Source organism: Lycium barbarum, chromosome 4 (assembly GCF_019175385.1).
Source record: "Lycium barbarum isolate Lr01 chromosome 4, ASM1917538v2, whole genome shotgun sequence".
NCBI classification, from domain to species: domain Eukaryota; kingdom Viridiplantae; phylum Streptophyta; class Magnoliopsida; order Solanales; family Solanaceae; genus Lycium; species Lycium barbarum.
The window spans coordinates 121,779,359-121,851,447 of record NC_083340.1 but is presented as its reverse complement, the minus strand read 5'-3'; the positions used below and the strand labels follow the sequence as shown (position 1 = coordinate 121,851,447).

The 72,089-nt window shown below is 38.7% G+C and overlaps 1 protein-coding gene across 2 annotated transcripts; it reads left to right on the top strand.

Annotated features, from left to right (window-relative positions):
- The first annotated feature begins 34,899 nt into the window (after positions 1-34,899).
- On the top strand, positions 34,900-41,257 carry LOC132636325 (uncharacterized). Of its 2 annotated transcripts, XR_009581182.1 has the most exons (6): positions 34,900-35,479; positions 35,736-35,835; positions 37,015-37,302; positions 38,131-38,375; positions 38,467-39,057; positions 40,976-41,257. XR_009581182.1 is itself a non-coding variant. In XM_060353141.1 (4 exons), the coding sequence occupies exons 1-3, from the start codon at positions 38,220-38,222 to the stop codon at positions 38,870-38,872; spliced, it is 471 nt and encodes a 156-aa protein (XP_060209124.1). In that variant the 5' UTR covers positions 37,309-38,219; the 3' UTR covers positions 38,873-39,057; positions 40,976-41,257. The 2 variants fall into 2 exon arrangements, 1 of the variants encoding a protein (XP_060209124.1); XM_060353141.1 differs by lacking the exons at positions 34,900-35,479; positions 35,736-35,835; positions 37,015-37,302 and having other exon boundaries at positions 37,309-38,375; positions 38,467-38,637; positions 38,729-39,057.
- Positions 41,258-72,089: the final 30,832 nt, after the last annotated feature.

The window sequence follows — 72,089 nt, the reverse complement described above, 5'->3', positions numbered from 1 at the left end:
GAATATGAGGCATTGCCATAGTATGTGTGTACGAGAGTTGATCGTGAGAGGTGACTACTGCATTGCATAGCTTTTGCATAACACGACATTGCATTGCATTGAACTCCATTTGAATTGCTATTCATGTCATTGCATGACACATTTTCTGATTGATTCTTGATTGGTGAATTATTGAGTTGTTGTTTGTAAGGTATTTATTTAGAGGCTTGGTGGAATCGAGGTTTAGAGATTTCCATCTAGGCTTATAACCTGAGATATTGAAATCCCTTGTGACTATCATTACTGCAAGACTTCTATATTTGCTATTTTTGTGACTGTGTTTGATTACTTATCTGCTTACTTGTTAGCTTCTTCTTGTTTATATACATGAACTAACCATTGTCGGCCTATGATACCTACGATCCTTTTGTTGTGCTTATACTACTCTTGCTACACTCCTTGTGGAGTATATAGTTGTTTCTAGGTGATGTTAGAAGTCTCGCAACCGTTTCGAGGCATTCGTCAGAGGTGTTTGGGTGAGCTATTCGAGATCTTACAACCCAGAGTCTCTTCTTAGATTCTATTGTTCCTTATCCTTATCCATTTTGAGTTTTTTATTTACTTCAAATTGGAAACTTCTTAGAAGCTCTTGTACGAGTCTAGACTATGTTTTGGAAAATTCTCATAATAAAAGTATTTCTTTCACATTGGTTTTAATATTTAAATTGTTAGAGTATGTTTACATATTATCGTTCCACATGTTGTATCAAATTGAGGTAGTTAGGGGAAGGGTTCGCCCACTAGGGTCTTGTGTGGGTGCCCGCATGATTCATGATTTGGGTCGTGACACTAGGCCTTCAGTAGAGGAATTTTTTCTCATTTTTATCTTGCTATGTGTTCAGATCAAGCACACATGTTCCTACTTCCTCTCAACTAGGCTTATTTGATCAGATCAATGATGATATCTAGGGACCCTAGGGATGCTTGTGTTCCTTTTGTCTTGAAGAAGTGTAGGTTGAATTTCCTTTAGTCATTCTTTGTTGATTTGCATTTGTTGGAATATGTCCATGTTCCACTGATGTCCTTTTCTCTAGGTGTTGTATGTTCTTTTCAATTTCTTGGAACCATCCTAAACATATGTCCTTGTAGTGTTCATTGTCCCCAATATGAGAGAAAAATCAATTGTATGGAATGGATACATATGTGCTCCTGGGATTATATAGTGTTTTGGATCTTTTATATCCCAGTCCATATATATATATGTTGAAATCCTATTTTTGAGCATTGATATATCTTTACTATGTTATCTCTTTACATGCTCATTATATGTGATATGTTATTGTTGTGGAGCTGAAATATATGTATTCAGGATCTTGTGAGTCCGATGTTGGGATGTTGTTGTGACCGTATGAGTTTGATGTTGGAAATACCATCTGAGTCTGAAATGATATAGAGATATGGGCCTATTGAGCCGGATTGAGAAAGTAATACGTAAGGACCATAATCTGTGGGATCGCATAAATAATCATGTGCCCGTGTGGATATGGATCTGCGTCAAGAGTCACTGGCTCGGTACCTCCTATGCGATGTGACACTAGTTGTGCAAGGAACTAGATCATTAAAAAGTGGAATTATGTAAAAATATCCCACATTTACTAATTTTATTGATCATTCCTTGCTTTACCTCATTATCTTACAAGAAGTTGTCTAATTGATTTACTTGAACTATGATACTTGCTAAATTATTGATTACTTGTTAAATACTTGCTTCCATTACTGCTATCTTAACAGAATCCTATTGGGAGTGATCAATGAGACTTACTGGATATAAATTGACTTTCGTACTCATACTACGCTTGTTGCGTTTCTATGCAAGTTTGTAACTCAGTTGCAGCATAATTTATGAGTGAGTTCTAGCGTAAAGGTTCCATCTTTGTGATGAGCCGCCTAATTTTCTTTACAATGATCACAACGTCTGTCAGTGTATGATTTGTCCTTTCTAGTCAAACTCTGTATTAGTTGACACTTGTATTTTCTTTCTAATTTTGCTCATGACAATCCAATACCTGATTTGGGGTTGTTTAGTACTCCCCCTGTCTCAATTTACATGAAGCTGTTTGACCGGATACTAAGTTTAAGAATGAGAGAAAAACTTTTTAATCTTGTGGTCTGAAAAAAGTCGAAGAAAATTTTGTGGCTAGAAATCAGTCCATTACGGGAAAAATGGGAATTTTAGAGTTAAATTATTGCTAAATAAGAAAGGTGTCATTCTTTTAGGGACTGACTAAAAAGGAAAGAGTGTCTTATAAATTTGGATGGAGGGAGTATTATGTTTGTTTTGGTTTTATAGATTCCACACTTGCATTAGATTATCTTATGTTTGAGTTATTTTATTTTGTTATGACTCTTAATGCTTCCGCGTATTTGATTTTAATTATTTACTGCTTATTTCACCAGGGGTCGCCATCACGACCAGGGGGTAATTTGGGTCGTGACAATATGCATAATTTTGCGCATACATGTTAATGTAATTTTGTCATTACCCAATCGAAGGGCCATGATGGGCACTCGGACCTAGCCTACCGAGCACCATATGACATGCGTGCATCACATAATCATACCTGAGTGGGCCATAATGCTAACTAAAAGACATCATAAACTGTAGGGGACACAAGCCCAAGAGATATATGCATATGTATATACGCCATCAAACTGAATCCAAGATATACAAGCCGACAAGGCTATCGACATAAAATGATACAACAAAATATGGACCAAGATGGTCATAGAACATCTAATTGTGCATATCTGTCTACAAGCCTCTACATGGAGTGCATAACATAATATGAACGGGATAGGACCCCGCCATGCCCAACGTACACAAAAGAATCATACCAAGCTGAACTGCAACTCCGGAACAAATGGAGTGCTCTTGTATAATCGCTGAGAAAGCAGCCTAAGGGTCTGATCCGTCTCCTTGTCTACATGTGGGCATGAACACAGCGTCCACAAATAAAAGGACGTCAGTATATATCACGACCCAACCCCGTGGGCCGCGACTGGTGCCCGAGCTGGACACCCATACACACTCACTTACCAATTCGATATATCAAGGACTTATCCGTATTCAGCATACATTAAGTTATACAGATACTGAGATCAGATGTCGTCTTAAGCGGTCACATATAGCAAAATATCATACAGAAGCCGGCAAGGCTGGCGGAAAACACATCGCCCAAATATATACATACATATACATACATACGGGCCGTTTCGGCCGTCACAGCAAACAGAACCGCTTAAGACGCAAATTACAGACATAACCAAACAATAACGACCCATGACCCACATATATGTCTACATGCCGCTACAAACAACAACAAAAACATATGACGGGACAGGGCCCCGCCGTAACCCAAATAGTCATATACATATACAGAAACATGTGCAACAAAAGATCTGTATCAAAAGTATGGGCTCCGGATCAAAGGAGCACTCCAAAGTAGCAGAATAGGTATCCTAGGCTGGCGGATTACCACACTGAGCGTCTGTACCTGCAGGCATGAAACGCAGCCCCCGAAGAAAGGGGGTCAGTACGAAATAGGTACTGAGTATGTAAAGCATGAAATACAATAACCAAGATCATAACGGAAAAATACGAAGTATGGAAAATGAGTATAAAAATAAATATATCAAGAAGCTCGTTTTAAAACACAAAGGATGCATATATACAAAAGTCATGCATAGGGCTCAGGAACGTGGTCGCCACTCCGACGCTGGCGCCACAATACATCATACTCTAGAAGGTTTCAAATCTCCGTACAACCCCGACACATCGTAACATCATAGCACATCATAACATCATAACACATCATATGCCATATCACATCATAACGCCGTATATAAGTGGTACCCGGCCCTATGGCGAGGGACTCGGGAACCGTAACACATCATACTGCCGAATATAACATAGTGCGCACGACGACAAAACCGGCCCGGGACCCGGCGAACGATATAATAGTAGTATGCACGAGCAGAGTAGTGAGAAACCATATGCACATAAATCAAGACTCGATGGATAAGTATACTTACCGACCCCTGAAGGCTCAGAAACGAGTTTCGGGTCAATCCGACTTAGTATGAGAAAGTTACGAGCGTTTGAAGTACAAAACGTACTATAAGCGTTTCAGAAGCCATTTTTTGGAAAATCAAAGCCATAATCATGTCAAGTACCTTTCGGATATCATTGTGGATCAAATCAAATAGAGCTTTTGGGACTATATGTACGTATCAAAATATATCAAAGGCTCGATGGAATAATCGAACGTGTTAACACTTGGAAAATCAAAACGTTAGTCATATCCATTATCTTTCGAATGCCATACGGAAACATATTAACCGAACCTCGGACATCATAGATACACATCAAAACCATACGAAACAGCTTATGGGAATCAAGAACGCTAGCCATCCTAGTGGCTATAAGAATAGGAATCTCTTTGAAGTCATACATATACATCATATACTTGTTTCATAAGGATCATGCCAAAGAAAGAAAGGTTAGGCTTTACAAACCTCGCTCGCTTCCTAAGCTAATCCCGACTCTAGTCTCGGGCTCCCCAAGATCTACAATAACGTCATTAAATACCAAACGTTAGCTACAAGTACTTAGAAATTCAATTCTAACTAGCACTTGTCTACAGAAATTTCGGCAGCATCTCCCCTGTAAATACAACAACCCCGAGAATTCAACTCGGCCAAATTTATCCACAACCATGCCAACAATTATTTCAACAATACCAACAATCAATTTGAAACATATTCTAACATTAGTAACCCGCACAACATTCAAACAATCCAACCAAACTCCATTCCACCCGAAACTCTACAAATGCAACAAAAGCCACAACAACACATTTCCTTCTTTCAAATTCATAAACTACAACAACAATTCACACTTTAGCAACTTCATTCTCATAACTACATAGAACCATATTAGAATCACATTAATTCTTACAACAACCCATAACCAATTACAATGTCAACTTGAACCATTAAACTTTCATTTACATCATAGAGTCCACAACAACACAACTAACATACTAGGTAAACTTAATTCATCTCTTCTCCACCATACAACACCCACACGGTCACAATACTACACCCACACCCACACGGCCACACACAACACACATTATTTCCATGATTTTCATTCATTTATACATACTCCAACATACATAAACCTTCCATAACATATAAAAGAAGATTAATTCTTACCTTTTTCCTTAATTTCCCTCTTGACTAGAATTTTGGACTTGCAACAAGGAGTAGTTTTCTTGCTCCAACAATTATACCACGTTAAAGAGCACCTTTGAATTAGTAGGAATACTAGAAGAATATATTTTTTGGGTCAAGATTGAAGGCTTCAAAATTTTTCTTCTTTCTTTTTTTTCTTGTCCGAAAGGCCCTTCTCACTTTGGTCTCAAGTTCTTTTTCTTGAATGTTCTTGAATTGGAGATGACAAAATAATAATGGGTCATCCCTATTTATTACTTATTTTAGCTTTCATATGGGCCTTGGCCCATGCACCCTTGGCCGGCCACACTTGGCCATTTTTCAAGCCCAAATCTTTTTTTTTCTTTATTCCAAGCCCATTTTATTTCATGACAAATTTTTGTAATTCATGAAATCTATTTTCCTAATTTCCAATTTTGCCCTTAGCCTCCCTCAATATTTCCACATCAATATTTTCATGAACAACTTATGTATTAAACAAGATCAAAATATAGCCTTATCTTTAACTTGTCGCAATTATCTCAAATTATCTGGATGTGAAAAATACGGAATATAACAGTATGAATAATGTACCGAGTATGTAAGACATGATATTGACATAATAAAGATATGGAAATAACATGGGATAAAAGGGAAATAACCTGTACATCTGGATGCCTCTTAAGGCGGATACCATGCATGGTTTCTTTTAAAAAAACATTTTCATGCACACACACACACACACACACACAGATATATATATATATATATATATATATATATATAATACCATACCCGGCCATAATAGGCTTGGTGTTATTCGTACCCGTCCATGATAGGCTCGGTGTTATTCGTACCCGGTCATGATAGGCTCGGTGTTATCCGTACCCGACCATGATAGGCTAGGTGTTATCCGTACCCAACTGCAGTGGTGTGCATAATAGGTACCGTACTCGGCCGACTATAGCGTGGCTCGGTGTCAGAAAATAGCTACACACATATATAAGCATGCATGAGATCCCAAAGAAACATTACAATTCTATCGGAGTGACGTAAGGTCGGTAAGCCTCTGGTTTTCATTATGGAACTATCATCTGGAACATATCTCACCTTGAAGGAACAATAACCAAAAGATGAGATCAACATAAATAAACAAGATTAATAATCATAAGACACGATCAATAATCATGAGACAAAGATCAATAATATCATAAGAACGTCAAGACCCATAATATCATAATAACATCAAGAACCATAGCCAAAAGATTATATGCAAACTAGGCTCAAATTAATCTGAAAACTTGCTTCATAATCAATTCTTAACCAGTACTTCAACACAACACTTTATGCCCTTTTCTATCATTATTCTCTTCACTTAAGGACTTACTAAACCTCCAAATCTACTCAACACAAGTAATAAGATGAAGATAATACCTTATACTTGAAAGGCTTCAATTCACACAACTTGCTTCAAGACCAAATTCACCACAACTCCAAGTAGAAGCAAGAGTAACTACTTTCTATGAACTAGTTGAGGATTCTTGAACATGATCTTCTCTTTATATGAATTGGGATGTTTATGGATGTTTGAGAGAGCTTAGAGGGTCTGGTTTTGGTGAAATAATGAACCCAAGTCACGGCCCCTTTAACTTATAACAAAAGGGATAAATTCCACCGCCTCAATTTCACAGTCACTTGCACGGATCGTGAATAATTTCACTGGCCGTGAAAGTGGCAGTGAAATCAGTCCAGTGGCTCCTCTCTATTACCTCCAATTCATGTGGCCAACCACCATTTTCACAGCCCATGAAATTATTCACGGTCTATGAAAATGATCTCCGTCCAATTTTCTGACGAAACGTATTCTCCAATTCGTTTAACGTCTAACCTTTGTAATCTTATTCAAACATGTTTAAGAACTTATACATCTCTGAGATAAACCTATAGACCTTATACATAACTCTTCAATGACTTCTAATAAGAGCCTACGACAACCTACTTAAGACGAAATCTTAACGTAGACGAAAATGGGAAGTATAACATTCTTCCCCCCTTAAGAACATTCATCCTCGAATGTTAAGTTCCTAGGGGTTTTATAACTTTTTTGGTAGAGTTTCCCCTGTAACTGTACTACTACCAACCTGTCACATCAACCTAAAATATACAACGCCACACAGGGCCACAACAAGCAATAGTAATAATAGCCTCACACGACCAGTACTCATAAGGAATGAAACAATACACAGCTGAAGGCAATGGTGTCTCTGCTTGGATCTCCTCTAGAAGTGGAAATAAGTACGGATACCTGGACCTCATATATTCTTTAGCTTACCAGGTCATCTCCTCGACATTCTATTTCTCCAGGTAACTTTAACTGAAGCTACATCTTTATTCCTTAATCTCTGAACTTGTCTATCTAAAATAGCAATAGGAACCTCTTCATATGATAGTTGCTTGGTGACCTGAACATCATCAACATGTACGACTCTGGAAGGGTCTCCAATACATTTACGAAGCATCGATACATGAAAGACCGGATGGACTAATTCTAAGTCTGGGGGTAAATCTAACTCATAGGCCACTTGGCCCACTCTACACACGATCCTGTAAGGTCCAATGTATTGAGGACTAAGCTTACCCTTCTTACCAAATCTCATAACACCTTTCATAGGTGATTCAAGAATAACTAGTCATCAACCGAGAATTCTAAGTCTCGTCGGCGATTATCTGCGTAAAACTTCTCACGACTCTGGGCTGCAAATAATCGATCCTGAATAAGCTTGACCTTCTCTACTGCTTGCTAAATTAAATCTAGCCCCACTAACTTAGACTCCTCCGCTTTGAACCATCCAATGGATGACCTACACTTCCGCCCATACAAAGCCTCTTACAGGGCCATCTAGATACCGGAATGCTAGCTATTATTATACGCGAACTCAATAAGCGGAAAATGATCATCCCAAATACCTCTGAAGTCTAACACACATGCCCGCAGCATATCCTCGAGGATATGAATAGTAAGCTCAGCCTGTCCGTCTGTTTGGGGATGAAATGCGGTGCTAACACTCACCTGAGTCCCCAAACCCTTCTGGAAAGACCTCTAGAAATTAACTGTAAACTGCTCACCCCTATTGGAGATAATGGATACCGGTGTTGGCACCTAATATTTTACTTCCTATAATTTATTTTAATTTTCCAGATTCATTGAATATCAAACAGAGTAAAATGTGTATTTCTTACTGGTGAAAATGATTTTTATGAAACTATTCCGGTAATATTTTGCCATTTCATTTGGAAAAATAATCAGTAATATTACAAATCATTTAGGAATTAATCTACACATTTTTGTAGTTAATATAAAACATTTGCTAAATTTTATTATCAAAAAATCAATTAGCAAGAATTTTACTCCTTTTAATTCAAGGAAATCTGATTAATTAAATAAGTTAGTCTTTTTACCTCTAAAAAAATTAGTTTAACTTTCATGCATTTTGTAGGAATTAATCATAGTTGATCATGTGTTTAATTGTGATTAATTTCACAAAAAACTACTTATTTTGTGGCTAATCATGGCTATAATTGAAATAATCAATTGTCAGCCAATTCATGGATTAATTCAATTAAGGTCACTTTTGCAGAATTAGCTTTTAATTAGCCAATTTAGTTATAGTGGTCCTAATTTAAATGTTCAATTAATGGACATTATTTAAATTTGGCTACTTGTTTAACTTTTGCATATGTGCCTCTCCATATATATATATACGAGATATACGCATGTGTATATCAAGTATACACATGTGTCAAGTGGACTGGCTCTTATTTCATTTTCAGATTGGCCGAGTCCAGCCCAATACAGGGCCAGACCTGGCCCATTGAATATAAATATATATATACGCACATCCTCAACCAAACAGACCCTTTAAGAGGTCATTTGCTTTCAACCTAGGGTTTCGAAACCCTAGGAGGCGCCACCCCACACCCTTTCTGTCTCCTTGCGTCACTATGCCGGAAACGGCAAAGGAAAGGCCCCACATCGAGTTTTAGACTATTGAATGGCTAAAAATGGCAAGACCATTTATTGCTCTGCCATTTTTCACCTGTTTCCATCGTTGTGCCCCCCAAACAAGATATTGTTCCTCTCATTTTTTGCTTTTTCTGCATCATAAAGTTCAAATTAGTACGAATCCTTAATGGATTTTGTCTTACCCTCATTTGAATTCTCGAATCCCATTGGTTCGTGAAGAATCAAAAGGATTGACTCGACTTAGGTCAAATCTGACCCTTCATTGTTTGTTTGTTTCTATTCTGAGCCATTGAATGTGAGAATTAAGGGTCTCATGCCTAGAATTTGTAAAGTCCCACATCGAATTTGGTGAGGGATTGGGGATTTTTGGGTTTTTATATAAAGAACCCCTAATTCATACAATTGAGGGATCGAATATCATCTATATTCACAAAAAAAAAAACTCGAGATACCTAAGTTTTGGCATTTTTTCTTTGAAACTTTAATTTTCTCGAGTAAAGTTTAGTTTTTAAATATTTTCTCTTTGTTCTTGTTTGTGTGTGGCTTTGAGCAATTTGTGTTTGAGGAGTAAAAGCATCTTCCAACTCCATTCTCAATGACGGGTTGAACTTCAAAAAGGTAACCCCCTTTCTTTTTAGTTAATTTTTAGTATTTATGTCTGAAATTGCTATTATGTGAGTTTATTTTCCTAGTAGATTAATTTTTAGTTTAATTTTGTCTTTAGTTTAGGACTGTTTAGGTGTTAATCATGTTATTTGGTTATTTTTAGTCTAGATTAGTTTGTTTATTAGTCATGCTTATGTGTTTAAACTAGATTGGTTATTCATAACTTACATTAACCCTGTTTGTTCAATGTAAGATTTAAAATCTGGTACCTCTATTTGATCCTGTCAAAGTACTTACTTGTTTAAATTAGTTGATGCATAGTTTGTGAATCATGCCTAAATACTTGGCATTGATTTCTGTTAATATGTAAAAGTTGTTTACTTGCTTGTTTGAGATTAAGACTTGTAGTTGTTGGCCATACATGAGAATGCTTACATGTGTTCTGAGGTCCATTAATCTATACTATTGATCATGCCTGCTTTCCTTAAAATTGTTTGAGTTTGTTTGGTTCATGATCTTTGTTGATCATGGTTATACACGTAATTGATTTTTAAAAGGTTCTTTGGTATATGTTTGTCTCTTAAAAGTCTGTTGAATCATATTTGTGGTTTGTTATGGTTTGGTCTGTGTAACTATTTCTAGTTGAAGGTTGCAACACTGTTTAAGAGATGCTACATATGTTTCACCTGAGTAAATCATAAGTCCATAACTCATTTAACAAAGTCTTTATTGTGTACTGCTTAACTCTATCTGTTACTCTAGATAATAATAAACACTTTAGATTAACCTGCAGTAGATCATTGAAACTGGGATTGTCTGAAAACAAAATGTTGTCCTATGGTATTGTCACACCCCAATTCCGGAGTGACGTGACCGGTACCCGAAGCCAAACTAAGCCCGAGCGAACCACTCTAAATCTGAAACCCTGGGGAGTGAACCCCAACTTAAACTGATAAGGTCTAATCTGGAGATACATAAAAACACTGACCATCTCTTCTGAATTGGGAGCACACCCAAAATGTATACATATATAACTGAGCAAGCTGAGGAGGCTGCTTTAATGGTACAAAACCAACAGCATCCAACAGACATGTACAAGCTGACAAGGCTTTCACACTAACATATTATTTACAGTACTCGTCTACAAGCCTCTAGGGAGATGTGTGACTGTACTATACAATCTGGAATCAAAAGGAAAGACTCCAAAGGACCTGGCAACTCCGAACAGAAAGGGAGCTCATCGATCAGCAGATATATGATTATGCCTACTCGGAAGGTCTATCTGCCTGTCGATCAACACCTGCAGGCATGAATACAGCGCCCCTAGACAAAGGGACGTTAGTACAAATTGTCACGACCCAAACCGATGAGTCGTGACGAGTGTCTGACCTCTAGCGACCAAACACCCCTAAACACGTATCTAAACCATACTGAACATCAAGGGCCCATAAATGGCATAAACTAATCTCATGAAAGGGAAACATCAAAACTCAGTACAATCTGTATATACACATACATATTGAAAAATAGTTCAAACCAGCTAGGTCACTACATATACTGTACACAAAAGAATGGGAGCCGACAAGGCTACATCATCTGACTAGTACATACAACTGTCTACAGACCTATACTGGAATGAAAGCTGTAGAAAGGACGGGACAGGGCCCCGTCATACCCATATGCATGTACATCTAAAAGGCTACCATACCAAAATAAACTGCAACTCCGGATCAATGGAGCGCACTGACCACTGCTGGATAAAAGTCCTACTAAGCTGGACCACGTGGCGATCTACCTGAACCTACGGGCATGAACGCAGCCCCCGAGCAACCGGGAGTCAGTACAGATAATGTACTGAGTATGAAAGGCATAAGAATAATCATGTACATGTAAGAAGCATGAATAGAATCTGAACTCATAAGCTGAAGTAACTATCTGCATAAATTTATATAACTGACTGTGCCTCTGTGGGCGCACAATATGCATGCTCTCAATGATGATCATGCTCATATACATAAATATAGGTCATAATGCTGAGGAACGTTCAGCCCGATCCATATATCATATAATAGTAATGCCGAGGAACATACGATCCGATCCATATATCATATAATAATATTGCCGAGGAACGTACGACCCGATCCATATATCATATAATAGTAATGCCGAGGAACGTACGGCCCGATCCATATATCATATAATAATATTGCCGAGGAACGTACGACCCGATCCATATATCATATAATAATATTGTCGAGGAACGTAAGGCCCGATCCATATATCATATAATAATATTGCGTATATAACGCCTTCTGGTCACGAGTCAATGTGCATATGAATATGGATGCAATGCATAAATGAAGTGAATACATAGAACTCTCGGAGTGACATGAGGTCGTACTATCTCCGATGAACATTCTTTGAGCTAACATCATCAATATAAGAAATATCAAGACCCATGAACAGAAGGAACAATCATAGACGTGGCATAAAAACATCAAACACTGAAATACTCCTAGTGCTTCTAAGAGTGGAGTAATATGGAAGCTTGCTTACTCGTTTGTTGGTTCATATCATAAGATCATGCCAAAAGAAGGAAAGGATAGCTTTGCATACCTTGAAGTATACCTAATCGTCCTACCTCTACTTCTCGAACTTGCAAGTTTACAATTAAGATAACATAGGCCTTAATTAGACTATTTACCTCGCTTACTAAGCATTCTCAAATACATATATATCTTAACGAATTATAGACACTAATTTCCCTTGTAGGCTTACAACTCTTCAACTTCTCATTCGATCCAATACCAACTACAATACCCACAGCAACAATGACAACACATATATATCATAATATACTCAAATCCATTTCCAATCATCTCTTAAAATATCCCCGAGTCACTATAATACCCTTCATCAACTTACCACTTCCATAAGTATCCTCTCTCTACTTAAAATCACTAAAACTCTTGATAATAAACTCAAGTACAAGAGTAGAAATCATTTACATACCTTGAGAGGTCTAAGATTCCAAAGATCAACTTCAACTCCAACCCCCTAAGCTTCACAACTTGAAGAAACCCTAGGAACAACCTTCTTCTTGACAAGCATGGGTTCACGGGCTAGGATCTTATCAAATCTCCACTAATAATGATGGAAAATATTGGGAGAGAAAATATTAGGGTTTTCTCTGACTTGGACTGGAGGAAAATGAAAAATAATTCATGAACAACATATTTATACTCGGAATTAAAAAGGCTATAGCGGTGCGGTTCGACGAGTGGGTCGAAGACCCATCGTCGTGTAAACTTGCTCCGTCGACTTGTGCCTGTAGATGAAAGGCTGCGAAACTCTGTCGACGCCGCACATCGACGGTCTCTATTCCAAAGGCATACCTGGCTAGGAAACCATAGGTTCTCCTACGACGAAAACGAGAGGTGTAACACAAATAATGTACCAAATATGTCAGACAAGATAACAGTTGAAATAAAGTAACAAGTTATACTCTGGATATTTCAAGAAAACATCTGGAAGTACTCCACCTAGGTTAACGTTCTTCTAAGGAAAGATAACACAACTTTATAGATATAACTCCGTGACCAGAGGGTCAGGCGTAGATAACTCCATGACTCATAGGCCAATCAACTCCATGACCCGTAGGTCAGGTAATAACTCCGTAGCTCATAGGCTAGGTAATAACTCTGTGGCTTATAGGCCAGGTAATATAAAATGTAAATATATGTATAACGTGCATGTGCTAAAAAGTACCGACTTTGTAACTTGTCTCCTCTATCTCTTTATGAACTCTAGGGCATAGGAAGGGGATGTGGCCCCTCAGAAAGAATAACATAACACTCGGAAACTAGAAAACAATATGACAAGCTCTACTTTGACAAATCTCGAGTCATACGGTTTATCACGCTCTTACCATATATCGAAACATGCCAAGAAAAGAAGGAACAACCTTAACATACCTGATTGATCTCCTACGAATTAATGCTTGTTCTCCCGAACTTGTAAATCTACATTCAAGAGATTATACTACCGTTAGACTTATCGTCATATGCCTATCTCAAGTCCTTAAACCGAACTCCTTTAGAATCTGTCAAAATTCGGGCAGCATCTCCCCTGTTTATATCCCTAGCTCGAAATTATAATTTCAACAACCAACACAACAAAAACAACAACAACACCAATAACATCATCCTCAATACCAAAATATTCTGTAAAACATTCCACACGATGTTTATCCAATTTTTCAACAAACAAATTCGCTACACAACTATATAATAACTTTATCTCCGTAATTAAACCTAAATAAATACCAACAAAGAAAGATTCATACCTTACTCCCGCTAAAACCGTTATGTCTTCAATATTCACCTTGAATTCCAGCTGAAATTCACCGTAATACGATATTATAATTGCAACTATACGCCGTTGGAACCTGAATCCGGAGTTTAAACTTGATTTGGGCTAAAATTTGGGGTTTGGAACTTGTGCGGAATTTTCAGAATATTTGGGGATTTTTCTGTGGTGTTTTAATGAAGAAAAGGGGTAAGGCCCCCCTTATATAGAGTTCCAGAAACTTCCCAAACCGACTTAAAATTTGCTCAGCGCGTTCGCGTGGGTTTTGGGCAAGTTCGCTCAGGCTTATTTTACTGCCTGCGCGTTTGTTCAGTAAAAAGGTCATAACTCTTGATTTCGATATTGTATGAGGGCCCAAGACCTATGGTTGGAAAGATATTTCAATTAGCTACAACATTCATTTTTGGTGTGTTTCCAAATTCCAAACTTATAATGGCGTTGTGGCCTCTTTAAGTCAGATCATCCGAAAACGTATCCTTAAATCATCCTTTTGGAGGGCTTATGCCAAATGCTCATATTTGGCTTAAGGGTCCTTCTTAAGACTTTCTAAACCCCCCAAGTACTACTCATATAATTTTTCATATGTCCTTTTTAAAACCCCAGCATGTGGGCCCCACCTTAACCTACAGTTACGAGGGCTATTCATCAAGTAACGTATTAACTGATTTACACCATACGGTCTCCAAATGTCATAAATATGTTATTCTTATACTCATATAATATAATCTTCATCCCTAATCCTTGCATAACTTTACGCTCCCTTGAGCTCATACTAAGCCGTCTACAGTCTTGGTAACGCGAAATTTTCTGGGGTGTAACATCCTTCCCCCCTTAGGAACATTCGTCCTCGAATGTTAAACTCGTAGGAATTCTACGAAAATTTCGCCAGAGTTTCTCCGGTAACTATACCACTACGATCTTGTCACAACAATCCAAAATATACAGTGCCTCACAGGGCTATAACAACAACGACAACAATGGTCCCACACGACCAAGGAACTATAAGAAGGAAAGTGTTAAGCAGCTGAAGACAATGTCGTCTCTGTCTGAACTTCTTCTGGGGGTGGAAACAAATGAGGGTACCTTGATTTCATATCTTCCTCAGACTCCCAAGTCAGCTCTTCTTTATTATCGTTCTTCCAAAGAACTTTCACCGAGGCTATATCTTTAGTCCTTAGCGTCCGAACTTGCCTATCCAGGATTGCAATGGGAACCTCTTCATATGATAGTCGTTCGGTAACCTGGACATCATCGATGGGCACAACTCTCGACGGATCTCCGACACACTTACGGAGCATGGATACGTGCAAGACTGGGTGTACGGACTCTAGGTTGGAAGGTAGATCCAACTCATAAGCTACATTGCCTACTTTACGAATAATCCTATAAGGCCCAATATATCGAGGGGTAAGCTTACCCTTTTTACCAAATCTCATGACGCCTTTTGTCGGAGACACCTTTAGGAATACCCAATCATTAGCTTGGAACTCCAAGTCTCGTCATCGATTATCCACATAAGAATTCTGTCGGCTTTGGGCTGTTAATAATCGATCTCGAATAAGCTTAACTTTGTCCACTGCTTGCTGGATTAAGTCTGGCCTTACTAATTTCGACTCTCCCACTTCAAACCATCCAATTGGTGATCTGCACTTCCGCCAATACAAAGCTTCATACGGGGCCATCTGAATACTAGAGTGGTAACTATTGTTGTACGCAAACTCAATAAGAGGCAAGTGATCATCCCAATTTCCCCCAAAATCTAACACACATGCCCTTAACATGTCTTCAACGGTCTTAATGGTACGCTCATCCTGTCCGTCTGTCAGGTAATAACTCCGTGGCTCATACGATAGGTAATATAAAATGTAAATATATGTATATCGTGCATGTGCTGAAAAGTACCAACTCTGTAACATGTCTCCTCTATCTCTCTATGAACTCCAGGACATAGGCAAGGGATGTGGCCCCTCAGAAAGAATAACACAGCACTCGGAAACTAGACAAAAATATGACAAGCTCTACTTTGGCAAATCTCAAGCCATACGGTTTATCATGCTCTTACCATATATGGAAACATGCTAAGAAAAGAAGGAACAACATTAACATACCTGATTGATCTCCTACGAATTAACGCTTATTCTCCCGAACTTGTAAATATACATTCAAGAGAAATTATACTACTGTTAGACTTATCTTCATATGCCTATCTCAAGTCCTTAAACCAAACTCCTTTAGAATCTTTCAAAATTCCGGCAGCATCTCCCCTGTTTATATCCCTAGCCCGAAATCATAATTTCAACAACCAACACAACAACAACAACAACAACACCAATAACATCATCCTCAATACCAAAATATTCCGTAAAACATCTCACACGATGTTTATCCAATTGTTCAACAAACAAATTCGCTATACAACTATATAATAACTTTATCTCCGTAATTAAACCTAAATGAATACCAACAAAGAAAGATTCATACCTTACTCCCGCTAAAACAGAGATATCTTCAATATTCACCTTGAATTCCAGCCGAAATTCACCGCAATACGATATTATAATGGCAACTATACGCCGTCGGAACCTGAATCCGGACTTTAAACTTGATTTGGACTAAAATTTAGGGTTTGGAACTTGTGGGGAATTTTCAAAATATTTGGGGTTTTTCTGTGGTGGTTTGATGAAGAAAGGGGGTAAGGTCCCCCTTATATAGAGTTCCAGAAACTATCCAAACCGACTTAAAATTTTCTCAGTGCGTTCGCGTGGGCTTTGGGTGCGTTCGCGCAGGCTTATTTTAATGCCTGCGCGTTCGTTCAGTAAAAAAGTCATAACTCTTGATCCTGATATTGTATGAGGGCCCATGACCCATTGTTAGAAAGCTATTTCAATTATCTACAACTTTCAATTTTGGCGTGTTTCCAAATTCCAAACTTATAATGGCGTTTTGGCCTCTTTAATTCAGATCATCCGAAAACGTATCCTTAAATCATTCTTTTAGAGGGCTTATGCCCATATTTGGCTTAAGGGTCCTTTTGAAGACTTGCTCAACTTCTCATGTACTACTCATATAACTTTTCATATATCCTTTATAAAACCTCAACATGTGGGCCCCACCTTAACTTACGGTTACGAGGGCTATTCATCAAGTAACGTATTAACTGATTTAGAGCATATGGTCTCCAAATGTCATATATATGTTATTCTTATACTCATATAATATAATCTTCATCCCTAATCCTTGTATAACTTCACTCTCCGTTGAGCTCATACTAAGCCGTCTATAGTCTTGGTAATGCGAAATTTTTCGGGGTGTAACAGGTATTGAGGTATTTGTTTACTTTTCATGTGTGATCTGCTTAAAAATCCTATGCCCCGCTTACTTAAGTTTCCGGGTCAATTGAGACCTGTTGTTTTAAACTGCTTACACTTAGCTTATACATGGTCAAAATCTGTTATACTTGAATATATGGAAGAGGATTAGGAATTCATTAATAAGGAGTGTTCACTTAAATATGTGAGATTATAGGTGTGACTTACCTAGGACCAAGAAAAAAGGGACAAGACATAGAGTTTCTAGTCAAACTCAGTCAAGTCCTTCTCTATTTTGGTTGCTGGGGTTCCCCTAGATGAAATCATATATTATGAGACCCTCTAGAATAAATAAGAGGATTATATACCCAAGCTATGCAAGTTTGTTGAAACAATCCTTTAAAATTTAAGTTTTCATTTCCAAAAAGGGTGTAGAAATCTGTGGTTTAGTAAAGCTATGTGTTTTATGACTTTGCTGGGTTGATTTCCATGAAAATCCCATCCCTTCTTCCCTTGTATGTTGATGATATATGTGCTATATACTAGGTTTATACAAAATATTCATGACTTGTATACACTTTGGTGTATACAAGGAAGTATATTTTGTATACCATTTGAAATAAATTCTGAAACCTGTTTGTTTATGCTAAGTTTTGGCCAAATCTGCCCCCTTTTAAGTATTCCCTTTGTGGGCTTACTTTGATTTTAATATCACTTAGTTTTAGTGCTTGACCTGTTTGGGCCTAGTCATATCTGTTCCTTTTTGGCTTTGAGAAAATTGTGCTAGTTGTTTGTCTAAAACTTGTTAAGGATATATATGGACTATGTATGCGTATCTGTGTATCCATGCTTGCTTTAATGTTTTACTTAGTCTGTAAATTTCTTCTTAGTCTCATCAGATAGTCTAGACACTTTCTAACCCTCAATTTCGTCTTCACCTTTGTGCGTTTGCATGTGAAATGTCGTGGGCTGCTTGGGCCGCTCCTTCGCATTGAAACCTGTTGGGCCTGAAGCTCAACAACACTGTTTTTGATCGAGTCCGCGTAACAATATAAAGGGAAGCAAATATTGGTGAAGAAGGCCCAACCATGGGTGAAAATAGTTACTAGTGGGCTTGGGTAGGCCCATCAGTCCAAAATCTTATCCCTTCTTTATTTATTTATATCATGTATGTGTATGTATTGTATATGTAAACAAATTGTATGTCATATTGGAACCCTATAGGAGTTAGAACTTAGGAGAAGACACTTTGTATATTTAGGAAGTCGCATAAAATGTTTTCAAATTGTACTGAACTTGAAACTTGCATGAAACTGGCACTCGATTGGATTTTCTCAAAGTCTAAAACTGGTTCAATATTTTTCATATAAGACCAAACGATTTTCATAAGACGATTGGGTAATAAAAGAATTTGGGCTTTCTGTCTCATGAAATCTGGTGACAAAAATGGTAACGTTTTGGGCTTTGAGCCCGTTACTGAAATTTCAAATTTATTAATTGGACTTTGAATATGGTTTGGGCTAAAAACAAAAAAATAGAATTTTGAGGACTATTTTTTGGATTATGTTTGATAAAAGGTATTTGTTCAAATTCAGTTAAGTTGTAAGAAAAAGGGCCTTAAAAATCTGAGTTTTTCTAGAAAACAACAAAAGATTTTCAGTATAAACTTGGGCTAACTTTCAGAACAAGGGAATCAGACTTTGGGGCCAAAAGCCCAAAACTTAAGGGATAAAAACAAAGAGAATTATACGTGGGCCAAATTCAAGGATAAGGTGGCTTTGGATGAATATGAGTTGACTTGTATGAGCTTCAATTAATAACATGGGCTAAATAAAAACTTTTCAAATTTCTCTCTCTCTCTCTCTCTCTCTCTCTCTCTCTATATATATATATATATATATATATATATATATAGACACACACACGCACACATATCAAAAGGGATATATATTTTCATTTATATAATAAAAACCTATTGCCTATTTTGGAGGGGGGGGGGGGGGTTGTTAACATTGTTCTTATTTTGTAGGTGTCGATAGATTTACAATTTGACATGGTCATCAACACATTGGATTTATTGCACATGTGGTGGAATTGGTTGAGTTAAGAGGAGAAAAGGGAAATTTCTTGCCATTTAGGGAACCCAACCTCGATAATGACTATGAAGAGTTGTAGATAGTTAATAGAAGTGATCACCGGATTTTAGGATCGGGATAGAATGGTTTTTCGCTTTGGGATGATGTGAAAATGTCCCCGACTTTGGAAGAGCTAAGAGACGTCTTGACCAGTGTAGGATTGGGTCTAAAAAGAAGAAAGAAACCCGATAACCATGTCCTAATCCCAGAAAAATCAACCTACTACGAAATACTCAAAATACTTTCCTTATCCCACGCTAATTGGGCGCATGGACCAACTATACCCTTTAGAGAATTATACACACAATTCGGTTACCCAAATGGATTTATGGAACACCCAGCCAAATTTAAAACTTATGCCAAATGGGACGCTACCTGACCCTTAGCCTTTGCCATATGATTTTTGGGACTCATGGTCCTTACCAAAGACGCTATATTATCCGTAGACACCCGAATCATTTCAGTGACCCATGCCATCATTTATGGCATAACATGCCAAGAAGACACCTGTCACACCCCGACTTTACTAGGGTGTGATGGGCACCCGACCCCATATTCGGAGCCGAGCGAACCCGCTGGCTCTTACGACGTGCATAATATCTTTGGACTCTTAAATCAAATAAGAATGAAATACATAGTAAGCTTTCAGAATCTTTCTTTTCCCTCGTACTCAAATCAAATGGAATCTGTAACCACATGGACTTTATAACATAACATAAGGTGACACATCGGCTAGTGGAGCCGTTTACAATACCGACACTCTATACCCGCGACTCTGTCTGCAAAGTCTCTAACTTCGAACAAGACATCATAGCATAGTACTCCGACCCAGCAACACTCCAGAGCAAGTGGAGCTTGCCAACTCCGCTAGAATGTCTTCTATAATGGCGTCTACTCATCTGGGTGTACCTGCGCGGCATGAAACGCAGCCCCCGAGGAAAGGGGGTCAGTACGAGTAATGTACTGAGTATGCAAGGCATGAATAGTAACATAGTAAGGGATATAAATATGAATAATAACGGAATAGAAATATAGAGCATATCATGAGATGAAAGAGTAACCTGTACATCTGAGTGCCTCTTAGGGCGGATGCCATGCATGCTTAGTGCTGCGGAACGTGCAGCCCGATCCATATATATACATATATACATATATCCATAGTAATACTTTCTTTGAAAACATTTATTTTTCATATATATAGAAAATAGAACATATCATATTGCCGAGGCGTCGGCAGCCGATCCATTTAACCACATATGTCCCGCGTCCGGGATGATATCATGTCATATAATACCAGCTGATCAGGTGGATACGCGTATATAACGCTCTGGCCCTCTTTCCCATCTTCCCCATATACATATGCATGTATCATGTACATATACCAGCGTCTATAGCGCTCTGGCCCTTTTTCCCATATTCCCCATATACATATACATATATCATATACGTATATCATGTAAGCAGCATGCAGGAGAGCCCAAGAAAGTCATGTATCTATCGGAATGACGTAAGGTCGGTAACCTCCGATTACATTATCGAATAATCATCCCGACTTTGTCTCACCTTGAAGCAACAATTATTATAAGATGACACTAGCAACGAGTAACAGCGTACATAAACCGACACCTGAAGGCTCAGAAACAAGTTTCGGGTCAATCCGCTTTAGTATAAGAAAGTTATAAGCGTTTGAAGTACATAACCTTTTACGAACATTTCGGAAGCCATTTTTGGAAAATCATTCTTATCATAGTCATCATAGAAATATTCTCATCCTCAACATCATCAGTGTCATTGTAAAACATATTCATCTTTATTGTCATAAGATCTTACAAAATCATAAACCTCTATTTTGTAGAATACAGACACTTTTCGAAAAAGACATTTACGAGTTATCGGGAAGAGAATCATGCCTTGAAATCATAAACATCTAACTTTTGAAAACGAGAAAGATACGGAAACAATTATAAGATCATAACATCGGGATCATGCCTTGAAAGAAAAGGGACGAGCCTTAACATACCTGCTCCACGTCCTATTAGCTACGCATAATTGTCCAAGCTCGTTATCGCTAGTCTACATTCAAGAAGATTGACGCACTCATTAGATTCATCACCATATACTTGTCTTAATTCTTTAAATGAATTCATACATAATCTGCCGAAATTTCGGCAGCACCTCCCCTGTAAATACACCTTCCCCGAGAATCTGACTCGGCCAATCTATCAACAACAATACCATCAATCATACCAACAACATCAACAATCAATTCAAGACGCATTCTAACATTAACAACCTTTGTCATACAATTCAACGACATTTCATTTTTATTCAATTCAATTCACATAACATTCAAAACGACTCAATCAACACACTACTTCACCCGACACCTTCCAAATTCAACAAGAACAATAACAACTTATTTCCTTCTTTCAAATTCAATCACCACAACCCAACTTACAATCTTTCAAACAAATGTCTCACTTCCAAGTTCATGAATTATATTTCCAACCTACACATTAGGAATATCATTCCTACAAATATATGAAACCATACTAATGTCACACTAACTTCTTCCATAAACCACAAACAATCACAACTTCATTTCCAACCATTAAGTCCTCATTTTACATCATAGAATCCACAACTACAACAATCAAATACTTAATAAAATCAATTCATCATTTCTTAACAACATACCACCTATTCGGCCATACCCTATATATTCATAATTCATGAATTTCACCCATTTCCACATACTACAACACTTCACAAATCATCTATAACACATGAAAGGGAAGATTAAACCTTACCTTTACCCTTGATTCCTCCATTCGGCTAGGGCTCCCTATCTTGCACCATGAATGCTTTGCTTGTTCCAACAACCACTCCATATTAATTAGGACCTTCAAATTAGTTGGAATACTAGAAGGAAATAATTTTTCTTGATCAATTTCATGGGCACCAATTTTTAGTGCCATGGCCGAATGCTCCCATGATTTCTTTCTTGAAATTTCTTGAACTTGTATAGGAAGGTTATGTCTTGTTATACAAGCCTTTGTCCATATATATATAATTAACCTCATCAAATAGAATGAGGACACATGTCCTCTTTCTTGAAGTTTCTCTAATTTTCTTAAATTAAAAAGATGACTTAATCTTAGTTAGTCATCACTCTTTTCTTTCTTCCTTTTTTTTTTTTTTTTGTATATATATATATATATATATATATATATGTACACCACATGCCACACGGCCACATAGGGCTTTCAAGACCACTTGCGAAATTCCCATTTTGCCCCTAGCCTTCCACAATATTACCATGAACCCTCTTGTGAATTTTCCTTTTTACCCTTAGCCTTTCTCAATATTTTCGTACTAATAGAACTCATAAATAATATTCATAACCCACTTGTACATTAAAATAATTTTGGAAGATGGTCATTTCCTTAACTTACCACGACTACCTCGAAATTTCCGAACGCACAAAATACGGGGTATAACATCCTCCCCCCCTTTAGAACATTCATCCTCGAATGTTCAACTAACCTCATGGGGTGTCATAATACTTCGGGAGGGTACCTTTTTATAGTTGTTCTTTTCTTCATGCCCATTCCTTATAATCGAACTTCTCGGTCTTTACATGAGTCCTCATTCCACGTCACGGGTTTCCTTTTCTGGTACTTGAAAATATTGTGATCCCTTTTTGGCCTAATATGGTCTCTCCCCCTTTAAGGAGATCTTTATATGCCAACTGTCCTTTTTTAAAGTCTTCGTTTATACCTTATTCCTCATCTCTCTTTCCAGCTCTGTGCATAACATATCGAAACTTCTTATCCCAAGTTTTTCTTTTACTTTCTGTCTATGTTATCCCTTGTCCACATTTCCACGCATTTCCATCCACTATTCGTCCTTTCACTTGCTTAGCTCACTTGCTCGTAATTCTTCTTAGATACGCGTTTGTGCTGCAGCTGGGCGTCCATATTTTTCGAGCGTTCTACTACTTTTGTTCTTAGCACAGAATCCTTACAACTTCCACTCTCCCCATCCTTGTTCATCGAACCTTTAACTATATTGATATAGCTACACATTTATTCTTTTATAGATCTCTCATCTCAACATCATCTCAAGCCTAAGCATTTTCCTTTCTCTTACTTCACATCCCCCTATCCTAGTCACTATTATTTTAGCCCCACTTATCGAAATCGGTTCTCGAACCTCATACACTCCTCCCCTGTTTCCTTTTACCACACTCTATCCCTTTTCACATGCCTACCTTGAGTTCTTACCCAAATAGTCTCGTGCTTTGCCGGTAGTTTCTCTCGGGAGCTTCACTCACTGAGGTTTCTTACCTTTCACCTTCTTCCGACACTTGATCCCTTTATTTTCCATCTACTCACTCACTTTCTTTCCCAAATATCATTGCATTAGAATTTTCCAATCTTAGCCTGTAATGAAAGTGACATCAATTTACCTTGTAACACTTATATCATTTATTCTTGCTGTCACTCGATCTTCGGTACCCTTACTTGATTAATGCCTTCCTTACCGTAGCGCCGGTTGTTGGAACTCACATGTCCACCGATACAATCATATGTGGGATATCCTACGCATTCATATATATATATATATATATATATATATATATATATATTTACTATTAACTAGCCCACAAAAATACTTCCAAACGCTATTCGAGCCTATCCAAATTTCCAGAGCTGTGATGTACTTTCTGTCTTTTCTCCAGTCTAGCCTACCTCGTCTTACGCGACCTCTTAAGCTTTCCAGCCATTCCATGTACTCTAGTTTTCCTTAGGTTACTCTAACTTCTCATTTGTCTCTTATGTCTGGATATATAGAATTTCTTGCATACTTCCCAGGGGGTCACCCATCCTAAAATTGCTCCCACCTTAGCACGCTTAACCTCGAAACTTTGATGGAATCCGGTGCCTTAATGCTAATATAATCGCGTCCGCTTCCTCACATGACCTCCATTACATAATCTGGAGCAAGTCGAAGTCTTACAGATTCCGAGACATTTTCGTAACACGTCCTTTCTTTTACAATTACTATTTTACCCTTTTCAATTCCCAATGTTCACCTTTCACTTATGTGTATGACTACTTCCTGTCCTGGGCTTCCAGATTCCCGATGGTAGTGGTCACACCTTCATCGCCATGCCAAATCCATAACCTTTCTGAAACAACGCATCTCACTTATTGCCTATTTTCAACATTTCCTTTCCACGCTTCTTCCTATTAGGCGTATCCATTCTGGCAGAATCTCCTTTACCTTTCCTGTTATTCAGAATCTGTACGCTGCCACTATCGACAATACCTCACAGAACATACGGCTATATGGCACATTTCAGCCATCCAGTGTTTCCACTTTCAAGTAACAGAACAAAATATCAATACTTACCCCTATGGTTCTCCATATCGCCATTCACTTTCTTCCATCGTATATAAAGCTTATGTAAAGAATTTCTTTTTCCTATGACTTGACTCTATCGCACGATCTAAGATAGAAAGAAGGTCAACAATCCTTTGATGCCCCGCAGCCTCCTGTTTATAAATGTGGCCGGCTTCACACCCATAAACAGGACTCTACTGGACACGACTCTGCAGACAACCCCTAGGAAGACCTGCTCTGATACCACTTTTTCACACCCCGACTTTACTAGGGTGTGATGGGCACCCGACCCCATATTCGGAGCCGAGCGAACCCGCTGGCTCTTATGACGTGCATAACATCCTTGGACTCTTAAATCAAATAAGAATGAAATACACAGTAACATTTCAGAATCTTTCTTTTCCCTCGTACTCAAATCAAATGGAATCTGTAACCACATAGACTTTATAACATAACATAAGGTGACACATCGGCTAGTGGAGCCGTTTACAATACCGACACTCTATACCCGCGACTCTGTCTGCAAAGTCTCTAACTTCGAACAAGACATCATAGCATAGTACTCCGACCCGGCAACACTCCAGAGCAAGTGGAGCTTGCCAACTCCGCTAGAACGTCTTCTATAATGGCGTCTACTCTTCTGGGTGTACCTCCGCGGCATGAAACGCAGCCCCCGAGGAAAGGGGGTCAGTATGAGTAATGTACTGAGTATGTAAGGCATGAATAGTAACATAGTAAGGGATATAAATATGAATAATAACGGAATAGAAATATAGAGCATATCATGAGATGAAAGAGTAACCTGTACATCTGAGTGCCTCTTAGGGCGGATGTCATGCATGCTTAGTGCTGCGGAACGTGCAGCCCGATCCATATATATACATATATACATATATCCATAGTAATACTTTCTTTGAAAACATTTATTTTTCATATATATAGAAAATAGAACATATCATATTGCCGAGGCGTCGGCAGCCGATCCATTTAACCACATATGTCCCGCGTCCGGGATGATATCATGTCATATAATACCAGCTGATCAGGTGGATACGCGTATATAACGCTCTGGCCCTCTTTCCCATCTTCCCCATATACATATGCATGTATCATGTACATATACCAGCGTCTATAGCGTTCTGGCCCTTTTTCCCATATTCCCCATATACATATACATATATCATATACGTATATCATGTAAGCAGCATGCAGGAGAGCCCAAGAAAGTCATGTATCTATCGGAGTGACGTAAGGTCGGTAACCTCCGATTACATTATGGAATAATCATCCCGACTTTGTCTCAACTTGAAGGAACAATTATTATAAGATGAGACTAGCAATGAGTAACAGCGTACATAAACCGACACCTGAAGGCTCAGAAACAAGTTTCGGGTCAATCCGCTTTAGTATAAGAAAGTTATGAGCGTTTGAAGTACATAACCTTTTACGAACATTTCGGAAGCCATTTTTGGAAAATCATTCTTATCATAGTCATCATAGAAATATTCTCATCCTCGACATCACCAGTGTCATTGTAAAACATATTCATCTTTATTGTCATAAGATCTTACAAAATCATAAACCTCTATTTTGTAGAATACGGACACTTTTCGAAAAAGACATTTACGAGTTATCGGGAAGAGAATCATGCCTTGAAATCATAAACATCTAACTTTTGTAAACGAGAAAGATACGGAAACAATTATAAGATCATAACATCGGGATCATGCCTTGAAAGAAAAGGGACGAGCCTTAACATACCTGCTCCACGTCCTATTAGCTACGCATAATTGTCCAAGCTCGTTATCGCTAGTCTACATTCAAGAAGATTGACGCACTCATTAGATTCATCACCATATACTTGTCTTAATTCTTTAAATGAATTCATTCATAATCTGCCGAAATTTCGGCAACACCTCCCCTGTAAATACACCTTCCCCGAGAATCTGACTCGGCCAATCTATCAACAACAATACCATCAATCATACCAATGACATCAACAATCAATTCAAGACGCATTCTAACATTAACAACCTTTGTCATACAATTCAACGACATTTCATTTTTATTCAATTCAATTCACATAACATTCAAAACGACTCAATCAACACACTACTTCACCCGACACCTTCCAAATTCAACAAGAACAATAACAACTTATTTCCTTCTTTCAAATTCAATCACCACAACCCAACTTACAATCTTTCAAACAAATGTCTCACTTCCAAGTTCATGAATTATATTTCCAACCTACACATTAGCAATATCATTCCTACAAATATATGAAACCATACTAATGTCACACTAACTTCTTCCATAATCCACAAACAATCACAACTTCATTTCCAACCATTAAATCCTCATTTTACATCATAGAATCCACAACTACAACAATCAAATACTTAATAAAATCAATTCATCATTTCTTAACAACATACCACCTATTCGGCCATACCCTATATATTCATAATTCATGAATTTCACCCATTTCCACATACTACAACACTTCACAAATCATCTATAACACATGAAAGGGAAGATTAAACCTTACCTTTACCCTTGATTCCTCCATTCGGCTAGGGCTCCCTATCTTGCACCATGAATGCTTTCCTTGTTCCAGCAACCACTCCATATTAATTAGGACCTTCAAATTAGTTGGAATACTAGAAGAAAATAATTTTTCTTGATCAATTTCATGGGCACCAATTTTTAGTGCCATGGCCGAATGCTCCCATGATTTCTTTCTTGAAATTTCTTGAACTTGTATAGGAAGGTTATGTCTTGTTATACAAGCCTTTGTCCATATATATATAATTAACCTCATCAAATAGAATGAGGACACATGTCCTCTTTCTTGAAGTTTCTCTAATTTTCTTAAATTAAAAAGATGACTTAATCTTGGTTAGTCATCACTCTTTTCTTTCTTCCTCTTTTTTTTTTTTTTTTTTGTATATATCTATATATATATATATATATATATATATATATATATATATATATATATATATATATATATACCACATGCCACACGGCCACATAGGGCTTTCAAGGCCACTTGCGAAATTCCCATTTTCCCCCTAGCCTTCCACAATATTACCATGAACCCTCTTGTGAATTTTCCTTTTTACCCTTAGCCTTTCTCAATATTTTCGTACTAATAGAACTCATAAATAATATTCATAACCCATTTGTACATTAAAATAATTTTGGAAGATGGTCATTTCCTTAACTTACCACGACTACCTCCAAATTTCTGAACGCACAAAATACGGGCTATAACAACACCAAATACTTCGACCTCATCCCCATAATCCTAGCCGATATATACCGAGCCTTAATTCTTTGCTGAAACCACCATAAATACTTCAAAGGATTCAACCTACTCCTACAATGGTGGATTGTCAAGCACATGACCAAAAGTCGGGGTTCCCAATGCCTAAGTAAGCCGGAAGGAAAAGATGGCCTGTTTAATTTTTGTCCAAATTTTGGGGATCAAACCAAACGAGGTTGGGCATTACATTATCTAGGTGTCGGGAGGATAATGTAAAATGGATGTTTGATGACTTCATAACCGACACCGTTGTAGTCAAAGAGCGAAAATGTCTATTTTGCCACGTATGGGAACTCAAAGGATCTGCCCTTATGCGCCTTCTAGAGTTTTAAGACAGTTCGGGAGAACCCAAGTCATACCCCAAGTCGGGAACATGGGGGATTTTATCATTGACTATGACAGGGATATGATCTCGAGGGCAGGAGATTGTGTTCGTTAATGGAATGGCCGCACAATGTGGGGCCCAGACAAGTTAGCTCCCGATAGGTTTTATCCGAGCTATGAAGAAGAATATAAGGATTGGTTGAGAGCCAACTTGCAAGGCACCCTTTCCCCCAAGCCCATCATCTATAATTGTGTGCAAGATAAGGCCTCCAATGCCGAGGTTAGAGCTCGTTTGATTCAAATAAGGACCGGTGATCGAGATGCTAAGTATTTGAAGAAAATAGAACATGACCGAGCTACCATAGAAAGTTTGAATCACGAGTTGGAGTTCACTCATGAATTTTTGGTAGAGCTTGATGATTGAATGAAGAAGACTTTGGACGACGTTGCTCCGTTTTTGACAAACTCAAGAGCATGGGTGCCATCTGCATTAGCCGTGAGAATCTGCCACCATGTGCACCAGTCTTCACACATAAAAGGTGCCCATTCCATCTAGAGCAGTCAAGTCATACCGCCCACGAATGCTTGGCTCTTAGGAAAAGAATTATAAGGTTGATTGTTGACAAGACCATCACTAAGCTTTGGGGACTCCGTTCATTGTTGGTTCATGACACCGTATCTCTAAATGAAGGAATCACGCTGAACACTCATATTTGGCGTTATGACTTCACTTCTTCAAAGATTCATAAGCCAATATTTTTTAGAAATTGGCTAGCACAAGAAAGATTCAGCCAATCAGGGCTGCTTGGAGAGACTCGTCAGTAAGGACAAGTCGAAGAAAGATTTGTCTTTTCCACTCTAGGGCTTCGGGACATGACATTGAAGAATGCGAAGCTTTCAAGCTCGAACTGGAGCATTTGGTCCATACGGGAGGAATTTGGGTGGTACTCCCTCCTCAATATTTAAGTAAAGGCCTCTCAGCCCGGAAATATGGTTGAAAGGACAAACAACTAGATTTGATCTCAGGAAGAGGTCACCTTTTGGGTAGAGGGTCCCTTTTTGTAATTTTACACAGATTTGTGCCCTCCCATATTTATATAAAAGGAACTACGTCCGACCTGATGTCCCGCGGAGGGATACGTAAGAAGCCCCTATAGGGCCTGGTCTGGGTAGGTTAAATAAGAGAGTCTTTTATGTAAAATGAACTACGAAAGGGCCTGATTTCTTAAGGAAGGATACGTAGGCAGTCTACGTAAGACTAGGTTCCTTTATCTTATAAATATATATTCCCCTACTTAACAAAAGCCAAATGCCCGAAAACCCAATACACGAGATTAATCAAGCATTAAAATCAAACGTATGATGATTTGTGTGCTACTTGCTTTACATGCTTACTCTGTGCGATATTTTGTTTATTTTATCATTATCTAACAACTAACTTGGTTACCTTTGCGCAGTTTTCTTTCTTATAGAAGAGAAAGTTGATTCGAGCCACCGGCATACTTCACGAGGTCTAAAGCTGCAATAGCATCCCATCCCAACAAGACCGATGTAAAGGGAAAATGACCGGTATACCGGAGAATGAGCAGAACCAAACTGACCTCACTCTCAAAGAGTCACCTATGGCCGAACCATAAGGACCCTCACCTTTCAAGGATATAATCAAGATACTGTTAGAAAAGGTTGCTGATCTTCAGCAGAAGGCAGCAAGAATTGAAACAGCCAATGCTGCCTGGGAAGCAGCCACTGAAACGAGAAGGCCTCTGCTGCCTTTTCCATCTCGAAGCTCTCCATTACCCGACTAGTTCCCCACCTATCTCGCTGGGACCCCCGCACCATTCAGCAAACACATTGGCACCTCATACCAAACCCCACCGCCAACCGGCACTACCCGAGTCCCTGGAACCACACATTCCGTTCCTTCTTACCAAGTGCCATATAACGCCCATCCTAGCTCCACTACACAAACAAACACTGTTCCACCACCAACACAAAAGCCACCTACACATATAGAAATCAACTTGCAGACCCAACTGTTCTTTCCGCACACCTATCACCATAGATACCTTCTCACCCAATTACTAAGAAATTGACCACTATGAAGAGATAGAGAAGGCATGAAGGGTCAAACAGGATAAGCACGATAAAGATATGGAGCGCAAAATGGACGAGATGTTGGAACAATCCACGGGATCTGCTCGAAAGGCTATGGGTTTAAGCTATGATGACTTGTGCATACATCCTGACTTGGATTTGCCCGAAGGCTTCAAGGTGCCAAAATTTGAAATGTTCAATGGAACGGGCAACCCCAAAGCCCATCTCTGAGCTTATTGTGACCAGTTGGTTGGCGTACGAAACAACCAAGCACTCATCATGAAACTATTTAGTAGAAATTTGACCGGTGAGGCTTCTGAATGGTTCACCATGCAAGATATATGCCGAAGGATCTCATTGGAAGACATGCCTAGAGCTTTCATGAAAAGATTCCGCTTCAACATGGAAACGGTGCCGGACAGGTACTACCTAGAGAAAGCAAAGAAAAAATCCATCGAGAACTATTGCGAGTATGCGAGCAGGTGGAGAACTGAAGTTGCTCGAGTGCAACCACCTATAGGGGAGGAAGAACTAGTTTATGTCTTTATCCATTCCAGGAAACGGATTTCTACGATCGAATGCTTTCAATGGTTGGGAGGCCATTTTCAGAACTCGTCAAAATGGGAGAGGCCATAGAAGATGGCCTTAAATCAGGGCGAATTGTGAGTGTAGCCGGCAAGACTATTGAAATAAGTTTGACGGGATTTGTTCGAAAGAAGAATGAAGACATAGCAAACGTCTCCCATACCGCTAGTCCCAGACTCAAGAGGAAGGAGGATTTTCAGTCTCCAATAAATGTATATTCTTTACCACCTCTAAATGCCGAGATAACTATCTCATACAACCCAGTGCCTGTTTACTACGCATGACCCACTTTCCAAACACCACCGCCCACTTACCAAGCTCCGCAAAATACCTTCCAAACACCACCGCCCGCTTAAGAAGATCCACCAAATAATTTCTAATCACTACCACCAAATTATCAATCTCCCGCACCAGCTTTTGGACCCCAAAAAAACAATCCCCAGACAAATTACCAAAACCAACCACCCCATTTACCTACAATACGCCACGTCAGAATTTTGAGAAAAAGCTTTACTGCATGTTGACACCATTAATGGAAACTCGAATTGAGTTATTCAAGAGGTTGAGCACTGCTCGAATTATACGAACACTTCCCCCTAAGGTCATCGATCCCAAGAACCGAGCTTATCAGCCGGACCAAACATGTACCTACCATTCCAATGGAATAAGGCACAGTACCGAGGATTGTATCAATCTAAAGTACAAAATACAGGATTTGATCGACAGAAAGGAAATTATCTTCCAAACGACTGCGCCTAACGTGAACACCAATGCTTTGCCCAATCACGACAATAATGTAATTCATATGATTGAAAAGGAAGCGTATTGGATCACAGGAAGGCCGAAAATTCAAGACTCTATATGTCACAACCCAAGCCAATGAGTCGTGATGAGTGCCCGACCACTACTGACAAAGCACCCCCAACTCATACTTGCATCTGTCAGTGAGAAATATGGTGGCCCATATATAAACTATAACTGAACTATACTATCTCCTGTATGCAACAAGAACTCGCAACTAGTATACATGTATATATATACATACGTACTGCAGATAATAGTATAGGCCGACTAGGCCGCTACATATGATGTACAACATAATAAGAGCCCACAAGGCTACATAACATCCCAACTACATACAACTGTCTACAGACCTTTAATGGAGTATAAGCTGTAGAGAGGACTGGACAGGGCTCCCGTCATACCCATATACACAAGTCAAAATAGCATACTAAAATGAACTGCAGCCCCGAGCCAAGTGGAGCACACTGACTACTGCTGGGTGGAAGTCCTACTGAGCTAGACTGCCTCTCTGTTTATCTGAACCTGCGGGCATGAACACAGCCCTCCCGAGCAATAGGGGAGTCAGTACGGATAATGTACTGAGTATGTAAGGCATAAGATCAACATGTACATAAAATCATTGAAAAACATCTGAGACATGCCAGTGAGTATGTGAATCTGAATGAATTTGTATGACTGTATATCAGGAAACACACACACACACACACACAGATATATGTATATATATATATATAAACGCCACAACATAGGCCACATCGTCACCTCCTGTCAAATGTGCTTTATATATATATAAAGAATGAGAATGAGTGCAATGCATAAGCAAAATGAAATAATAGGACTCTCGGAATAATATGATGTCATATTACCTCTGGAACATGAAATCTCAAGACCCATGAACAGAAGGAATATCATAACAGGGGTACAGTATCATCAAAGACTGAAGTACTCTTAGTGCTACTAAGAGTAGGGTAATATGGAAGCTTATATGCTCGTTTGTTTGTTCATGTCATAGGATCATGCCAAAATGAAAGAAAAGATAGCCTTAACATAACTTTTTGGTCGCCTTAACTATAACTACTTAACGCTTGTCCTCCCAAGCTCGTAAATCTACATTCAAGAAAATTTATACTATTGTTAGGCTTATCGTCATATTCTTGTCTTAAGCCCTCAAATTAATTCCTTTTAAAAGCTGTCGAAATTCGGGCATCATCTCCCCTGTTTATATCCCTAGCCCGAAATCACAATACCAACAAAACAACAACAATAGCAACCCTAATATCAACAACATCATCATCAACACCAATATACTCCTAAAACATCCCACACGATGTTTTTCCCAATTTCTCAACCAACCGTAACAATATCCACAATACCATAATCAAAGAATTATATTCAATTTAATCTCAAATTAATCCAAAATCTCCTTTCAAATTCTTCCCATAGTCATCATCTTCAATTCAATACTTTGTGACTTCTCCACTTTGATTCTTTTCCTTTTCAAGAGTTATTAAACCTTTAAACCAACTCAATCATATAGACAAGATGGGGAACATACCTTATAATGGAAGAACTTCGCCTCACTCAACTTCTCCCAAGCTCAAGTTCATCACAACATTCAAGAGAGGCAAGAATAATCATTTTCCATAGATTATCTTAAGGTTTTGATGTTTGATCTTCTCTTTCAATAGTATGGAAGGTTGTGGAATGTTGTAGAACCTTCAATAATTCTCTTATAATGGGGAGATAAGCGTGGAAGGCTCTAGCGAAGTGTGGAGATTAGAAATGGTGAGAAATTAGGTGATTTAGATGACTTAAAAGGGTATATATAGTAGTCTAATTCGGGTTGGGCTGGTGGGCCGAAATTAGTGGACTTTTTAAGAGGTTTCTAGAATTCCCGAGTAGGTTCGCGGGCTTTTGGCAGTCCGTTTTAAAATGCCCATAATTTCCTACTTTTATGTTGTATCGACAAACGATTTGTTGCGTTATAAACTAGACTCAACGAACTTCATTTTAGGCTTTTGAAACACCTCAAAACTGCTGATATACCCGGAGATATACCTCTATGAAGTTGACCCAAAATTTCTATCCAAGTTTTTTCCAAATTTTTGACAAATTTAGTTTCTTCGATTTGCTTGATCCCGGAACCTTTAGACACTTGCTTAGCACTTGTTAAGAGTATTCATTAACTTTATAAGGGTTCTATCAGGTTACGTTAGTGTACTCACAATGCACACTACGCGAAAATTTTCAAGGTATAACACTATACAAGCACTCGAGCTTACGGTTCCATACAAGAGCGCCAATAGTTGAAGGTATTAATATTCGCGCCAGTAGTTGTGAACATTGCCCTTATAACAGAAGTGCCACCTAAAAAAGATTTTGTGGTACAAGTGGCTGCGGCACATGGAATGACAAGATCAGGAAGGTGTTATACTCCTAAGGATTTGGCCCAAGGGGCACCACAAAAAGAGGGAAATAAAAAGAGGACCATTACCGAGGGAGAGGCAGAAGACTTTTGGCGCCGAATGCGGCCAAATAAATACTCTATTATGGAGCACTTAAAGAAAACACTGGCACAAATATCAGTGATAGCACTCTTGTTAAGCTCCCCCACTACAAGAAATTAGACATTTAGCGGCGACATATAGTGGCGACCTTAGTGATTGCAACAAATGATATACATTTAGCGGCGACTATACAGGTCCCTACAGAAAGTAATTTATTAGCAGCGACTTTTATTTGGTCGCCGCTGATTCGTGCAGCTAAAAGGTGAAAAATTCATTCCCGCTAAGATAAAATTTTGGCTCCATAGATTCCGTGGCGACTTTTAAATAGTCGCTACTAAAGGCGTATTGCAGCGACTTGGGTCGCTGCTAACCCTTATTATTTTATTTAAAAGAAAAAAACATCCCTTTGAATTAAAACATCAGCAGCCATAAAACATATGAGTTTTCTTCTCCACAAAAAATTTCCTCTTCGATCTCCATTGTCATTTTTCATCCTTATACAAGCTACCCATATTGGTGAAAAAGATTCAAAAGGTCCTGAAAGTCCCAAATCTAAGAATCAAAACTCTATCTCTCTATTTATGTTGCTCCCTTTCTCAGCTAGATCTAATTTTTCTCAAAATCCCCCAAATCACAAGATTTAAATCTTAGTTTCTCAATTCTTAATTGAAGGAACAACTTTGCTGCTCCGTTTCTTTTCTTCCAGTTAGTGACCCAAAATCTCAAGTCAGGTATATCTTCAAATCCCCAATCCTTTCCTTTTTCTCATGGGTTATATGATAGAAAGTTTGGGATTTCTTGTGATCTTCCAAGCATAGCAAGTATTATGGTAAAAGATTAATTTGGGTATTGTTTGTAATGATTCATAAAGAATTTTTTTCAACATGCATTGAGCCATAATTAATTTTCAGAGATTTTTCACAGTTGTATTCTGATATATTCTGATATTTCATATCCAATTTCCCTCACCCATTTGAAAATCTACAGGACTATAAAGAATTTCGCATAAAAGAGTCATCCAGAGCGTATTTGGTATGGTTATTGTGGATTCGATCTTGACAGAACTCTCAGTTATTTCTTTTTTTGGGTAAGTTAAAGTTTCTTCTTGAAGACCTTTCTGGTGTTATTGTGATTGCATGTCGATATTCCATTATTTTTATTTTTTGTTCTTATGTGGTTATGGTGTATTAAAGTATAGACATTTATTTGGGTTGCCAATAGGAACAAGCCTGTTCATCATAAAAAAGTACATTTTTCATTGACAAAATTGGGAATTTGGTAGTTAAAAATGTACATGGATATTTACTCTGGTCATCTAATGTTTCCGTTGAAACCAGAAAATCTACAACTTGTATCCTTGACGATGGCAATCTTGTCATCCGTAACAATGATAGGAATGCTGTGAGGTTAAATTCTGCCTTGTGTGAGAGCTTCTTGCATCCAACATATACCTTTTTGCCTAGAATGAGAGTTTTCATGGAAAGACAAGTCAAAGAGCATAAAGTTTTCTGGTGTTGGAAATATGAGAGTGACCCTTCACCTCTAAAGTTATAGAATTTAAAAAGATAGTGATTTTTAATTACAACAACTTAGTGTATTCAACTTTGTGGCATCAGTTTGGCTTATTGGTAGAGACCAGAGAGTTGGCCTATGGATAGGTAAAGTATGTAGACAAATTCAACTAAAAAGCTCCTCCAAAATCCTTAATCTTGTTCAGTAGCTTTCTTTAGGATGCTAGGCTTGAGAAGTGTTTTAATTGTTAGTTACTACTATTTTATTTTTAACAAGGTCCGTACAACCTTCAAGCACAAAGTGAAATTTTAATCCAAGGCAATGAGATGCATATTCTTTTTCTCAGTCTCAACTATTTCATTTTGTTGAGATGGGAAAAGACATGACATCTCATTAGTGATCTTATGAGAATTTATAAATTGCAGTGTGAAGAGTATAATATTTTGGTACATTTTTAGTTTATCACTATAGAAGCTCTCTATATTTTTGTACTTATTAGGCTGACATGAAATTAATTCAAGATTCTTGTAGCTTTATTTGTATAAATAAAATTAGTAGTTAAGTCGAATCAGGGGCTTACTCTAACATTTCCATCAATGAAACAATAGTTGTTAGCAAAGTGTCCTCCATTTTTGTTATTGCTTGATTTAATACTTTGCTTTATGTATTGATATTTTTCTTGGACAGATAGCTATATATTTTATCATCTTTAATTCTTATTCTGATACTTATCCTTTTTTATTTGATGTTGCAGGAAATGAAAGGAATTGGACGAGGTAAAAGTGTGAGAGGAGGGACGAGCCGTGGACATGGCAATTTTCGAGGACGTGGAAGTTCAAGAACGATGTCTCAACCACAAATACAACCAACAGAGATTAACGAGGCATCTTTGGAGATAGGACAATCAAGTAACCCAACTCAAGGACCTATACAGACCGAACAAACATCAAGTAGCCCTCTCCAAAGAACATCTCTAGAGACACAATCATCAAGAAATCTAGAAAAAGTGTACTTCCCTCTCCATAGGCTTCAAATGGTGTAGGTTAGTTTTAAAAAAAAATATAATCTTTTTTTTTTAATAACTAATTTCATTATATTAATCACCAAAGTGAAGTATTTCATATCCGTAACCACACTACCACAGTTGGTTATCTAAAGCCACAAACACCAGAAACAAGGTAAATGAACTCCTAGCCTATTTTAGAATTGTAGGTGCTGCATTTTGGTTCTGATCCCAGCTGAGGCTCTGACACATGAAACAAAGGCAACTTCTCTTGCTAAGGCCTCCCAATACCTCCTTGTCTTCTCAAATACTCTTGCATTTCTTTCAAGCCATATAGCATTATATTCCATAGTGCCCTGGTACAGTTATAAGTAGCTGTGTAAGTCCTAGCCAACCATTGTATAACTCTATTCCATAGTGCCCTGGTATAGTGGCATAACACAAATAGGTTCTCCCTATTCATTTTGTAGTTGGCAGAGTGTACATTCAGGATTAACTTCCATTCCCCACCGAATCAACCTGTCATTTGTCCTCATACCACCATGCAGATGCAGCCACATCACGAATTTAGCTTTAGGCCTTGCATCATTCTTGAACATTAGCCCTTTCCACTCGATTCTAGGATAGTCACCAAGCAGCTGCAAATACCTTTATCTAATTAGGCTTTTAGAGCTGGTATGGTCATAGTGTAGCTGTGTAGTTAAGACTTTAGAACTCACCAAGCAGTTGCGAAAAAAAATTATTCTCTTCTATTATAGTTTTCAGTTTATTTCCTTGATTTAAGATTTTACATTTCTTTACTAATACTTTCCTCTCAGTTCGATTTTTGTTAAAATCAGCGGTGATGATTTATTTTTTGCTTTGTAGTTTCTCGCATCAATAGAAAGAAATGAAGAGGGAAATATAAATCTAAAACAGTAGATATAAAAACTAGGTATGGAGGAAAAATCACAATAATGATTCTAGATGACATTGATAGAGCTATGGGTCCTGGGGCTAGAGATATTGTTAGTTACTCTGGTTTGACCATGAGGAGCATTATCTCATTCCGAGAGGGGAAGTGGCAAAAGATTGTTTTGAAATACGGAGAAGCAATGTGGTTGAGGGTCAAGGTAATAAATTACTCTCAATATTTATTGCCTTTAGATTACATGATTTATTCATATGATTATGATATCAAATATAATGTTACAATGTGTTCAGAACAAATTTGAAGTTTGTGGCGGACTGCGAGAGCATAAGTTGCAAGGCTTTGTGATAAGTAGTATGCAAAGGCTTTTTAGAGATGAAGAGAGATTGTCTCATCGACCTAAGGATGTTCAGCTGGAGGACTGGAAATACCTAGTAAAGTATTTTGGAAGTGAAGAATTCAATGTAACTTAATAACCAGTTTTTTTGAAGTTAGGAAATACCAAGTGTGTTTACTCTTTGAATAAAGATATCCTGAACTCTTGGCTTAGTGCAGATTGTCAGTGAAAGAAACAAAAGAAATAGAGAAAAGCAAATAACTAAGCATGTTTGTGGTACAAAGTCTTTTGCAGAAGTAGAGGAATATACGATAAGAATACAGTTGTTCTCCTATTGTCACATAGACTGTTTATTACGATAAGAAAGTTGCAAGAAGAACTTAACCGGAAGTTGCAAGAAGAACATGAACAAATGGATATCGACTTAAAAAGGGATATGGAACAAGATTTGCAAAACAAATTGAAAGAGGAGCGTGCACACATGAAAGGAGAATTTGACAAGATGTTCCAAGAACAAATAGCTGCTTTCATGACTAGAATGCAACAGGTACTTTTTCTTGTTCTTGCTCTTGCTATTGAGGAGTATTTTTATTAATAACCAACTTTGATTTGCTCAGCTATGGTATTTTTGTGTGATTTGCTGAGCAGTATTGATTCAAATATGCAGTTTTTTTACGTCTATGTTGTTGTTGGAGATAGCATCAGTCTTTCGCTGATGTTTGGAACTCTTCTTTTTTCTTTACTGCTTTGAAATTCATAACACAATGAAATAGTAAAAAATAGGCCAAATACCTATATAGCCCCCTAAACTTGACATGATTTTCCATTTAGGCAGCTTAACAAAGGATGTTTTCTATTAGACTGGACCTCTTCAGGTCAAATACTGTCACTCATTAATACACCAAAACCAAAATTTTAAAGCTTCTTAAGGTTCTTGTCTTGTTCCTTTAATAATAACCCAATAGATTCTTGTTTTTCATTCAATTGACAATATCCTTTTCCTTCTCTTTTGCCTCTAAGCTTTTTTGGTTCTCACTCATTTTCTTTCTAGGGTGACTTTAATTCTTGAAAAGTTATAATCTTTCTTGTCATTTTGAAGAATCCTTTGAGGGTATTGGGTATTCATTTTTGTTTTCTGATAGCTAAAAAGAGGCATTTTTAAGGGATAATGTCAGCCAAGAATAGAAACAATCTCTTCACTAACTTCTTTTCTTGAGTGTCTTTAATTTTTGAAAAGTTCTAATTTTTACTGGGATTTTGAAGAATCCTTTGTGGGTTGTCTTATTGTAAGGGTATTGGGTATTAACTTTTGTTTTCTGATAGCTAAAAAGAGGCATTTTTATAAGGGATAGTGTTAGCCACGAATAGAAAATCTTCTTGACTACCTTTTTTGGGTTTCTAGTTTGATTTTCTGGGGTGACTTTAGTTTTTCAAAAAGTTTTGATTTTTCTTGGTACTTTGAAGGATTCTTTTGTGGTTTGTCTTCTTGAGGATATTGGGTATTCACTTTTGTTTTCTGTTAGCTAAAAGAGGCATATTCCTAAGGATAATGTCAGCCAAGAATGGAAAATCTTCTTTAATAACTTTTTGGGTTTATGGAGGTAGAAAAAGGTAATGTTCTTGTGAAAAGTTCAGTTCTTTTAGAAAGTTATTTGACTATAAATACTGGAAAAGTAAAGTCTTTAGTATATTGAAGCTTTGAAGCTTGAAATTCTTGTCAATGAGAGAGAAAAAAGTAATGGCTTTGTGAAAAGTTCAGTTCTTTTAGAAAGTTATCTGACTATAAGTAGAGGAAGTTGTATTTTTGAGTATATTCTTGTGAATGGGGGAGAAGAAGAATATGCCAGCAGTTTGGTTTTCTTTGAAGAGATCTTTGCATTGTAAATCAGAGCCATCAGATGTTCATGACCCAAAAACAAGAAAACAGTTAAGCACAATTTTGACTAGTAATTAATGAAACTGCCTAATGAACCCCACTTCTTCTTCCCTTGTTATTAATGAAACTGGAAAAGAATTACTACAACATTGTGGAATTTGCAATCTCTTTTTACAAGTTCCTCTACTTCTATTAATGGAAACTGTGTATGGTTCAAAGCCTCTACATTTTCAAGAAATATCTTTCTTTAATGTTGTTGAAATACGATGAAAGTTTGGTTGCCATTGACATTATTGCACCATTTTTTTCTTCTTCTCAATATTTCATAACAATGAAAAGAGAAAGAGAAAAAAAAAATTATCCTTGTGGGGTTTGGTTATTTCAGTTGGGATTTCTCTATGGTTTTGTAAATTGTGATTTTTTGGTTGATTGGTGGTTCTCTTTTTTTTTTTTTTTTTCTTTTGACACACTTCCTGGAACTATTATGTCATTGACTTTTTAAATCTTATGTGCTCTATGTGACCCTTTTTATTATTAGCATTGGATTATGATAATTTTCAAACTGATCCTATATGTTTTTTAATAACAGGGACGAGGTTCTTAAACAATGGAGCAAACCAAAGAAAAGTTTGAAGGCGTGCAATAGAAGTTTTTGGTCATATATAATATGCATAAAATGAAAGTTTTTATGTAATATGCATACAATGGAAGTGTTTGATGATATGTAATATATATACGTTGGAAGTTTTTGCTTTTTTGGGTCATATGTATATGCATATAATGAACCGAAGTACTATGTCCATAGTATATCTGTTGTTGACTTTTAAGTAATGAAAGTATTTATGATATTCGGCTTGGAAGTGCTTTTGGAATTTGTTATGCTACTAGATGTTTTTAGTAGCTATGTATTAGTTTCAGAGAATTCAATTCTCAATAGTAAATCTAATGATTTAATAGTTTTTGTAGCCAATTTTGTTGTTGCTAAAAGTTGTTATTCAGTAGCAAGATAAATGTTGCCACAGATGTTATAGTAGTTTTTGTGGCGATTTCTGTCGCTACTAAACTTAGTTTTAGTAGCAAGATGAAAGTTATGACAGATACTATATTGGTTTTGTGAAGACAAGAGTCGCTACTAATAGAAACATGTAGCAGCGAAAAAAAATTTGCCACTAATAGTCTAATAGGTTAGTGGCGACAAAAGTCGTTACTAATCACTTTTGTAGTGGCGAGGTAAAAATTGCTGTTGATAGTTAATTTGCTTTTGTGGCAACAATGTCGCCATTAAAGGTCTTATTTCAGTAGTGACTAGGCTAATATCTATGTTGTAAAATATTTTTTTGTGGCATACTTGTTTACTTTTAGTGGCGATATATGTCGCTACAAATGCCTACTTATTGTGGCGACTTCTGGTTGTCGTCACAAATAACCTTTAGTTATGGAAGTACTACCAACGATGGGAAAGTCGCTGCTATAAGTCTTTAGAGGCGACTTTTGAGGTTTTTGTGGCGACTTCCGTCGCCACAATAAGACAGATTTCTTGTAGTGCCCACAACACCGTTTTGTTTTGATGAAAGTGTTGGAAGAAGCCTACGTCCCGGTTGGGGACAAGCAGTGAAAATCTGGCGGAAATGGTTGCACATGTTATGGAGGATCATCAAATTACCTTCACTGAGAAAGATCTACCTAAAAAGGGTACAAATCACAACAAAGCACTACAGATTGTCGTTATGTGCCACAATAAGGCAGCCTCCCGAGTTTTGGTCGATAATGTTGTTGGGCTCAACATTTTCCCCAAATCCAATTTGGTTCAGTTGTGTTATGACCTTGGGAAAGTGCGTCAAAGATATACCAATATATGAGCATTCGATGGAGGCTAGTGTGATGCCATTGGAGGTTGATCTCAATATTCAAATTGGGCCAGTGGAGGTCATCACTGAATTCCAGGTCATGGAAATACCTGCCAGTTACAATCTTTTGCTAGGAAGGCCATGGATCCACATAGCAGGAGCTGTGCCGTCCTCACTCCTTCAATCTTTGAAATTTGTATGGGATGGCCATGAGGTCATAATCCATAGAGAGGGTAGCATCCACAACTACCCGGACAATTCGGTGCCCCTCACCGAGGCAGTGCCAAAGGGAACAGATTTTCATGCAACGAAACTAGTGGGAGCCGCTCACAAGATAGATTTTGTAGAGGCACCCATGCCTACAGTGTATAAAATGATTGCATCAGCTATGCTTCATAATGGTTTTGAACCAGGAAAAAGTTTGGGAAGAAATTTGCACGGCATCACAGAGCCAATCCCCATTCTTCAAGACAATTTTCGCTTTGGACTAGGGTATGTCCCAACTGATGATGAGGTCTCAGTAGCTGCTAAAAAGAAGAGGTACATTGTGAAGCTTCGCAAGCCTATTGCAAACTTATACCAGTCATTTCCAAACAGAATGCCGATGCCGAATGATACAGACATAGAAGAAGGGATAGGGATGATATTCCAAGAGGAAGATTGCTCGGTGGTGCTAAAAGAATACACAGAAGTGCCCACCATCAGAGATGCTAATCCGGGTGAACAATTGTCAAACTGGACTTTCATCCCACTTTAGGTTCCTTGGCTGAGAAACGATGAATTTATTTTTAGAAAAAATGGCGAGAATCGGTCGAGGTCCAATTACTCGCCTTTTGCACTTTACATTACCTTGTAATGTTTTCAAAAATGAAAATGGCTCGATGTTGATTCGAACTAGGACCACAATTGTACTTTTATTTGAATCAAATTAATGAAGCCTCGAATTATGGAAACATAACTTGCATTTATTTTTTCTTAAAATACATGCATATATTAACCTCCCTTTACTTTGGTTTTTCAGTAATAAAAACAATAATGCAACCCTAAATGTCATGACATGTTGCGATGAGAATGAGTCACACAGTATAGAAGAAGAGGAATATGAGGAATACGACGAGGATACAATGTTACCCGAAGGCCTCGTAGAAGAAGTAGAACAGTTGGAAAATGCGCAGAAGCCAAATATGAACAAAATAGAAGCAATCAATCTAGGTGACGAGGAAAACATTAGAGAAACAAGGATAACTGTGCACCTAGAAGCCCTGTAAAATAAATCTCTTAAACGAATACGTGGATCTATTCGCAAGGTCATATGGCTGACATGCCAGGGTTAAGCACTAGTGTGGTGTCCCACGGGTTACCTATCAATGCAGGGTTTACCCCTATAAAATAAAAAATCAGGCAGTTCAAGCCGGATATCAGCATCCGCATCAAGGACGAGGTGGAAAAATAAATCGAAGTCAGGGTGGTAGAAGCAACCTCATACCCCACATGGTTAGCCAACATAGTTCCCGTACCAAAAAAGGATAGAAAGATACGAATATGTGTAGACTATCGGGATCCCAACCGAGCCAGTCCAAAAAGATAATTTTTCGCTCCCAAACATCCACATGCTCGTAGATAATGTTCCAAGCATGAGTTGCAGTCATTTATGGATTGTTTCGCTGGGTATCACCAGATCATCATGAATGAAGAAGATGCACAGAAAACAACCTTCATCACTCCGTTGGGCGTATACCATTATAGGGCGATGCAATTTGGTCTTAAAAACGCTAGCGCCACCTATATAAGGGCCATGACTACCATTTTCAATGACATGATTCACAGGGAAATTGAAGTGTATGTGGGTGATGTCATCATCAAGTCGAGATTAAGTGCAGAGCACACCACATATCTGAGGAAATTCTTTAATAGGCTTCGAAAGTCCAAATCCAAAACTGAACCTGGCCAAGTACGCATTTGGAGTGCCAGCTGGAAAATTTCTTGGATTCATAGTGAGCCGAAGGGGCATAGAACTAGATCCTACCAAAATCAAAGCAATCCAAGAGCTACCTCCTCCCAAGATGAAGAGAGAGGTCATGAGCTTCTTAGGAAGGTTGAATTACATCGGGTGATTCATAGCTTAGTCCACAATCATTGTGGAATCCATACAGAAGCTTTTGAAGAAAGACGTGCCCACAAATTGCACGGAAGAATGCCAAAAAGTTTTTGACACCATCAAGAGATATTTGTCTAATCCACAAGTTTTGCTATCCCCAGGCCCGGGAGCCCACTTTTATTATATTTGTCTGTATCAGAGAATGCCTTTGAGTGCATGTTAGCACAACATGATGAGACGGGCAAAAATGAGTGTGCCATATATTACTTGAACAAGAAATTTACTGCATGTGAGGTAAGATACACACTGGTGGAAAAGACCTATTGTGCCCTAACGTGGGTGGCTCAGAAGCTGAGGCATTACTTGTCATCATATACCATCCACATCATATCCAAAATGGATCCACTAAGGTCTATCTCTCGCCAGTCCATGCCTGTTGGAAAGTTGGCTACGTGGAAAATTATATTGAGCGAATTCGATAGAGTGTACATAGCACAAAAAGCCATCAAAGGACAAGCATTGGCTGATCTCTTAGCTGAAAATCCTGTGGATGACGATCTCGAACCCCTTCGAACCCATTTTCCAGAAGAAAGTGTGTTGGCTATCGAGGAAGAACTAGTAGAACCCTACACCGGGTGGAGATTTTTCTTTGATGGGGCCGTTAACTACCAAGGTTCTTTAATTAGAGCGGTCTTGATATCAAAAACCGGACAATATTACCCGATGGCCGCAAAGCTCATATTCCGTTGTACCAAAACATGGAAAAATATAAAGCTTGCATATTGGGTTTGAGGATGGAATTAGGTACGGACGTTAGCAATATGATGGTCATAGGAGACTCCAATCTCCTAATACACTAGGTACAGGGTGAGTGGGCCACTAAGAATGATAAAATATTGTCGTATGTAAATCTGGCACAAAGATTGTGGTAGAAGTTCAAGAAGATCAAATTCAGGCATACACCAAGGGCTCAAAATGAGTTTGCCGATGCTTTAGCCACCATAGCATCCATGACCCAACATCCCAAAAGCAGTCACATTGACCCTTTGAAAGAGGAGCACACCTATTGTTCTCACGTGGAGGCATAGCTAGATTGCAAACCATGGTTTAATGACATCAAGTTATATTTGGAGAAGCGGGAATATCCGGAAGACATCGCGAGGAATCAAAAGAAAACCATCCAAAGAATGGCCAATGGTTTCTTCCTAAACAAAGAAATACTATACAAGCGGACCTCGAATTTGGGTTTGCTCTGATTTGTAGACGCAACTGAAGCCACAACGCAGTTGAAGGTGCAAAGCTGTTAGAAGAAGTACACGCCGGGACCTGCGGGCCTCATATGAATGGTTTTGTGCTAGCCAAGAAAATATTCCGAGCAGGATACTACTGGATGACCATAAAAAGTGATTGTTGCCAATTAGTACAAAAATGCCATCAATGCTAGATCCATGGAGACCTGATTCAAGTCCCGCCCAGTGAACTCAATGCCATGAGCTCACCTTGGCCATTGTCGCTTGGGGTATGGACATCATTGGAATAGTCGAGCCTGCTGCTTCAAATGGGCACCGATTCATTCTAGTTGCCATTTACTAATTCACCAAATAGGTGGAAGCGACGTCCCACAAATCATAGACGAAGAAAGTAGTGGCCGACTTTGTGCAAAATAATATCATATGCCATTTTGGCACACCCGAGTCCCTCATAACGGATAAGGGACAAATCGAAAAAGTCACTCGATGAAGGACATTTGTGAGCATTTCAAGATCACTTATAGGAACTCCACGGCCAACTGGCCACAAATAAATGGATTTGTAGAAGCAACCAATAAGAATATCAAAAGGATATTAAGGAACATGATGGAAAACCACAGAGGTTGGCATGAACAATTGCCAAACACCCTATTAGGATACCGCACAATAGCTCGCACTTTAACAGGGGCAACTCCATACTTGCTTGTTTATGGCACTGAAGCCGTCATACCTACCGAAGTGGAGATACCTTCACTCATAATCATTCAAGAGGCAAAATTGGAAAATGTAGAATAGGTTAAAGCCCGATAAGAGAAATTGGCTTTAATTGATGAAAAGAGGATGGTTTCCATATGTCACGGTCAACTATACTGATAAAATAGGGCGCGAGCCTTCAATAAACGCGTCAGGGTGCGGCTTTTTCAAATAGGGTAGTTGGTGCTCAAAATAATTGTCACACCCTAATCCCGCTAGGGTGTGATGGGCACCCGACCCCGTATCCGGAGCCGAGCGACCCCACAGACTCTTATTACACACATAATTTCATCGGACTCTGAAATCAAATAAAAGTGAAATACATAGTAAGCTTTCAAAATCTTTCTTTCATCGATGTTTTCAAATCAGACAAAATATGTAATCATATAGAGTTTGTTACATAATACAAAATGACACATCGGCTGATGGAGCCGCTTACAGAACTGACAACCAATACCCACGACTCTGTCTGCAAAGTCTCTAACATTACTCAGACATCATAGCACACATTTTCTGACTCGGCAGCACTCCAGGAACAAGTGGAGCTTGCCAACCCCGCTGGAACATCTTCTATCATTGCTTCAACTCATCTTGGTGTACCTGCGTGGCATGAAACGCAGCCCCCGAAGAAAAGGGGGTCAGTACGGAATATGTACTGAGCATGTAAGGCATGAGATATAGAAAACAGAATCATAATCGGAACAACGAGACAAAAGTAAGTACATTAGCCAGAAAAACCAAGGAGCTTATTTTCCAAACGCAAATCATGTATACCGATGTCACATGTCAGAAGGAGTACAGAAAATGAGTAAATCGTGCAGAGTATCAGAAAACTTACTTTCCAAACACAGATCATACGGGCTGACCTCATATGTCATCATATACATATACATATAACAGATCCCGGCCCTTTAGTAAGGGACGCGGTGGATGGACTCATTATGTATGCTGACATCATATATCACAGATGCGTATAACAGAACCCGACCCTCTAGTAAGGGACGCGGTTAACAGAATCATCAACGCATGTCAGAATCATATATCACATATGCATATAACGTGCCCCGACCCTCCTGTGAGGTACGCGGTAAATCATATATCATGTATGCATATAACGTGCCCCGACCCTCTTTTGCGGGACGCAGTGAATAAATCATGTACCATCCTGGCCACCACCCCGTCATCACATCATAATGTCATCATATCATATACATAACATGCCCCGGCCTGCAAGTGAGAGGGACGCGGTAAACAATGCAGAGAAGTACGCACGAGAACATACCCTGGCCCGGGATGCAGTGAATAACATACTGAGACTTGCACGAACAGAGTAGTGCGAAACCATATGCACACAAATCCAGACTCGATAGATACATACACTTACCGAGGTTCGAAGAATCATAAACACGTTTCAAGTCAATCAGAGTTAGTATATGAAAGTTACAGACATTTTTACCACAGAACTTTTACGAACATTTCAAAGCAAATCCGAGATCTTTTACGAAAGTTAGGGACATTTTACTACAGAAACTTTTTTGAACGTTCCAGAAGCTATTTTTGGAAAATCAAAGCAACAATCACATTAGGTACCTTTTGAATATCATTATGGATCGAATCAAATAAAGCTTTTGGAATCATATGTACGTATAAAAATAAATCAAAGACTCAACAGAATAATCAAACGTGCTATCAAAATCCAGACATTAGTCATACCAATATCTCTCGAATACCATACGGAAATATATCAAACAGAACTTCGGACATTAACACATACAGAACTCTTTTAGGAACAAAACTCTTCATGCTCATCTCGTTGTCCAATCCTATAATAAGATCGATCATATGGAATATACTCATATCAAGAAGTGAATAAGAATCGTAAACAAACTCAGAATCAAAGAATAGAGTAATCCCCAGAGTACATATCATACCTTATTTGGCTCTAGGACATGCCAAAAGAAAGAAAGGGTAAGCCTTACATACCTGTACCACGCCTTATTAGCTACGCTTATTTATCCAAGCTTGCTAGTCTACATACAAAAGAATTCACATAACCATTAGATTCATTATCATTCACTTGTCTTAACTTCTCAAATAAATTCACTTATATTCTGCCAAAATTTCGGCAGCACCTCCCCTGTAAATACATCATCCCCGAGAATCTAACTCGGCCAATTTTATCAACAACAATCCGAGAATGCAACTCGGCCAAATTATCGATAACAATACCAACAATCATACCAACAACTTCAACAATCAATCCAAAGTACATTCTAATATTAACAACCTTTGTCATATGATTCAACGACATTCCATTTACATTCAATTCAATTCTCATAATATGCAAGACAACCCAATTAACATTCTACTTCCCCCAAAGCCTTCCAAATTCAATAAGGACAATAACAACACATTTCCTTATTTCAAATTCAAACACAATAACCCAACTTACAATCTTCCAACCACATGTCTCACCTTCCAAATTCATGAATTATATTTGCAACATACACATCAGCAACTCTATTCTTATAATTATAAGTATAAGGAACCATACTAATATCACATTAGCTTCTTCCACAATCCACAAACGATTTCAACCTCATTTCCAATCAATAAATCTTCATTTAACATCATAAAATCCACAACACAACAACAATCAAAATGCTAAATAAAATCATTTCATTTATTCTACATGACACCACTATATTCGGCCATACTACACACGCATATATTTCATGAATTTCACCCTCTTCCACATATTTCAACATTCATAAATCATCTATAACACATGTAAGAAGGGGTTAAACCTTACCTTTATTCTTTGTCTCCTCTTTTCGGCTATGGTTGGATATTGCACAAGTGAATGATTTTGTTGCTCCAACAACCTCTCCATGTTAATTAGGGCCTTCAAATTAGTTGGAATACTAGGAGAAAATATTTTTTTCTTGATCAATCTCCATAGACCAATTTTGATGGCCATGGCCGAACATGGCTCTAAATTTTTCTTGAAGTTTCCTTAATGTTGGAATGAATAACTTGTCTTGTTTTTTAAGCTTGCCTATATATATATATAGTTCCTACAAGCTTGTGAAGGGCACATGCCCTCTTTCTTGAAGCTTCTTAAAATAAACAAATATGACCACTTGGTCATCTAATTATACACATGGATAATTAATTCAATTGGGCCAAGCCCACCCCAAGTGCACGACCAACATGGCCCTTTTTATTCAAGCCCACTTTTTTTTTTGTTTGTATTTAGTCTTGTAATTCACGAAAAATATTTTTCAAATTCCGAATTTACCCTTAGCCTTCTGCCATATTACCATAAACCATCTTGTGAATTTCTCTTTTTACCCTTAGCCTTTCTCAATATTTCCACATCAATATTTTCATGAACAACTTATGTATTGAACAAGATCAAGAACATAGCCTTGCTCTTAACTTCCCGCAATTATCTTGAATTATCCGAATAAACAAAATGCGGGATATAACAATAATATTCCCACACCGGGACGAGAACAAAGAATAGTTCTCCCCTAATTGGCAAGGTCCCTACGTGGTTCGCAAAGTGCTCTTCGGAAGAGCAATAGTTCTAACAGAGATGGACCTGGAAAGAGTGGCCCAAGCCAATCAGCGTAGATGCAGTCAAGCGGTACTATGCCTAAAGATGCACCTCCTCAGTTGCAAAAGTTTGTTTTCATTTACTTGTAATAGTTTGCTTTTATTTGCTTGTATTAGTTATTCCTTTGCTTGTAATCGTTTGTAATAGTTAGAAGAATAAAACAAATTGCCCTTTTTGTACTATGAACTACGCAATGACTTAACTTCCTCAAAGTGGGATACGTATGTTGTCCATTTGGGACCCGATCACATTATTAGTAAAACTCAAAACTCAATTTAATTCCTACTGTGACAGGATACGTAGGCACTCTTTGAGCTCGATCGTCCTGTTGAGGAGGCTACTTGAGAGATTGAGTCTGATATGCATAACCGATATCCCCAGTTGTTCGCTGATTCAGATTCTTCCCCGCGCTTTTCCCTTCTTCACTCGAGGACGAGCGATGGTTTAATTAGTATCTGATGTAACGACCCGCTTGGTCGTTATAGTCTTTCCAACACTTTCAACCCTTTCTCGAGCTTGGTTAGCTCACTTTTGATCTGAGGGGACCGTTGACATGCTTCCCAAGGTGTTTAGATTTGATTCAGACGACTTTTGTGAAATTTAGGCTTAAAGCAAAAAAGAGTTGACTCAAAGTTAATTTTTTGGTAAACGGAACTTTTTTGAAAATTCGTCCATTCCGAGAGGTCCGAATGATATTTTAGAACTTATGTGTATATCTAGTTCGGTTCCTAATGCACTTGGATGTATTTTGGGACTTGGTTGGGAAGTTGGAATTGAGGTGTCGGGGGTTGACTCGGTCAACGAGACCTCCATTGGAAATTTCGAGGCCATGAGTGCGTTCGTATCATGTTTTTATATGTATTGATGATCTGTTTGACCACCTTGTGAAGTGAGTGAGGCCAACGAGACCATTTCCTTCCTTCAGGAGAAGAAATTAGTCAATAAGGGGTGTTTAGCTTATTTGGATCATGTACATGACACGACTGTTGCATCTCCACCCCTTGAGTCCATTCCTATTGTGAACGAGTTTGCGGAGGTATTCCCGTCTAATCTATCGGGTATGCCACCCGATCGTGACATTAACTTCTGTATTGATTTGGATCCGGGCACTCGCCCTATTTCTATTCCGCCATATCAGATGGCACCTGCTGAGTTGAGAGATCCTAAGAGCAGTTACATGATTTATTGAGCAAGAGGTTCATTAGACCGAGTGTCTCCCCTTGGGGTGCTCTTGTGTTATTTGTGAAGAAGAAGGATGGATCCATGAGGATGTGCATTGATTATCGCCAGCTGACCAAGGTTACTATTCGGAACAAATGTCCTATGCCGCGTATTGATGATCTGTTTGACCAGCTTCATGGGTGCTTCAGTGTTTTCGAAGATTGACTTGCGTTCAGGCTATCACCAGTTGAGGATAAGGCTGAGGATATTCTGAAGACAACCTTTCGAACAAGATGTGGTCACTATGAGTTTCTGGTGATGTCATTTGGGCTTACTAATGCCCCGACTACATTTATGACTTTGATGAATGGCATCTTTAGGCCATTCTTTGATTCCTTCGTGATTGTGTTTGTTGATGATATCTTGGTGTATTCCAAGAGTATAGAGGAGAATGAGAGCCACCTTCATACTGTTCTTGGGTTGTTGAAGAAGAATAGCTTGTTTGCTAAGTTTTCGAAGTGTGAGTTTTGGTTGGAGTCTGTGGCATTCTTGGGCCATGTTGTGTCTAAGTATGGAATTATGGTTAATCCATAGAAGATTGAGGCTATGAGGGGTTGGGCGAGGCCCATTACTATTAGCGAGGTTTGTAGTTTTGTGGGTTTGGCTAGCTACTACCGTCGCTTTGTGAAGGGTTTTACTGCTATTGCTTCGTCCTAGACCAGATTGACTTAGAAGGCTGTTCCTTTTCAGTGGTCCAATGATTGTGAGGAGATCTTTCAAAAGCTCAAGATTATTTTGACATCAGCCCCGATCTTAGCATCATCCTTAGAGAGTAAGGATTTCGCGATCTATTGTGATGCATTCCATATGGGTTTCGGTGTTGTGTTAATGCAGGAGGGTAGAGTGATAGCTTATGCTTTCCGTCAGTAGAAGATCCATGAGACAAATTACCCTACCCATGATTTGGAGTTGTTGGCCGTGGTCTTTTCTTTGAAGATTTGGAGGCATTATTTGTATTGTCTCCACTGTAAGGTTTTCACCGATCACCGTAGCCTTCAACATGTGTTTACCTAGAGAGATCTTAATTCTAGGCAGCGCCAATGGATGGAGCTCCTGAAGGACTATGAAATATCTATTATTTATCATTCTGGGAAAGCCAATATTATGGCCGATGCCATTAGTCGCAAGGCAGTGAGTATGGGGAGTTTAGCTTGTTTGATTGTTTCCGAGTATCCGTTGGCCCTGAAGGTTCAGACTCTGGCCGACAGTTTCGTTCACCTTGATATTTTATCCCTAGGCAGGGTTTTGACTTGTATAGAGGCGAGCTCATCTTTATTGGATCAAATCAGGACTCATCAGTTTGAGGATGCTTAGTTGAGCAAGATAGGGTTCTGAGGGGTGAGGCCAAGGAGGCCATGATTGACTCTGTGGGCATTTTGAAGATTAAGGGAGGCGTGTGCGTCCCTCGTGTTGGTGATTTGATTCAATTGATCTTGAATGAGGCTCATAGCTCTCGATATTCCATTCATCTGGGGCTGACTAAGATGTATCATGATTGAGGCAGCACTATAGGTGGAGTCGGATGAAGAGAGATATAGTTGATTTTGTGGCTAAGTGTGGGAACTTGTTACACCTCGAAAATTCCGGATTTGTTGTCTTGTGAATAGGCTAACGTGACCTAAGGTGATTATGAAATCCTTACGAGATTAAGGGAAGTATTAGATAGCTTAAATTGCACACCATAAGATTTCAAAGTTGTATGAATATGTGAAATTTAGTTTGTTGAAAGAAGTGAAATGTAAGTCGTGTTCGGAAAGGTTTTCGCTATAATTGAGTTAATTTTTATTTGGTAATGTCTTGAGGGCTGATATAGGGCCTATTGTATGGTTAATGAAGTGTTATGTAAGTGCCAAGAAGGTTCCACGAGGATTGGAAGTCAAACGAATCAACGAGAGAAAGTTTCGGATAACTGTGAGTTATACGACCACTTATACGGTCCGTATAAGGGTGTCCTATAACACAATCTTTACAGAAAGGGATGTTTCCATGGTGGTGTTATACGGTCCACTTATACAGACCGTATAATATTATACGAACTGTATAAGTGGTCCATATAAGTCCATCGGGCAACTTTTTAATTTTTGTATAAATAGATGACCCTTGCTCTTTTATTTCATTTCTCACATTTCCATAAGTCTTGAGAGCTCCAAATCCTTCTCCAAGAATATTCCACCCCAACCTAAGAGAAAACAAAGATCAAGAGGCGAGAATCAAGGTACCCATGTGTTAGAAGTCTTGCTAGGGTTAGTAGACTTCAAGAATAACTTGAGTATTGAAGCTAGGGTTTCCACCCAAGGTGATATCCTTGCTCTAAGGCCCATTCTTATGAGATAAAAGGTTAGTTTTCATGCTTAGTTCATGTTATCATGAATGATTGGTTGTTGAACAACTTGGGTAGAAGAAGAAAGTAGAAAATGAGGTCTAAATGTAGCTTTTATGATGTTTTTGAGTAGTAAGCTAACTTGAGTCATGATTCTTAGTATGATATGGGTATAATCTTGTTATGGAAGGTATTAATAGTGATGAGGAAGCATTGTATGAAAATGTGCCAAGAATGGGGGTGAAGTTGTTAGTATAAGTTGAGCATGAGAATGAATATTGAAGACTTAAATGAATGCGATTACTTGATTATGATATTATGGATGTTTGGGAGTTGTTTTGTAATACGGTGGAAGTTGATGAAATAGGGGAAATGCTGCCCAATTTTCATTAGATCATGAATTATTCTAGTTTTAATTTAAGAGTATCATTAAGGCTTAACCATGGTATGAATCCTTCTAAATGTAGATTGTTCAAGCTTCGACAGTGAACGTCAGATAGTTAAGAAGACCAAGAGGTATGTAAGGCTAACCCTTCTTTTATTAAGGCATGATTCCTTTGCTATATACCCTCTCATGAGTTACATAATGTCTTCTAAATGACTCTATCTCTAAAATTACTAAAGATCATGATCCTCGATACTTTCACGATGCTATTACCTCCCTCATATGATAGTTGATCCTCTAAGGATAGATGTAACGAAAACGATGATGGTAATGATGTTGATGATACTTATGGACTCTTATGTATACATTTTTATGGACTTTTATGTGTACGTGTCTAAGTATGTATGACTATTATATAACACTGAGCTTATATGGCCGGGTATCATACCTATTGCGCGCACACCACTGCAGTTGGGTACGGATAACATTGAGCCTTGGTAGGGCCAGGTACGTATGACACCGAGCCTTGACATGGACGGGTATGTGAAAAACCGAACCTTCATGGTAGGGTATGATACTAATATATACATATATGAGTAAGAATTATAAATGGAATGTTCCTATTAGAAAATGGGTAAGAAAACAGGATGGTTGCCACTAGAGGTACAAATGGCTCTATTATCTCATGACTCTTCTATCTTATGTTATTTCATATGCTTTCATTATGTTGTTGATTATTCTTTAGATACTCAATAAATTATCCGTACTGACGTCCTTTTATTGTGGACGCTGCGTCATGCCCGCAGGTGGACAGGGAGACAGACTTGATCCATAGACTATTTGTTCAGGGACTACATAGAAGGGCTCCATTCGATCCAGAGCTGCAGCTGTTGGTATTATTCTTTTGTGTACATACATATGGGCATGGCGGAGTCCTGTCCCATCTATATGATGTTACATACTCTCTTTAGAGGCTCGTAGACAGTTGTGTACTATTAGATGTCTTTTAGACTTGTCGGCTTATATTTTGTATATCATTTTGTTAGCCTCGTCGGCTTATGTATATGGATATGGGCATAGTTGTTGATAATGATATGAATGTGTCGTTGCCCAATGAGATTAGTATTAATGATGTATAGAAATCATGCGTAGGCCATGTGGCTCACCTAGATGTGAATGTGAATGTACGATAAGAGGTGCCCGGGTAGGTTAGCAACGGGTGCCCGTCATGGCCCTCCGGTTGGGTCGTGATAGAACTGTCAGCAAGTAAAGTATTAGCACCAGCGATCTGGCGGTGTACTTCTGAGGATGCTCATTCCCGAGTAAAAGTGGGAGATGATTGCCGTGGATTTTTTGTGGGTCTCCCGAAGACCCTGGGCAAGTTTGATTCTATTTGGGTGATAGTTGATCGGTTGACTAAGTCCACTCATTTGGTTCCGGTTCAGATTTCTTATAACGCGGAGAAGCTAGCCAAGTTGTACTTTCGGGAAATTATGATGTTGCACGGGATTCCTATTTCTATCGTATCTGATCGGGGTACTATCTTCACTTCCCATTTCTGGAGGGATTTTCATGAGGAGTTGGGCACCCGATTGGATCTTAGTACAACTTTTGTCCACAGATCGATGGGCAGTCCGAGCGGACCATTCAGGTGCTCGAGGACAGTTGAGAGCTTGTGTTATTGAGTTTTGCGGTCATTGGGATCAGCACTTACCATTGGCAGAGTTTGCGTACAACAACAATTATCATTCGAGTATTAGCATGGCGCCTTTTGAGGTTTTATATGGTAAGAGATGTAGATCTCCGGTTGGTTGGTTTGATGTTTGAGGTTCGACCTTGGGGTACGGATCTGTTGAGAGATTCCCTTGATAGAGTGAGAGTTATTCAGGCCAAGCTTTTGGCAGTTCAGAGTCGGCAGAAGATGTATGCGGACCGAAAGGTCCGAGATCTAGAGTTTGCTGTTGGTGACCAGGTTCTATTGAAGATTTCACCCTTGAAGGGTGTTATGAGGTTTGGGTAGAGAGTCAAGTTGAGCCGCAAGTATATTGGCCCATTTGAGATTGTTGACCGTGAGTTGGCTTTACCACCATGCTTGACGGGAGTTCATACGGGTTTTCATGTTTCTATGTTGAAGAAGTACCATGCCGACGGTACTTACTGTAACACCCCGTACGTTTAACTTAACCTTTGACCATGATCCTAGACTTAGAAAACTAGATAGAGAATGTGGGAATTGAAAATTTTGCTTCAGTTGTCAAATGGGGATTTACGCCCCAGAAGACAGACCGTATTTCAGTATACGGCTCGTGTTTCAAATCGTTAGTTGACATCTAAAACCACTGAGCGTTATGGAAATTGGCTCAGGAAACCTTTATAGTTAAATACGGACCGTATTTTGGAATACGGCCCGTATTTCAACACGTAAATTGTCATCAAGTTCACTGTACATTCTGGAATGAGGCTTGGAGAATTATATTGTTAAATACGGATCGTATTTTGAAATACGGCTCGTATATGGTGATTGTATTTGGGCAGGAGGTACTACAGTGTTTATGTTTTGGAATATTATTAAATACGATCCAGGTTTACGGACCATAAATCATAATACGGACCGTATTTGGTTCCTTATTTCACCTGTCGCGCCAGAAACTATAAATACCTGATTTCAGTTCTAGTTCTTATTTTTTACAAGTCTCTAAACCCTAGAACGACCTATTCCTCTTCTCCATCACCAAGAACACCAAGGTAAGCCTATTCCAACCATTCCAAGTGAATTCTAGCATGTGTTCTCATAATCTAACAATGAAATAATTGTTCTTAACATAGGGTTTTCAAGAAAATCCATTTAAAGGACTCTTATTTTTTAGCAAAGCCACCAGAAAGGTGGAAATTTATTGATAAAGAATATATGTGCATATCAATCCAAAAGTGATTGATCAAATAAATAAAAACAACAGAAAGGAAAATCAACAAGTGGAAAGTGGAAATACAGATTTTAGTTTAAAACAGACTATTAACAACTATTGATCCAAGGGCCTTGACTTGATAACATCTATCACACCTTCAAAGTCTCACAGGTGGCATGGTTCAAATCAGTTGAATCATTCTTCAGGCCACTTAAATATAGTTGTGATCTTCTGTACAAACCAACATCTGTATGGAAGCAAAAACCACTCTCAACTTTGAATCATTGTCAAAAGAGCATGAATCCTAGCCTGGACATGTGTAGCATCCATATCAAGAAATGACACCTTAATATAGTTACTGTATCTGTCCATGCTAGTTCAGACAGCATTTGAATATGACATTTCTACATATCTTGCTTATCAGCCTGGTGATCTTTCAAAAGCTGTACTTTTCTTTAAATGTTCAAACTGTCCAGCTTAATCCTTTGCATGAAACCAGGTGTCTATGATACTTGATCCATAATTAGAAAAGTCTGCTACTTAGATCATGAGAATCACACCATTTATATTAATGAATGAGCATGCCAAGCACACTGATACCACCCTAATACAGATGCTGCAAATACTCACAATCAGTTGGCAAACTATACTCAGTAATAGTTACAGTTCTGTTGTCAATCTGGTGCTTTGTCTTGAAGGGTTCTTATTCTCCAGTTTGGAATTCCTCTCTTCTCCATATTCAGAATCCTCTTAGCTTGACTTGGTAATTCCTGAAAATTATGAAACTGAATTGAACCTGCAAAAACAAAAACCAAGTTAGGTAAAAAATCTGCAAGCCCATTTCCTTCTCTATGTATATGCTCCACAGATACTCTTTGATCATCCATCATCCTCTTGATATCATCCACCAACATTGAAATGCTCCAAGGGACCTTCCATTCAGTATTTAAAATCTTCTTCATGGTCATGGAATCAGTCTCTATGATCAATGGAAAAAGCTGTTTTTCCACACAGTATCTCAGTCCCATTCTAATAGCCTCAGCCTTAGCCACAATATTTGTTCCATCTATCAAAATTTTAGCAGCTGCATACACCAAATCTCGCTCTTCATTTCTTATACAAAAAGCAACAGAACTTGGTCCTGGATTTCCTTTAGCAGCTCCATCAATATTACACTTATAAACTCCAGATGTAGGTCTCCTCTATTTAATAATTCTGCATAGAACAGTAGGCTTATATCCTTCAAAGAACTGAACAATCTGATGCCATATAGTTGGAATGTGCAGCCCAGGAAACTGAAATTTACATAACATATGAATGTTCATATTTATGTCATATATCACTCTATTCAGATTCATAGTACCACCATGAAGCCTATTGTTTCTCCACTTCCATATTTGCCACACAATAAAAGCAGGCACTGCTTTGTATATGGTCTTCATTTTGAAATGGTATTTTGCTTCCCACTAACTTCTTATAGCATGTTTGACCTGAACACAATTCATGCTCAATCTAGCCCCCATATTGAAGTATCTCCAGACCTTTTTCGCCAAATCTCCACACAGAAACAGATGGTTTATAGTCTCCATCTGAGCATTATGACAGCAATAACACTTTGAAACTAATGGAATGCCAATACTTGCCACCACTTCATCAATTGGGACTTTAAATTTCCACAATCTCCACATGAAGAATGAAATTTTAAATGGCACACCTTTGATCCACATATTCTGAAATGGCACTGTTACATTAGCTTTTTGTCTCAGTAACTGCCATGCACTACTTACTGTAAACCTGCCTGTACTTGTCATCATCCACCAAGGTATATCCCATTCATTTGATGCATATTTAATGTCAATTTCCTGTATTATATGCTGCACAATATCTTCAGGAAACAGCTGCATGAGTTTGCTGATATTCCATCCTCCATCTGTCATAAGTTCAGAAACATCTTCAGCATGCTCATTGATTTGCCAAGACTGGGGAACCACATAGCTAAGAGCACCTAGCTTAGTCCAATTGTCAAACCAAATGTTTGAACTTCCAATCTTTGGCTCCCACCAGATTTCCTGTTCTATACTTTCCCTTGCTTCCAACATCATCTTCCAGACTTGTGACCCTCCCTTCCATTGAACCACCTGAGGAATTTGTTTTTTGCAGTATTTATTCCACATGAAATTAGCCAGAGAGAACTAGTGGTTCTAAACTTACACCAGAGTTGAGCACATAAAGCTTTGGATATGTCATAGATAGACCTGAAACCCAAACCTCCTTCATGTTTGGGAATGCACGTGTTAAGCCAAGCTGCCCAGTGTCTGCATCTTCCTTCCTCCTTATTATTCCAAAAGAACCTGGCAAAGATCCTGTGTAATTCCTTTATAACACATTTAGGAGGCCTTATAGCAGATAAAACATGAATTGGGATACTTTAAAGGACACTTGTAATCAACACAGCTTTCCTCCATAAGACAGTAACTTGCCTTTCCAAGTTTGTAACCTGTCTTTGACTTTATTCAATAATTCAGTATAATCCACTTTCCTTTTCCTGGCATGAGTAATTGGTACTCCAAGATATGTAAAAGGAAATTGTCCTCTCACAAATCCTGTTACTGTTGCAACCTGCTAACTTAACTCATGTTATACTTTGCTGAACATATAAAAAGAACTTTTCCTCTTGTTTATCAGCTATCCAGATATTTTCTCATATTCCTGAAGAGTATCCATGATCATCTGTAAAGATTAGTTATCTGCTGCAGAAAAAATGATTGTATCATCTCCATATGCTAGATGATTCAACTCAGCACTCCACTTTGGCATCCCATAACCAACAAAACCAGGCTGATCAAACAAAGAATTTAGTGCCCTTGAAAGAACTTCTGCAACTATAATGAAAAGAGCAGGAGAGAGTGGACCCCTTGCTTGACACCCCTTGTAAAATGAAAGAAACCATGTGCCTGGCCATTTAGGAGAACAAAATACCAATTATTTTCCAACAGCCTCCATATAAGGTCAATGAAAAATGGAGAAAATCCCATTTTTCCCATCACTTTACAGAGGTACAACCATGAGATCCTATCATATGCTTTTGCCATATCCAACTTAATCACAACATTTGCTGGTTTTCCTCTCTTCCTTATATCAGTTAAAATTTCTTGTGTCAACAACACATTCTTAATCATATTCCTGCCCTTAACAAAACTAGATTGATTTGGTGAGATCACCATTGTAAGTAGCTTGTCTAGTCTGTCATGAACTACTCTTGATATGGCCTTATTGATAAAGTTACTAAGACTTATAGGTCTCATATCAGAAAATGCCTCAACAACATTCTTCTTTGGCAGCAAAACCAGATTAGTATGAGTGATTGACTTGGGAAGAGTCTGTCCTTCAAAGAAAGCTTTAACAACACTAAATACATCAGCCTTGATCACCGCCCAACACTTCTGATAAAATATACTAGAAAATCCATCAGGGCCACAGGAACTATCTCCATTTAATTCAAATACTGCCTTCTGTACTTCCTCCATAGTAGGTTATTCAGCAAGTAGTATATTATCCTCTTGTTCTGCTTAAGTTCTGCTTGTGCCCTTTGCATGGCCATTCTATTTTCTTCAGATGGATTATCCTCAAACAACTGCTCTTTAATCCTAACTATTTCCTCTCTGATTACAAGTTGATTAAAAATGTCCCCAAAAGTAGTCTTACTCCATGTACTTAAAGCAGTTTTCAGTTTCTTCATCTTGAGCTTAAATGACAGAAATACATCATCAGTTAAGATTGTTTCCCATTGCTGCTTAACAAAATCAAGAAAATTATCATGTTCCACCCAGAATTTGAGAAATCTGAATGGTTTGATAAACATTTCCACTTGATCTCCACATGATACAAGTAATGGTGCATGATCAGAACCAGTCCTTGATAAATATTCCACTTCTAAGTGTCCAAACCAATTCTAAAATGTATCATTATGATCAATCCTGTCCAATATCTTTAAGATGCAGTCATTACCAGCCCTACCATTCCACCAGGTGAAAGGACTCCCTTTGAAAGGCATCTCATGCAACTCACAGGAATTCAGACAAAAGGCAAAATCTTCATATTCTTGTGGCAAAACTGGTAAACCTCCTATTTTTTCTTCTTCATTCAGTATAACATTGAAATCTCCACCAACCAGCCAAGGAGATGTCATATTACTAGCCAAGAGGTATAAACTATCCCACAACTGCATTCTCTCCACTTCAAAACATTTAGCATACACCATTGTAACCACCATATCTTTATTGAAATCTTGTAACTGCAGCTTTACAGTAATAGATTGCTCAGTATCCAACAGAACCTCAACATCAACATTGTGTTGCACAAAGAACCAAATTTTTCCATTACAGTTGGAATTAGCATAAGGCATTCCAAGTCCTCTTCTATATTTCTGAATTTGTCTCTGATACTGAAAAGGTTCCATCAGAGCTACCAAAAAGAACTTATGATGCTTATTTAACATTTGAACTCTATGAAATGCTTGTTGGGACTTCACTGATCTTATGTTCCAGAATAAAGTTTTAACAATCATTTAACAGATTTCTTAATGTTACTCCTTGTTGAATACCTCACAGTTTGTGGAGTCTCAGAATTTTGCTTTCTTCCTTTTCTTGGCCCTTTGCTTTGTGATTTTGGAGATAATCCTACCTCTACACACATCTGATGTAGTTTCATATCAATAGCATCACCATCAGCATCTTCCTTCTTATTGTTGACCAATATCAACTTATCATGTTCCTCGTGTAACTTGTGAGAGACTACATCATGTAAAGCTTTGTTAGGTGATACCCTTACAACAGCATTCAGAGGTTGCATATCTCTAATATCAGGAATAATGGCCAAAGCCAAATTCCTTTGTTTTGCATCAGCAACTTTCTCAGGATAATAGCCAACCAACTGCAAGTTACAGTTAGAGCTATGTACCTCCTCATCAGAAATCTCCTTCAGAATTAAAGCCTAAGCAGACTACTCCTGACCATGAACCAGTCATATCTTGCAGCTTCTCAACAGAACCATCATTCAAATACAGATCACCTGCTTGAGTACATTCAGACATCTGATTTTCCAAAGAAATTTCAGAGGCCTCATTTCCATCATGAATCCTGTTGCTATCAAGCCTTTGATGAGCATCTTCATCTGCATCCCTAACACTCCTATTTTCAACTCCTAGCTGTTGATCATCTTCATCAACTCTTCCCTACACCATTTCAGACTTTTGATCATCTGCAGATACTTCAGTATTCTAATGTTCTTGACAGTCATGAGACTTGTTTGAACCATAACCCTCCTTAACCTCCAGAGAGTCTGCTTTGCCATCCAGCTGTGGACTATTAATCTCTTTTTGAACAGGATCATCATTAAGCTGCTGTGTTTTGGCAATAGCTACTACACTGTGATTATCATCTTCACTATTGTGCACCTTAGCAGTTTCATATTCATAAACTTCACCATCTTCCAGAGACTTGGTTCCATTTGTAGCCTGATGTTTGTCCAGAAACAAGTTTGCATCATCCACACCAGCATGCACCTTATAATGCTCCTTCTTGCCATCTATACAGTCAGCTGCAACCCCTTGTTCTATAGAGACAACTTCTTCAGTGACATGCTCCTTATGACTATTACTGAGCCTACTAACATCAACATCCTCTACTCCTTGGTTCAATACCTCAAATTTGCTTGATACCTTAACTTCTTTGTTTCCATCATCCCTCCTATTTGGAATCACTTTGTTGTTGCACTGCCCTTTGTTTCCAGGGTAAGTTACCACAGTACCACTGAACAATACCTTTGGTAAATATTGTTGCACTAGTTTTTTCCACCCCCTATTTCTTCTATATCTTCCTTGTTGGATCTGCCCTTGTTTACTTGTTCCAGGCTCATCTACTACAACTGCACCCTTTCCTTTGTTCTGAGATCCTACCCCATTATCTGCCACCTCATTTTCCAACAGTTCTAGATGTAACACCCAACATTCATCATTAGAATGGATTTGTAAAAAGCACGTTGTGCAATACTTTGGTAAGTAGTCATATTGAATATTAAATTTAATCGACCTGATATCATTTGTAACATCCTCTTCAATCTCCATCCACACAGACTTAGGCAAATCTGCAAGCAAGTCTACCTGCACTTTCACTCTAGCACAGTTTGGCCTGGTCTTATTGATAGTAGCAGCATCTAGCTGGATTGGCTTGCCCACAACAGAAGCCAATGTAAACAAGGATTCCTTGACAAAAAAGGTAGGAAGAAGCTTTGGAAACGAAATCCAAGCCATAGCAATTGAAGTTTACTTTTCCACATTGAATTTAGAATCATATATTAATGGTCTCATTTGATAAGAATGACCATCTTTTGACTTCAACCAAAAGAAACGTTTTGATGATATATTAATAAAATCTTCCCCTAGATCACATCTTATCAAGACATGCCTATCTCTCAAAAAGCCTACACGACAGTTACCCTTTACTCCACACTAATGAGGTATAATAGATCGCAACTCTTCTAGATCAGGCCATCCATACGAAAACTTACCAACAATGGCATATTGTAGGTTTTCAATCCTTTCCATTCGTAATACTTCAGAAGAGGACCATCTTACGACGTGTTTACCATCTATAATCTCAACCATCTTCATAGGAATGGATTCACGCTTTTTACCAGTTTCATGCATTAGGGTTTGACGATAATTCTGTGTTGTGGACGTTGGGATTACTGTTTGTGACTGCTGAGAATTGCTCGACGAAGAGAGAGGAGGGAGGAGGGAGAGGGGAGGGAAATCTTGAGGAGAGAAAGACTGACCAACCACCAGATGCGGCGGCTGGCCAGTGGCCGGAGTGGCCATAGCACTGTTAGGGTTTCAAACTAGTGTTTGCATGGGAGGAGAGAGAAGAGAGCCGTGTCTTATCCAATTCATTTAAAGGACTCAAGACTTAGACTTTGGAATTTTTCTTCCAAGTTCAGATTTTTAATACAAGTTTGGAGCATTACCAGGTATGTAGGGCTGCTATCTACGTGTGGGATCATCATTGTTCTTCCGCACGCCTCTTAATCCATAAAGTATGAATCCTTACGAAAACTAGGGTTTCTTCTCTACCATGCCCATGACAACCCTAGGTCCACGTCCATGATTATATTATGTATGAATTGCTATTATTCTATCATTGTGTTCTTAATAACAACATATGATTATTGAGAATCAGTCCGTAATCCAGGAAAACCCATATCTTGTATTCCATGGGTTCTTGCATGCATGTTTTTAACAAAAAAAATAATTATTTCATGAATATCCTACACGTCTACAAGTTTTCATGCAACTATATTATATAATTACTTTCATGCCATGATACAAGATACATACATGCTAAATACAAGCTATTTGATGAAATCATGTTTATACATGCTAAATACAAGCTATTTTATGAAATCATGTTTATACATGCTAAATACAAGCTATTTCATGAAATCATGTTTACAAGTTATTTCGTGAAATCATAATTACAAGTCCAGTACAAGTTAATTCATGAAAATCATAGGCTCTTAGCCAATTATATCATGTTCATGTATTTTAGAGTTGCACGAATTATCGAGAAGGCTCAGATGGCCTGAAACTACGTTGCCACCATAGGACAAGGATCGCTCCGCCTAGTTAGGACGATTCCTTAATTTTACACTGAATGGGTCCATCAGGCACGTTACCACCTTATACCCTGGCAAGGTATGGGGGCTCTTCTGGTCCGGCGAGGTACCAAACTCCACGTACCCACGTGGTGATATCATGTTGTCGGTTTATGAAATGTTCTCCCTACTTACCATGTTTTACTCATGTTATATATATATGTATCCATGCTCATGCTCATTTTCATGTCCAGGTTTCAGTTTCAGTTCTTATCATGTTATCCCATGTCCCATGTTATTTCTTTAGTTGCTTTACATACCAGTATATTCAATGTGCTAACGTCCCCTATTGTTGCCCGGGGGCCTGCATTTCACGATGCAGGTACGGATTTACAGGACGATGCCTCTACTCATTAGGATCTGCTCGTACCAGCTTTAATTGGTGAGCCCCACCTCATTCGGGGTTTAGACATTGTCTTTCTCTGTTTAGTTTGCATCTAAAGGTATGCTGGGGGCCTTGTTCTAAAGTATGTTTTCATGTCCATACTCATGTTAGAGGTTTCATAGACTAGACAAGTGTCATGTTAGACTTCCAGAGTTTGGTTAGCCGGTTTGGCTCTTTTATGACATTATCTGCATGCACGATTTAAACAAGTGTTCCCATGTATTATATTGTGACTCACTATGTTTTACAAAAGCTCATCATGCATTCATGCTATATTTTTGCTCATGTATGCCTCATGATGATTCAGCAAGCTATGTGGTTCGCTCGGTTACATGCAGTATGGCACCAAGTGTCGTAATACGCCCAGGCCATGGTTCGGGGCATGAGACTTACATTGTTCGTTGGGATTCAATGTTGCTTGATAAGAATTTGACCTACGAGGAGGAGCCTAATGCGATCTTGCATAGGCAGGTTCCGAAGTTGAGGTCGAAGGAGATTGCTTCTGTGAAGGTGTAATGGAAGAGCCGTTCTATTGAGGAGGCTACTTGGGAGACTGAGTCTGATATGCGTAGCTGATACCCCTAATTTTTTGCCGATTCAGGTACTTCCCCGCTCTTTTCCCTTCTTCGCTCGAGGACGAGTGATGGTTTAATTGGTATCTGATGTAATGACCCGCTTGGTCGTTATAGTATTTCCAGCACTTTCAACCCTTCCCCAGCTTGGTTATCTCACTTTTGACCTGAAGGGACCGTTAGGATACTTCCTGAGGTGTTTCGATTTGATTTGGCCGACTTTTTGTGAAATTTGGGCTTAAAGTGAAAAGAGTTGACTCAAAGTTGACTTTTGGGTAAGCGGATCTTTTTCAGAAATTCGTCGATTCCGAGAGGTTCAGATGGTCTTTTAGAACTTGTGTGTATATCTGGTTCGGTTCCTAATGCACTCGGATGCATTTTGGGACATGGGCTGGGAAGTTGAAATTGAGGTATCGAGGGTTGGCTTGGACAACGAGACCTCCGTTGGGAATTTCGAGGCCATGAGTGCATTCGTAGCGTGATTTTATGTGTGTCTGTGTATGTGGTTTGTGAGCAGATGACCTCGAGTATTAGTCGGGATTTCGAATTGAGATTGGGCTTATTTTTAGAAAATTTGTACTGGTGTCCGCCCTGGCGGCACCATTACCGCCATAGCGGCACCACCGGAGTGGCGGTACTGGCCATTGTGGTGGCACAGTGTTTTGTGGCTAAACCATCTCGGAGGTCTGAGTGGACTTCGGGGCGGTACTGCCGTAGCGGTCTTGCTGCAGCCGTATCGGTATTGGGCGTGTTATATTCATTAAGTGTGTATTAAAAGCCCTCAGTCTCTCATTTATTACTATTCCAAAAAATTGAGCTCTTGGGACCAGTTCTAGATGATTCTTGGTGGTAAGTCCTTCTAATCTCTTGGCTATTTCATTATCCCTAATCATCTTAGAATCCCTTTTTCTTGTTAGTTCATTGGTAATGGAAGATTAAAGTGGGTTAATGACTATTCTATCTAGGCTGCTAAATCATGATTTGTTGGTTGGGTTAGCTCTATTAAGCATTGAATTGATTATTAGAACCCTTATTTCATAGCTTCTTCCTAATTAGAGGCTAATTTGTGGATTTAGAAGTTAGGGTTATACCCAAATTTGGGGTTTTTGCCTAGAATCTGAATTAGAGTGACTTGTTTATTATTCTAGCTTTCTAATGGTGGAATTGATCACCTAGAGGCTTAATTTCATGTTAGGACCTTTAGCTCCCTAATTTCACCCTTCTAGATCATAAACCCTATTCTATAGGTTGGGAATTTGGGTCTTGATAGAAGTAGGGTTAGTTTCGATGTTCTTCTTGATTCTAGTTCTATGATTTGAATATGCTTAGACTTTCTTGATATCGAGGCTCAACGGAAAGGAAAGGCTAAGGAGTGATTGTTGGTATTATTGCTGTTCGGCCTTCCAGGTAGGTTATGGCTTATCCTATGGTGAGACTTCATTTAGAGAAGCATATATTTAGATGATATTGTGGGAGAAGCATGTAAACCTTCGGGTACGAAGTTGGGTTGGATATTTTTTTAGGTTGGGCCTTGTTGTGTGATTTGGGGCTAGCAACCCCGTTGTGTTGTGACTTGATTTGTTCTATTGTTGTTGTTGGCTTGATGCCGCGTAGTTGTCACGACCCAACTAGGGGCCGCGACGGGTACCCGGAGCTAGCAACCGAGCACCGCTCGCTCTACTACTCATCTTACTCATTTAATGCTCTTTTGCAAATTTTTATACATGAAAGTATAAGAAGACATATTTTGTATAGAAACATAAATGCTTTATATTCATTTGCCTCTCGGCCATCAAAATAATATATATATATATATATGCAATAACATCTTGTGAGACCATCTAACACACACTGCGTATCTACGAGCCTCTACTGACATACTGTATACATAGACGGAACAGGACTCCGTCGTGCCCAACATATACATATGTACCAAAATAATAACCATAAGCACCTCCAAACAATGGAGTGCTCTCTATCAGCTGACAGCTACTGAGGATCTGGGCCAAACTCACCTCCCTGTCTAACTGTGGGCATGAACACAGCGTCCAAAGAAAACGGACGTCAGTCCGAATATTGTACAGAGTATGAGAGGCATAAACAATGAAGAAAGACATCAATAATATAATTAGAACATCAATATGAAACATCTGGATCTGAATGACAACCATAAGGGAAGTAATGCATGCTGTCTTACTCATGCTCATCATCATGTCATATATGCATAATATGTAAGCTGCCCGTCCATGTCGGAACGGTTTGAAAATCATTAACATTAGCCTGCGTCCAGGCCTCCCGCATCCGGGGTACTATCTCATGCCGCCCACTAGTGGTGTCTGCCCATGCCAAAAGGTCATGGTGTATCCGTATAGCTGCCCGCCTTGGCGGTGACTGCCCGGCCAACTAGGCACGGTGTGAAATGCTCATGTCATGCTTATCATAAAATACTTATAGTAATATGCTTATCATCATATGCTTTTCTTATCATAGTACATGTATAAGGCTCAAGATCAACTTTACTCTATCGGGGTGACGTAAGGTCGTGATCCCCCGATCCCATTATGTAGCCATTACTGACATTCTGCCTCACCTTGAAGGAACTAGCACATAAGGTGAGTGTAGGCAATAAATAACATCATTATCAATATAGCATCATCATACCGTATCTCTTATCTTATATAGACATTTATGAATATAGGCTTTTAACTTTCCGGAAAATGGGAACTCATGAAGAGGATAAAGAGTTTAAACCATAGGATTCATGCCATTAGAAGGAAAGGACTAGCCTCACATACCTTGGTCGTTTAACTAAGCTATCGCTCACTTATTCTCCTTCGATATCACGTTGTTACCTTCATGAGAGAATTCGAATTAACATTAGTTAATTGACTACAAGAGCGCATCGTTAATTCTAGGAAAAATTGGGCAACACTTCCTTTGTTCATACTAATTTTCCCTTGTTCTATATCAACTCCCAACATTCACAATACTACTTACAATATCACAATCAACAATCATCATTTATGTATATTTAGCAAAATCCACCATTTTCTTCCAATTTTCCCATATTTCTCCTTATAACTCATCTTTGTGTTTTCACGCATTCAATACTTATTTCATGATATGAACATCATTATAACATATTCATAATAACAACTCTTCAACTTTCATGATTCAATTCCACTATCATTCAATTATATCACTATTCACTCAGTAATGACCCACTTTCTATGTTCTTCTACATTTCAAGTATCTAAGCCTTTCAATACCTTAAACAACATGAATTGATCATGAAACTCACCTTGGATGATGGTTGAACAAGTCTTGAGCTGAAATACTTCACTTAGACAAAACCCTAGTTCCACCTTCTTTGGAATTCCTTGACTTAGATGAACTATGAGGAGTTTCACACTCTTGATTTCATGAACTTGTGTGTTATTGATCTTGATTTTCACTTGAATTCTTGGTTTGGAAGTGTTTGGAAGTTTCTAGAGAGAGATTGGGTCATGTAGTGAGAAGGAGAAATAATAAAAATGAACTTGAATCATATTTTTATAAATACAAAACCAGTCCCGATGCCATTATACGGTCCGTATAATTGACCGTAAAACTGACTCAGTGATCACCCCTCTCTGTGTCAACTTGACGGTTCATTTGACGGGCCGTATAATTTTATACGTTCCGTATAATCTACCGTAAAACCCACTTTTCCTCAACTTCTTTCTGGGACACTTTAACGGTTCATTATACGGACGTAAAACCATTATACGGTCCGTATAACCTACCGTATAATTCGCCAGTTCACTGAGTCTTATTTTGTCACTTCGTTTAATCTCCGATCCTTACGAGACCTTCTTAATAATTGTTCAACACCTCGATACCAATCAAATGAACGTTACCACTTGTCTCCACAACATCGTATACACTATATCCTTGTTAGCCTATTCACTGTACGCTTAACGGGAAAATTTCCGGGGTGTAACATTCTTCCCCCCTTTTGGAACATTCGTCCTCGAATGTTAAACACTCAGGATTCTATAAAAATTTCGCCAGAGTTTCCCCTGTAATCTGGCACTACTGACCTGTCACAGTAACCCACAATATCATCGCCTCATAGGGCTACATCACAATATAAACACATCTATGGCCACACACGACCAAAAGCATAAAAATAAAGCATACATACCTTATATCGTCGACGTTTCATCTTGAATCTCTTCCGGGGATTGGAACAAATGGGGGGTACATTGATCTCATCTTCTCCTCTGCTTCCCAAGTCATTTCTTCCCGGTTGTTGTTTCGCCATAGAACTTTGACTGAAGTAACCTCTTTACTCCGAAGCCTTCGCACTTGTCTATCTAGAATAGCAATAGGCACTTCTTCGTATGTTAGCTTCTCTGTCACTTGCACATCCTCTACCAGAACTATTCTTGTTGGGTCTCCAATGCACCTGCGGAGCATCGAAACATGGAATACTGGATGGACTGATTCAAGCTCCAAAGGCAGTTTCAATTCATAAGCTGTCTGACCCACCTTATTAATGATTTCATAGGGTCCAATGTATCTAGGGCTTAACTTCCCTTTCTTGCCAAATCTCATCACCCCCTTCATCGGTGACACTTTCAGGAACACCCAATCGCCAACTTGAAATTCCAAGTCTCGCCGGCGATTGTCTGCATAAGACTTTTGGCGGCTTTGGGCTGTTAGCAATCGATCTCGGATCACCTTAACTTTTTCTACCGCTTGCTGAATCAATTCGAGGCCTATCAATTGTGCCTCTCCTGTTTCAAACCATCCAACTGGAGATCCACATTTCCTTCCATATAAGGCCTCGTATGGAGCCATTTGAATGCTGGAACGATAGCTATTGTTATACGCAAACTCAATTAGCGGTAAGTGATCATCTCAACTTCCACCGAAATCCAGCACACATGCTCGCAGCATATCCTCTAAGGTCTAAATAGTGTGCTCGGCTTGTCCATCATTCTGCGGGTGAAATGTCGTGCTAAGCTTTACTTGAGTGCCTAGACCTTCTTGAAAAGACTTCTAAAACTTGGTTGTAAACTGTGCCCCTCTGTCTGTGATAATGGCCAAAGGAATTCCATGAAGTCGCACAATTTCCTTGAGATATAACCTCGCATAATCTTCGGCTGAGTGGGTAATCCTAACTGGGAGAAAATAGGCTGCTTTTGTTAATCTATCCACGATCACCCATATAGAATCATACTTCCCTCGTGAACGGGGTAATCCCACAGCAAAATCCATGTTAATAATTTCCCATTTCGACGTAGGAATTTTCATTGCTTGCAATAAACCTCCTGGCTTTTGATGCTCGGCCTTTACTTGCTGGCAATTCGGACATTGTGCCACAAATTCTGCTATGTCTCGCTTCATTCCATCCCACCAATATATCAATTTAAGATCATGGTACATCTTGGTTGCACCCGGATGAATAGAATACAGGGAATAATGTGCTTCCTCTAAACTCCGTCGGCGTGAATTTGCCACGTCCGGTACACATAGCCTGTCCCGATATCTAAGAATCTCATCTATGGAAATTTCAAATGGAGACTTTTCCTTTTCATGAGATAGATCTCGGTAGCGGCTTAACTGGGAATCTTCATATTGCCGTTCCTTCACTTCTATATTCAAAGATGAAACTGTGGGGTCATTGATGCTAATCCCTGCATCACCCGAATCCATTACACGTACTCCAAGATTAGATAGTTGGTGGAGCTCACGAGCCATTTCTTGCTTCTCTGAAGGAACTCCACGTAAACTACCCATTGATCGACGGCTAAGTGCATCTGCTACTACATGTGCCTTTCCGGGGTGGTATAAAATATTCACATCATAATCTTTTAACAATTCTAACCACCGCCTCTGTCGCAGGTTCAACTCCTTTTGCTTGAAAATGTATGTGATCTGTATAAATATCGACGTGCACACCATACAAATAATGTCTCCACATCTTCAAGGCATGAATAACCGCAGCTAATTCAAGATCATGAGTTGGATAGTTCCTTTCATGTTTTCGCAACTGTCTCGAAGCATATGCAATAACTTTCCCATGCTGCATCAATACACATCCTAGTCCGACACTGGAAGCATCACAATATACGACATAGCCATCTGACCCTTCTGGAAGTGTTAACACTGGGGCTGAGGTCAATTTATCTTTCAACTCTTGGAAGCTACGCTCACAAGCATCACTCCACTGGAATTTAGCTGACTTCTGTGTTAGTTTCGTCAATGGAGCTGAAATAGATGAGAAGCCCCCTACAAATCTTCTATAGTAGCCTGCCAGTCCAAGGAAACTACGAACTTCCGTGGGTGTTGTAGGCCTTGGCCATGTCTTCACCACCTCAATTTTCTGAGTGTCGACTCGAATGCCATCATCTGAAATAACATGACCCAGGAATGCCACAGAATTAAGCCAAAACTCGCACTTTGAAAACTTTGCATATAATTCCCGAGCTCGAAGAACACCAAGAACAATTCTTAGATGATCTGCATGTTCCGATTCGGTGCGAGAATACACCAGAATATCATCGATAAATACTATCACAAAGAGATCCAAGAATGGTCTGAACACATTATTCATTAAATTCATGAACACCGCCGGGGCATTCGT

Coding starts and splice junctions, on each gene's coding strand:
- LOC132636325 (XM_060353141.1), top strand. CDS start 38,220: ATGATTCTAGATGACATTGATAGAGCTATGGGTCCTGGGGCTAGAGAT. Junction 38,376..38,466: donor CAATGTGGTTGAGGGTCAAG/GTAATAAATTAC, acceptor CAATGTGTTCAG/AACAAATTTGAAGTTTGTGG. Junction 38,638..38,728: donor TTGGAAGTGAAGAATTCAAT/GTAACTTAATAA, acceptor GGCTTAGTGCAG/ATTGTCAGTGAAAGAAACAA.